At 42.9% G+C, this 72,089-nt stretch overlaps 1 protein-coding gene, 2 non-coding genes and 1 pseudogene across 3 annotated transcripts; all 4 read left to right on the top strand.

The window, feature by feature from the left end:
* Positions 1-27,362: 27,362 nt before the first annotated feature.
* On the top strand, positions 27,363-28,952 carry LOC125549347 (aspartyl protease AED3-like). The gene has a single exon (XM_048712785.2). The coding sequence runs from the start codon at positions 27,445-27,447 to the stop codon at positions 28,804-28,806; it is 1,362 nt and encodes a 453-aa protein (XP_048568742.2). The 5' UTR covers positions 27,363-27,444; the 3' UTR covers positions 28,807-28,952.
* Positions 28,953-29,105: 153 nt separating this feature from the next.
* On the top strand, positions 29,106-29,178 carry TRNAK-CUU (transfer RNA lysine (anticodon CUU)). The gene has a single exon. It is a non-coding gene; the product is annotated as a tRNA-Lys (tRNA).
* A 27,183-nt stretch (positions 29,179-56,361) lies between these two features.
* Positions 56,362-57,908, top strand: LOC147981931 (GPI-anchored protein LLG1-like; annotated as a pseudogene).
* A 1,910-nt stretch (positions 57,909-59,818) lies between these two features.
* TRNAK-CUU (transfer RNA lysine (anticodon CUU)) lies at positions 59,819-59,891 on the top strand. The gene has a single exon. It is a non-coding gene; the product is annotated as a tRNA-Lys (tRNA).
* The last annotated feature ends 12,198 nt before the right edge of the window (positions 59,892-72,089 follow it).

The following is a 72,089-nucleotide window of genomic DNA, read 5'->3' as shown; positions in this document are numbered from 1 at the left end:
TTAAGCCCGTAGCAGCCACGTAAAACTTGCAACAACAAAGTAGAGGACGTCTAACTTGTTTTTGCAGGGCATGTTGTGATGTGATATGGTCAAGACATGATGCTAAATTTTATTGTATGAGATGATCATGTTTTGTAACCGAGTTATCGGCAACTGGCAGGAGCCATATGGTTGTCTCTTTCTTGTATGCAATGCAATCGCCCTGTAATGCTTTACTTTATCACTAAGCGGTAGCGATAGTCGTAGAAGCATAAGATTGGTGAGACGACAACGATGCTACGATGGAGATCAAGGTGTCGCACCGGTGACGATGGTGATCACGACGGTGCTTCAAGGATGGAGATCACAAGCACAAGATGATGGCCATATCATATCACTTATATTGATTGCATGTGATGTTTAGCTTTTATGCATCTTATCTTGCTTTGATTGACGGTAGCATTATAAGATGATCTCTCACTAAATTTCAAGATAAAAGTGTTCTCCCTGAGTATGCACCGTTGCCAAAGTTCGTCGTGCCCAGACACCACGTGATGATCGGGTGTGATAAGCTCTACGTCCATCTACAACGGGTGCAAGCCAGTTTTGCACACGCAGAATACTCAGGTTAAACTTGACGAGCCTAGCATATGCAGATATGGCCTCGGAACACTGAGATCGAAAGATCGAGCGTGAATCATATAGTAGATATGATCAACATAGCGATGTTCACCATTGAAAACTACTCCATTTCACGTGACGATCGGTTATGGTTTAGTTGATTTGGATCACGTGATCACTTAGATGATTAGAGGGATGTCTATCTAAGTGGGAGTTCTTGAGTAATATGATTAATTGAACTTAAATTTATCATGAACTTAGTCCCTGATAGTATCTTGCTTGTTTATGTTAATTGTAGATAAATGGCCCGTGCTGTTGTTCCATTAAATTTTAATGCGTTACTTGAGAAAGCAAAGTTGAAAGATGATGGTAGCAATTACACGGACTGGGTCCATAACTTGAGGATTATCCTCATTGCTGCACAGAAGAATTACGTCCTGGAAGCACCGCTGGGTGCCAGGCCTGCTGCTGGAGCAACACCAGATGTTATGAACGTCTGGCAGAGCAAAGCTGATGACTACTCGATAGTTCAGTGTGCCATGCTTTACGGCTTAGAATCGGGACTTCAATGACGTTTTGAACATCATGGAGCATATGAGATGTTCCAGGAGTTGAAGTTAATATTTCAAGCAAATGCCCGAATTGAGAGATATGAAGTCTCCAATAAGTTCTATAGCTTCAAGATGGAGGAGAACAGTTCTGTCAGTGAGCATATACTCAAAATGTTTGGGTATAATAATCACTTGATTCAGATGGGAATTAATCTTCCGGATGATTGCGTCATTGACAAAATTCTCCAATCACTGCCACCAAGCTACAAGAGCTTTGTGATGAACTATAATATGCAAGGGATGAATAAGACTATTCCCGAGCTCTTCGCAATGCTGAAAGCTGCGGAGGTAGAAATCAAGAAGGAGCATCAAGTGTTGATGGTCAACAAGACCGCTAGTTTCAAGAAAAAGGGCAAAGGGAAGAAGAAGGGGAACTTCAAGAAGAAAAGCAAGCAAGTTGCTGATTAGGAGAAGAAACCCAAGTCTGGACCTAAGCCTGAAACTGAGTGCTTCTACTGCAAGCAGACTGGTCACTGGAAGCGGAACTGCCCCAAGTATTTGGCGGATAAGAAGGATGGCAAGGTGAACAAAGGTATATGTGATATACATGTTATTGATGTGTACCTTACTAGAGCTCGTAGTAGCACCTGGGTATTTGATACTGGTTCTGTTGCTAATATTTGCAACTCGAAACAGGGACTACGGATTAAGCGAACACTGGCAAAGGACGAGGTGACGATGCGCGTGGGAAATGGTTCTAAAGTCGATGTGATCGCGGTCGGCACGCTACCTCTACATCTACCTTCGGGATTAGTATTAGACCTAAATAATTGTTATTTGGTGCCAGCGTTGAGCATGAACATTATATCTGGATCTTGTTTAATGTGAGACGGTTATTCATTTAAATCAGAGAATAATGGTTGTTCTATTTATATGAGTAATATCTTTTATGGTCATGCACCTTTGAAGAGTAGTCTATTTTTGATGAATCTCGATAGTAGTAACACACATATTCATAATGTTGAAGCCAAAAGATGCAGAGTTGATAATGATAGTGCAACTTATTTGTGGCACTGCCGTTTAGGTCATATCGGTGTAAAGCGCATGAAGAAACTCCATACCGACGGACTTTTAGAACCTGTTGATTATGAATCACTTGGTACTTGCGAACCGTGCCTTATGGGCAAGATGACTAAAACACCGTTCTTCGGTAAAATGGAGAGAGCAACAGATTTGTTGGAAATCATACATACAGATGTATGTGGTCCGATGAATGTTGAGGCTCGTGGCGGATATCGTTATTTTCTCACCTTCACAGATGATTTAAGCAGATATGGGTATATCTACTTAATGAAACATAAGTCTGAAACATTTGAAAAGTTCAAAGAATTTCAGAGTGAAGTTGAAAATCATCGTAACAAGAAAATAGAGTTTCTGCGATCTGATCGTGGAGGAGAATATTTGAGTTACGAGTTTGGTCTACATCTAAAACAATGCGGAATAGTTTCGCAACTCACGCCACCCGGAACACCTCAGCGTAATGGTGTGTCCGAATGTCGTAATCATACTTTACTTGATATGGTGCGATCTATGATGTCTCTTACAAATTTACCGCTATCACTTTGGGGTTATGCTTTAGAGACGGCCGCATTCACGTTAAATAGGGCACCATCAAAATCCGTTGAGACGACACCTTATGAACTATGGTTTGGCAAGAAACCAAAGTTGTCGTTTCTTAAAGTTTGGGGCTGCGATGCTTATGTGAAAAAGCTTCAACCTGATAAGCTCGAACCCAAATCGGAGAAATGTGTCTTCATAGGATACCCAAAGGAGACTTTTGGGTACACCTTCTATCACAGATCCGAAGGCAAGACATTCATTGCTAAGAATGGATCCTTTCTAGAGAAGGAGTTTCTCTCGAAAGAAGTGAGTGGGAGGAAAGTAGAACTTGACGAGGTAACTGTACCTGCTCCCTTATTGGAAAGTAGTACATCACAGAAACCTGTTTCTGCGACACCTACACCAATTAGTGAGGAAGCTAATGATAATGATCATGAAACTTCAGAACAAGATACTACTGAACCCCGTAGATCAACCAGAGTAAGATCCGTGCCAGAGTGGTATGTTAATCCTGTTCTGGAAGTCATGCTACTAGATCATGATGAACCTACGAACTATGAAGAAGCGATGGTGAGCCCAGAATCTGAAAAATGGCTTGAAGCCATGAAATCTGAGATGGGATCCATGTATGAGAACAAAGTATGGACTTTGGTTGACTTGCCCGATGATCGGCAAGCAATTGAGAATAAATGGATCTTCAAGAAGAAGACTGACGTTGACGATAATATTACTGTCTACAAAGCTCGACTTGTCGCAAAAGGTTTTCGACAAGTTCAAGGGGTTGACTACGATGAGACCTTCTCACCCGTAGCGATGCTTAAGTCTGTCCGAATCATGTTAGCAATTGCCGCATTTTATGATTATGAAATTTGGCATATGGATGTCAAAACTGCATTCCTGAATGGATTTCTGGAAGAAGAGTTGTATATGATGCAACCGGAAGGTTTTGTCGATCCAAAGGGAGCTAACAAAATGTGCAAGCTCCAGCGATCCATTTATGGACTGGTGCAAGCCTCTCGGAGTTCGAATAAACGCTTTGATAGTGTGATCAAAGCATTTGGTTTTATACAGACCTTTGGAGAAGCCTGTATTTACAAGAAAGTGAGTGGGAGCTCTGTAGCATTTCTGATATTATATGTGGATGACATATTACTGATTGGAAATGATATAGAATTTCTGGATAGCATAAAGGGATACTTGAATAAGAGTTTTTCAATGAAAGACCTCGGTGAAGCTGCTTACATATTAGGCATAAAGATCTATAGAGATAGATCAAGACGCTTAATTGGACATTCACAAAGCACATACCTTGACAAGATTTTGAAGAAGTTCAAAATGGATCAAGCAAAGAAAGGGTTCTTGCCTGTGTTACAAGGTGTGAAGTTGAGTCAGACTCAATGCTCGACCACTGCAGAAGATAGAGAGAAAATGAAAGATGTTCCCTATGCGTCAGCCATAGGCTCTATCATGTATGCAATGCTGCGTACCAGACCTGATGTGTGCCTTGCTATAAGTCTAGCAGGGAGGTACCAAAGTAATCCAGGAGTGGATCACTGGACAGCGGTCAAGAACATCCTGAAGTACCTGAAAAGGACTAAGGATATGTTTCTCGTATATGGAGGTGATAAAGAGCTCATCGTAAACGGTTACGTTGATGCAAGCTTTGACACTGATCCGGACGATTCTAAATCGCAAACTGGATACGTGTTTACATTAAACGGTGGAGCTGTCAGTTGGTGCAGTTCTAAACAGAGCGTTGTGGCGGGATCTACGTGTGAAGCGGAATACATAGCTGCTTCGGAAGCAGCGAATGAAGGAGTCTGGATGAAGGAGTTCATATCCGATCTAGGTGTCATACCTAGTGCATCGGGTCCAATGAAAATCTTTTGTGACAATACTGGTGCAATTGCCTTAGCAAAGGAATCCAGATTTCACAAGAGAACCAAGCACATCAAGAGACGCTTCAATTCCATCCGGGATCTAGTCCAGGTGGGAGACATAGAGATTTGCAAGATACATACGGATCTAAATGTAGCAGACCCATTGACTAAGCCTCTTCCACAAGCAAAACATGATCAGCACCAAGGCTCAATGGGTGTTAGAATCATTACTGTGTAATCTAGATTATTGACTCTAGTGCAAGTGGGAGACTAGAGGAAATATGCCCCAGAGGCAATAATAAAGTTATTATTTATTTCCTTATATATCATGATAAAAGTTTATTATTCATGCTAGAATTGTATTAACCGGAAACATAATACATGTGTGAATACATAGACAAACAGAGCGTCACTAGTATGCCTCTACTAGACTAGCTTGTTAATCAAAGATGGTTATGTTTCCTAACCATGGACAAAGAGTTGTCATTCGATTAACAGGATCACATCATTAGATGAATGATCTGATTGACATGACCCATTCCATTAGCTTAGCACCCGAACGTTTAGTATGTTGCTATTGCTTTCTTCATGACTTATACATGTTCCTATGACTATGAGATTATGCAACTCCCATTTGCCGGAGGAAAACTTTGTGTGCTACCAAACGTCACAACGTAACTGGTTGATTATAAAGGAGCTCTACAGGTGTCTCCAAAGGTACATGTTGGGTTGGCGTATTTCGAGATTAGGATTTGTCACTCCGATTATCGGAGAGGTATCTCTGGGCCCTCTCGGTAATGCACATCACATAAGCCTTGCAAGCATTGCAACTAATGAGTTACTTGTGAGATGATGTCTTACGGAACGAGTAAAGAGACTTGCAGGTAACGAGATTGAACTAGGTATTGGATACCGACGATCGAATCTCGGGCAAGTAACATACCGATGACAAAGGGAACAACGTATGTTGTTATGCGGTCTGACCGATAAAAGATCTTCGTAGAATATGTAGGAGCCAATATGAGCATCCAGGTTCCGCTATTGGTTATTGACCGGAGACATGTCTCGGTCATGTCTACATTGTTCTCGAACCCGTAGGGTCTGCACGCTTAAGGTTACGATGACAGTTATATTATGAGTTTATGCATTTTGATGTACCAAAGGTTGTTCGGAGTCCCGGATGTGATCACGGACATGATGAGGAGTCTCGAAATGGTCGAGACATAAAGATTGATATATTGGAAGCCTATGTTTGGATATCGGAATTGTTCCGGGTGAAATCAGGATTTTACCGGAGTACCGGGAGGTTACCGGAACCCCCCGGGAAGTATATGGGCCTTAGTGGGCCTTAGTGGAAGAGAGGAGAGGTGGCCAGAGATGGGCCGCGCGCCCCTCCCCCCCTTGGTCCGAATAGGACAAGGAGAGGGGGCCGGCCCCCTTTCCTCCTCTCTCTCCTCTTTTCGCCCTCTGCGAATCCTATTCCAACTAGGAAAGGGGGGAGTCCTACTCCCGGAAGGAGTAGGACTCCTCCTGGCGCACCACCTCTTGGCCGGCCAGCCCCCCCCCCCTTTGAGCCTTTATATACGGAGGCACAGGACACCCCTAGAGACACAAGTTGATCCACGTGATCATATTCCTAGCCGTGTGCGGTGCCCCCTTCCACCATAGTCCTCGATAATATTGTAGCGGTGCTTAGGCAAAGCCCTGCGACGGTAGTACATCAAGATCGTCACCACGCCGTCGTGCTGACGGAACTCTTCCCCGACACTTTGCTGGATCGGAGTCCGGGGATCGTCATCGAGCTGAACGTGTGCTAGAACTCGGAGGTGCCGTAGTTTCGGTGCTTGATCGGTCGGGCCGTGAAGACATACGACTACATCAACCAAGTTAACGCTTCCGTTGTCGATCTACAAGGGTACGTAGATCATACTCTCCCCTCTCGTTGCTGTGCATCACCATGATCTTGCGTGTGCGTAGGAAATTTTTTGAAATTACTATGTTCCCCAACACCGGTTCTAAGCCGTAAATCATGGTGCACTAAACTATCAAGTAGTCATCATACCGAGCTTGTCAAACGTTCATAACGTTCGCATCTACTCCTACAATAGGTTTTTCACCTAGCGGTGCGTCAAGGACATAATTCTTCTGTGCAGCAATGAGGATAATCCTTAGATCACGGACCCTGTCCACATCAATGCTACTATCAACTTTCAACTTAGTTTTCTCTAGGAACATATCAAAAATAAAACAGGGGAGCTATACGCGAGCTATTGATCTACAACATAGATACGCAAAAACAATCAGGACTAAGTTCATGATAAATTAAGTTCAATTAATCATATTACTTAAGAACTCCCACTTAGATAAACATCCCTCGAGTCATCTAAATGATCACGTGATCCATATCGACTAAACCATGTCCGATCATCACGTGAGATGGAGTAGTTTTCAATGGTGAACATCTCTATGTTGATCATATCTACTATATGATTCACATTTGACCTTTCGGTCTCCAGTGTTCCGAGGCCATGTCTGTACATGCTAGGCTCGTCAAGTTTAACCCGAGTATTCTGCATGTGTAAAACTATCTTATACCCGTTGTATGTGAACGTAGAGCTTATCACACCCGATCATCACGTGGTGTCTCAGCACAACGAATTGTTGCAACGGTGCATACTCAGGGAGAACACTTATACCTTGAAATTTTAGTAAGGGATCATCTTATAATTCTACCGCCGTACTAAGAAAAATAAGATGCATAAAAGATAAACATCACATGCAATCAAAAGATGTGACATGATATGGCCATCATCATCTTGTGCCTTTGATCTCCATATCCAAAGCACCGTCATGATTTCCATCGTCACCGGCTTGACACCTTGATCTCCATCGTAGCGTTGTTGTCTTCTTGGCAACTATTGCTTCTACAACTATCGCTAATGCATAGTGATAAAGTAAAGCAATTACATGGTGTTTGCATTTCATACAATAAAGCGACAAGCATAAGGCTCCTTGTAGTTGTCGATAACTTCTACAAAACATGATCATCTCATACAATAACGTATATCACATCATGTATTGACCATATCACATCACAACATGCCCTGCAAAAACAAGTTAGACGTCCTATACTTTGTTGTTGCAAGTTTTACGTGGCTGCTACGAGTTTCTAGTAAGAACTGTTCATACCTACGTATCAAAACCACAACGGTGATTTATCAAGTTTGCTGTTTTAACCTTCAACAAGGACCGGCCGCAGTCAAATTCGATTCAGTTAAAGTTAGAGAAATAGACACCCTCTAGCCGCCTTTATGCACAACTAGTCGCATGTTTGTCTGTGGAACCGGTCTCATGAACGTGGTCATGTAAGGTGGGTCCGGGCCGCTGCATCCAACAATAACGCTGAACCAAAATAAGACATTGGTGGTAAGCAGTATGATGATCACCGCCCACAACTCTTTGTGTTCTACTCGTGCATATCATCTACTCATAGACCTGGCTCGGATGCCACTGTTGGGGAACGTAGCATGCAATTTCAAAAAAAATTCCTACGCTCACGCAAGATCTATCTAGGAGATGCATAGCAACGAGAGGGGAAGAGTGTGTCCACGTACCCTCGTAGACCGAAAGCGGAATCGTTTATTAACGCGGTTGATGTAGTCAAACTTCTTCTTGTTCCGACCGATCAAGCACCGAATGTACGGCACCTCCGAGTTCTGCACACATTCAGCTCGTTGACGCCCCTCAAACTCTTGATCCAGCAAAGTGTCGAGGGAGAGTTTCATCAGCACGACGGCGTGGTGACGGTGATGGTGAAGTGATCCACGCAGGGCTTCACCTAAGCACTACGACAATATGATCGAAGGCGTAAACTATGGAGGGGGGGCGCACACGGCTAACAATTGTTCGTGTGTGTTCTAGCGGTGCCCCCCCCCCACATATATATATATATAGGTTGGAGGGGAGGGGAGGCAGCCAAGAGGGCGCCCCAAGTAGGAGGAATCCTACTTGGGGTCCTCCCAATTCGTCCTCCCCCTTTCCTATTCCTATTTGGAGTAGGAGGGGAAGATGGGGAAGCGGGAATCCTATTCCCTTTTCCTTTCCTTCTTCCCCTTTCCTTCTCCAATTTGGCCAGCCCATATGGGGGGGCGCACCAGCCCCTTAGTGGCTGGTGTGTTTCCCCTCTTGGGCCATTAGGCCCATATAGCTTGCCGGGGGTTGCCCGGAACCCCTTTCAGTGACCCGATACGTATCCGGTACCCCCAGAACACTCTCGGTGTCGGAATACTATCGTCATATATATGAATATTTACCTCTCGACCATTTAGAGACTCCTTGTCATGTCTCTAATCTCATCCGTGACTCCGAACAACAATCGGTCATCAAATCACATAACTCATATAATACAAAATCGTCATCGAATGTTAAGCATACGGACCCTACGGGTTCGAGAACTATGTAGACATGACCGAGACACCTCTCCGGTCAATAACCAATAGCGAAACTTGGATGCTCATATTGATGCCTACATATTCTACGAAGATCTTTATCGGTCAAACCGTAATGACAACATATGTTCTTCCCTTTGTCATCGGTATGCTACTTGCCTGAGATTCGATCGTCGGTATCTTCATACCTAGTTCAATATCGTTACCGGCAAGTCTCTTTACTCATTCCATAATGCATCATCCCGCAACTAACTCATTAATCACATTGCTTTCAAGGCTTATCACGATGTGCATTACCGAGAGGGCCCAGAGATACCTCTCCGATACTCGGAGTGACAAATCCTAATCTCGATCTATGCCAACCCAACAAACACCTTCGGAGATACCTATATAGAGAGCATCTTTATAATCACCCATTTACATTGTGATGTTTGATAGCACACAAGGTATTCCTCCGGTATTCGGGAGTTGCATAATCTCATAGTCAAAGGAATATGTATAAGTCATGAAGAAAGCAATAGCTATAAAACTTAACGATCAACATGCTAAGCTAACGGATGGGTCTTGTCCATCACATCATTCTCCTAATGATGTGATCCCGTTCATCAAATGACAACACATGTCTATGGCTAGAAAACTTAACCATCTTTGATTAACGAGCTAGTCTAGTAGAGGCTTACTAGGGACACTGTGTTTTGTCTATGTATGCACACATGTATCAAGTTTTCGGTTAATACAATTCTAGCATGAATAATAAACATTTGTCATGATATAAGGAAATATAAAAGGTGAAGTATCCTGTGAAAATGGGCAAACAGTGAAAATCTGAAAATTACATCATGGGCCAACGGATTGTGAAGAAACGGCATGGATTGGTGGTGGGATTATAACCATCAACTTAAACACATATTAACAGATAACACCCTTCTTTTATTCTCTTTCTATAGGTTAGTAATCCTAAAATCCCCCCGCACCAAATCTCCCCATCTGCTCCACCATGCGACGGCGGCCGTCCTGCACGCAACCTTCCAGGCCACCGGCGGTGCTGTCATAGCATGCGCCCACGCGACATCAACCCAGCGGCAACGCTGTCATGCTGCCCCGATGCAATGGCCAGCTGGCGGCGGACCGGCGCTGTCGGCGTTGCTCGGCCGGATGGCGACCCGGCAGTCTGGGCCTTACAATTCTAGGTTAATGCTCCATCTACTCACTTACCTGTACATCACTACGAAAAGGCAGAGGCATGTCCTGAGGGCAGAATTGCGGGGGGCAGCGGAGACGAAGACGAGCGGTCTGAAGGGCCAGTCACGGCTGCCGGAGGGTGAGCCACGATCAATGTAGGGTGGCCGGCAGACGGCGAAGGCCCCATTGCTATCGGCGGGAGGGGCGTCATGGCAAGAGACACGACCAGCAGAGGGAGAGTCGCGACGGGCGGAGGGCCGGTCGCGGCCGGCTGAGGGCAGGCGCTAGGCGCCGGGCAAGGGTGCATCAGGGCGGCGCTCAAGACGATGGATCCAAACTGATCTCAGCAGCACGAGGAGTCAAGTCCTATTCAACTGGTGGTGAATACAGAGAGGGCTTATTTGCTAAATTGTGTTTAAGTGGATTACTATCAGTCCCATGTTTGATCCAGGACGTCCACCATGGATCCAACAGTGCATGATAGGAATTTTCAGATTTTCACTGAAAAGTCATTTTCACAGATCATTGGATACTTCACCAATATAAAATAACAACTTCATTATTGCCTCTAGGGCATATTTCCTTCAATTATGCCCCTTAATCAAAATTGTGTGCGTCTTAGGAGCTACTATAGGTTTGCTCCTGTGGTTTTTGACTGAAGGTCGGCATCTTATCATGAGATCATAGCATTCTTCTCTTTCGTTTTTCATTTTCTTTATTTTATCTATACGATTGGCATGCTCTCGCCCTTCTTCTATCAATGAAAGCACAACTCTCATGTGTACTTCCTATGCTGCTTTCCTGTGTGTTTTTTTCTCTTACAGATAAAGTTCTTGTGTTACCGAGAGATGTAGACATGCCTAATGGAACTACAGTTGATCATTCAAAAGCAGCATAATAGATCAAAACAAGCTAATCTCGAAGCAGTTGTAGCTGAATTTTTTATATAATACTCCCTCCGTCTCAAAATAAGTGTCTCGACTTTGTACTAACCTTAGTATAAATTTGTACTAAGCTTAAGACACTTATTTTGGGATGGATGGAGTATGCAAGAAAATACCCTTCGATAGTAAATTCGTGCCACCTCATCTATTCAGCAAGTGTGCGATTATTTTCGATGTTGTGAAGCTATAGTTACGAGCATCTAACAAACACAAAGCATATATTACAGACATGTTCATTTCCATGTTCTCTAAAGCCCGAAGGCATTACAGACATGTTCATCTCCATGTTCTCAAAAGCCCGAAGGTCCTAGAGTGGGATCTATGAACTAACAAGGCAATGCTAAATTTCCAACATTAGTACAACAAGAAACTACACGGGCCTAACAATCCTACACAATCAATGAACTTAATAGAACTCCATTCGGTATCGTCTAGAATCCACACCATTCATATATGTTCCAAAAAGCAACATAGCAAACCTAGATTTGTTGCATTCTATTTTCTTTAGTGCTCCCTAAACAGGACTATCTATACCTGAGACATTGGTGTCGCTTGATAAAAAATATCCTTTAATTAAAAATCATGATGAGAAATGTCACCTAATAGCATTCAGCATTCTGCAAAATCAGAAAAAGGTAGAATTAAGTATTAGCTATTTAAGTAATTATATTTTTATTTAAATTTTAGATGAGCACACACAACCTCCTGATATATTCCGGGGATACCAATGTCGATTCTTTCTTCAACGTTAGCATCTAAATTATCTAGATCTAGGCAGAATCTAAATCGTGCAATAAGCTTTAGAGTTCTCCAACTATATGGCCAGATATCTATCCTAGTTTCTTGCTACTCACCTCGGTATCAAGGAATCTATTTTGCTCTTCTATGTATCCATGTGCTAGATCTACACCACGGGCCATAAAATTGTAGGTATCAAAAATTAAATTCTTCAAAGTACGGATCTAAGGATTGCACAAAGAAATAATTGGATGATCTAGAAACCAAACTATGCCTTAGGAATTGGGGTGAGGAATTGGTTTTTTACCTTCTGTTCATGCAAAGAATCTTGTGGTCTTAGTGGAACACCAGGCATGCAGCCACAACCTACAGCCACCGTCCTCATGAGGATGTGCCCTCGTTGTTATGGGGCTTCTTCTGCAATTGCTCTTGGCTTGATGCCCTAGCCTGTTCACCTCAAGTCCAAACAGCACCGTCATCGATTCACCGCCACTCGCAAACAACCTAACCCGTTTGTTTGAAATAATCAAATGATCAATTAGCAAAAGAGTAAACAACTTTAGGGATCTTTAAAAAATGCATCTGTAAAACTTACAAAACCATAATTTCAGCACAATAGTAAGTGTTAAAGAGTAAATAACTTTAGGGATCTTCAACATGTCTTCTCTTCGCAAGATTGTCTCTAGCTAGTTAAGCTTTTGTTATTATACATCAGCCACAGGAAAACATGAATATTAAGGGGAACTTTTATCTTCCATATGGAATCTTTAATATCAGAGGAAATCCCACCAAATTTAATCATCTTATAGAAGGATTTAACAGAATATTAACCAGAAGGCTCCAGGCCCCAAATGGGGCTATCTGCTTGGGAGGACAATGTAGTTTGTTTAACCAGATCTACCAAAAGGTTCCATTTATATATAATGGACTCGTCCACACATCTCCTAAAAGTGAGATGAAGCTGCTCACCATCCCAAACTTGGGCAAGAGTGGCATCTTGTTGTTGGCAAATAGTATATAAATCCCAGAAAGCTGTTTTGAGGGAACATTCCAACACCCAATTATCATGCCAGAAAGCAATGTGCTCACCATTCCTAGGGGTCCATCTCCAAAAAGTTTTTGCTGCGGCAAAAGCCCAAGTAATGCTTTTCCAGAAAGCAGAGCCCAGGGTAGATTTAGCATAGAAAATATTAGGTTTGTCCGTAGCATATTTAAAACATAGAAAAAATTTCCAATCTCCCTCCCTCCCATCATAAAATCTTTTACCCCATGAGGCAAGAAGAGCAATGTTAAATTCCTTGAGGTTAGGAACCCCAAAATCACCAATTCTTTCCTTCTAGCCACAAGGCCCCAACAAGCTAGATGGTACTTATGGATATCACCCACATTTCCCTAGAAAAATGAGACATTTGGGGGGAAATCATGTCAATAGCCCATTTAGGAAATTTCATCATAGCCATGAGATAGGAAGGAATACTAGCAATACAAGTAGTTAATAAGATCAGCTTGCCTCTATAAGACAAGAGTTTGCCTAACCAACTAGCAATGTTTTTAATAATTCTGTCAATAATAGTTTGTAGGTCCTCCCTCCCAAGCTTTTTAAAATGCGGGGGGGGGGGGGGGCAAGGTATTTGAAAGGAAATTCACCAAATTGACAGCAAAAAATTTGGGCAAATTCCTTGGACATTGAATCAGAAACATGAATAGTATGAAGGTCACTTTTGTGAAAAATGATCTTTAAGCCAGAAAGCTTTTCAAAGCAGGTCAAAATCCACTTCAAGTTTTTGTCATACTCCATGGAATCTTGGATAAAAAGAATGGTATCATCTGCATATTGTAAGCTCACCACCCCATCAGGAATGGCTTGGGGGAGGATCCCACCAATTAAACCATGATTGACAGCTTTAACTAGCATCTTAGAAAAGACATCAGCTACCAAATTAAAAGGCAAGGGGGAGTGAGGGTCACCTTGTTTCAGCCCTCTCTTACCAACAAAATGGGGTCCATTGGTATCATTAATCCTAACTTGAAAAGTCCCATGTTTCAGGGTATTGAGAACTCAAGTCACCCATTTTTTTCCAAAGTCTCTAGAAAGAAGCATTTCCTCCAAGAAATCCCAACTGACTCTATCATAGGCTTTCTCATAATCAAGTTTAGGAATTAACCCACTAGAGTTAGATCTGTGGAGCTCATGAATAACTTCATGAGCCATAACTACACTCTCCAAGATAAATCTACCCCTTAATAAAAGCAGTTTGATTATGAGAAATAATTTTGTCACAAATGGGGGAAACCCTAGTATTCATAGCCTTGGAGAAAATTTTTACAGCTAAATTACTGAGGCTGATAGGCCTAAAGTTTTTCAACTCTCTAGCCTGGGGGATATTGAGGATAAGGGTGATGATAGCATAGTTAAGCCTATAGATATCCAAATCCCCTTTTTCAAAATCCCTAACTATCCACATAAAATCATCCTCTATGTCTGCTTGCTGTCCTATTATGAGAGATTCAGATATTTGACCAGAAGAGTGTTTTTTTCTTCTTCTCCTCTGGTTTTCATTGTCTTGTTTTCTTCCTGCTCTCTTTCGATCGACAAGATTTATGTTCGACCTGCTTCTCTTTCTCCATGATTTTTCTTGTATTGTCTTTTCTTTTTTCTTCTCTTGCTCGTCTAGTTCTTCTAAGGAAAAAAGAAGTCAAAAACGAGAATTGAACTCTTTATTTATTTTTTTGCATGGTAACGAGAATTGAACTCATGACCTCATTCTTTGCACGCTCGGCGGCGGACTTTGCCTGGGGCATGCAGTCCTGCTCCTCCTCAGCCGGGGTGTCGACCATAAAGAGAGTGGCGGTTCTTCGAGGCGGCATGTCGGCCAAGAGGATGGGCATCGCCCGACGACGAGCAGATCGTCAAGATGAGGCCTTCTCTCACCATCAGGACCTCCTCCCTGCAGATCAAGATGATCGTCCGTAGAGAGCATTTACATACATACATACATAGGAAATTTATGTTGGAAAAAACTTACTGGTACTACATATAGAAGACGAGCTAGCGTAGCCTAGCTACTAGCTAGTACCATACTGTGTGCTCGCACTATATGGAATGGTGGTGCTGTGGCTATAGGATGGATGGATTCGGTATTACATGGGCTGTAGAAAATGGAACATTCGTACTGTGGTATACATGGGCTGTATAAGATGTAACATTCGTACAAGCAATGCAGCATTGCAGCTGTCATCCTTCAGCAATGTGTCCTGCTGATAGCAGATTTGTTTGATACACTGCCGATCAGATCGTTGCGGTGGAGACCGATGGATCCGGTCGAAGTCGATCACATGCTGCTTCATGTGCTGCACTGCGCGTATTGGTGCTCTCTGCCATGGCCGAACGCGACGCATGCAGCAGCCAGCAGGCCGTAGCTGGCTAGCTAGAGAGCACCATCTGGCTCGGTCTCGTTCGGTGGCGGCACTAGTCCCTGCCTCCCGCAAACCCACACTTTCCCCTGTTCCCTCCTCCAAGAACTCACGACGGTGCCGGCCAGCAAACGGGTTGTGGAGCTGGGCGTCATCCCAACAACCATCCATGGAGTACAGTCTACGTGCACTCTCGTCATCGAGCACCGACCGACGCGGCTTACGGCTTACCCACAAACATGCACGGATGGATGTCAGTGCCTAGCTGTAATGTATGTCAGACAATGATCTTCAGCCACCCACGTGGCTCAAAATGGTCTGGATACTCGTAGATCTACTTCTGGTTCTTGTGTGTATTTGGGTGATAACTTGATTTCATGATCGTAGAAGAGACAACTCACTGTTTCCAGGTCTTCTACCGAAACCGAGTACCGCTTTGCTGCGCATGCTGTCGCTGAAACTATTTGACTACGTCAATTTCTCAGCGAGCTGCACCAGCCTCTTCACCAAACTACCGTAATTTATTGTGATAATATCTCCAATGTTTACATGTCATCTAATCCTATACAACACCGCCGTACCAAGCACAAAGAGATAGACTTTGTTAGGAGAAGGTAGTTCTAGGTGATGTTCATGTCCAGCATGTCCCCGCCAGTGCACAATTCGTCGACATCTTCACCAAGGGACTGCCAACAGCAACATTCGTTGACATCCGTGCCAGTCTCAACGTCGTCAAGCCTGCCGTTGACACTGCGGGCAGTTGTTAGACAAGCGACTCGGTCCCCCCTGTCACCCCACGATCTAGGCACGACCAGGCGCACGTACTTGCTTCAGTTGGGCGATGCCCTCCTATATGTAACCCCGATTGTACTCTATATGCAATTAAGGAAAACACTCTATCAATCTTTAGTCGGTGTTCTTGATGACCAAGGAAGTAAGTCAATCCCGCGTCCATAGATCCGTGCGGCAAATAATCAACACCATGATGTTTGTAGATCATCGCACCGATAGTGGGTGTACGTGGTTTTGTGCACGTGAGCAGGGGCGTAATTGTGGGCTTTACTATAAATTTAGCTAACAAAATATAGGTCCTATGAATTAGAAATAATACCATTTGAGTTCAGTGTTATAATTTTTTTGGTGTATATCTTATATTTTATACTACTTAAATATATTTTCAGGTTTGACCTAAAATACAAGGGGGCTTATAAACACAGATGCAAGCATCTAGTGGGACGCTCCCCCGCTCCGCCTAGCCTACGCTCCCCCCCCCCCTCCCCCGCCGGTGGCCACTCCGGCCCCGGCGGCCACCACAACTTCCGCGCCAGGGGTCACTCCGACCACGGCGGCCATTTCCCGCCGGTGATCGCTCTGATCCCGTCAGCCACATCTGCAAATGGCTCTCTCAGATCTCAACTTCTTCCTTGGGAAAGCTTTCGAGGAATACATCAAGAAGCAATGCAATGTTGGCGTCAACGCCCAAGTATTGCCAGGATCAACAAAGTTCTTCCTCGTGGTGGAATTCAAGCGTTCGTTGATCAAGCTTAATCCAGAATCGGTGGGCCTCATCATTCAAGCCTGCTTCGGTGGTTCTGCCAATCTTTTTAAGGTATCTCATCTGCGCAATTGGTCATATAAGTTCTGTGTCTCTTCTCCGGAAGTGGGTTTCAAAATCATTCGAGGCGGCAACTTGTCCACCGATCTTTACTCTATGAATTTTCTTCTTTGGGGAGAGGGGGATGATGATCTCAAACATCTTTACCGGGCGTTATCATGATGCGGCCTCTAAGGAGTGGACCGTGGTGTCCAATACTAAATCTCGTCGATCATATGTTCAAGCTGTTCAACAGCCCCAATTCTTTTCTTCGCAAACCACGCCTAATTCACATGATCAAGTCATGCAGCAATCAAGGGGCCCATTAAATTCAGTTTTAACTTCGCCCAATAACACCGCGCTGGGTAGGGAGGGATCGACGCGTTTTGAATCTTTGGGCCTTTTGGCCAATAATGCAGCGGGCCTTTTCTGTGTTTGTTGCCTCATGACGGGTCACTCCAGGCCCAAATGCCAGAACAGAATCCGCTGTAAGCCCTGCAAGAGATGGGGGCATATTGCAGTCAATTGTAGATTCCGACCCGAAATCGCCGTTCCGCCTTCCTCTTCTGACATGACGGATCCACCTATTCTGGTGAATAATCTGGAAGCCGGTAACAGTGGTAGGAGGGACCCAGTGGTCAGCAACTCTATCGTTCCGTCTTCCCGTAATGCCGGCCCTGCTGAAAATTTACTGCCCTCTGCTCGGGACTCTGCTGACGCTCATTTCCCAATTCTTTCTCTCCGCCCTCCTCAGTCTCATCAATCACTCCGTCCAACCAGGGTTTCCTCATTGCTCCGTCCCACCAGTTCTGCTTCGGCGAGATCTTCGGCAATGGCGAATTTTCCATTCGATCCGACGCCTTTCCTACTCCCTGTCACTCAAGCGATCAAGGTGGAAGGGAGGCCAGCTCGTGCTCGGGTCATCCATGGCGACATGCAGCTGTGCAACGAGAATCTAGCCATCGCCACTCTGGTGCCAATGCCCCAAGGTGAAGTCGCTTTTGTCAATGTCAGAGAGGTTCTCAGTGATTTATTGGCTTCGCAAAGGGTCATTTTCTCTTCTATCTCCAAATGTCCTTTTGGTCAGGCGTTTGTTAGATGCAACAGTAAAGCAGATAGGGATTCCTTGGTCAATAGGAGCCCGCATCCTTTCGATGACATCCACATCATTTTCCAAAAGCATGATCAAGGTATGAACTGGAGGAAGTTTAACCTGGCCAGAGACTGCTGGCTGCTGTTAGTTGGTTTCCCTGCGGATCTGCGCTATATGAATGAGCTCAATAACGCTGTCTCTAGTTTTGGGAAGTTACTGTCTTGGGACAGAGTAAAAACCACTAATGCAGAAGTGGCAGTTAAAGTCAGAATAGATGCTCTGTCAGATGTTCCTGTCAGTTTGGCGGTCGCCGGGGACAGGCATTTCGAAGTTGAATCTTGGACTTGCCCAATCATTATTTTTCAGGAAGAGTTATTGGGCGGTGGCCCCCCAGTTGTGGAGCCCATTCCGGTAGATGGCAACTCACACCCAAGACCTCCTGAGCAGCATCACCATCCGAATCAGCACAACCTCTTCTTTGGACCTTTACCGCAGTATGAAAACAACGAGCAGCCTGAGAATGCTCAAGATGTTCAGAATGGAGATGCACAGAATGCAGATGATCTTGGTTGGGGCCACTGGGCAATGCCTCCTCTCCTTGATAATGCGTCGGTGCAGAATCAAGCTGTTGTGCAAGCTCTTGAGATGGATCACAGTGGCCTCACTCTCTCTCTCTCTCTGGGCATTGACTCCAACAGTGTTGAAACTGCAAATTCAGTTCAAGGTGCCGACAATCTTTTGTTGTTTGGAAATCTCCTAGTTCCACATGATCCGCCAGTCTTGATGCCAGAGATTCAGCTTCCAGATCTCAATATGCCACTTGAGGTGGAATTGTAGCAACCAGAGATCCCTGTTGCATTGTTGCATGCTGACCTGCAGGAGGAAATGGAGCAGCAACTGCCAGAAGCCCATATTGATGTTGCAATGTTTGTACCACTGGATGTGCAGGTTAATGATGCCACTGCCTTGCAGATGTCGCGGGATCAGCCACCTCCAGGGATGTCAGAATTGCACAGCCAGGCCGATCTGCTACCTGATAACGCTCTGCTTCCACATCATATGTTGTCGGCCCCTTTTGCTGCTTAAGAGGACAACTTTCAACAACAGATAGTTGGTACTGCTGCTGAGCCTGAGGAAGCTGCTCCGGATAAATTTCAAGAGCCTTTTATTTCTGCCATAGTCAACCAAACTGTAAACACTGCAGCTTCAGAACTACCCAGCCCAGATTCAGGTAGTTCTAATCCTCCTCCTGGCTTCCCTTTGCTCATTTTTAAAGACCAAATTCATGTGGGTGCTTGTCAAGTTTTGCCTGATGCAGCAGACTCAGTCATGCAAAAGATGTTTCTGTCCCAAGCACAGGAAGAACTGCACAAGGCCTACACTGGTCATGAAGAAGCAGAGCTTTGGAAGAAGTATTTTGCTCCTGAAGGGCAGCCTAAGGATGTGATTCAGGTACCTAATGAGTGGGAAAATTTTATTGCTCTTGCACTACTTACTCCAGATAAGTTTGAGTGGGTTAAACAGTTGCTTTCTTCTCAGTTATGGAAAATTATTTCAGAAGATTCAGATAGCTCCAACTTGAAACCTTTTGTCTTAGCTGAGAAATGTGAATCTGTCATGCAGAGCATTTGCCAGAATCAGAATGATAAAGAGGTGCTCCCCACTGCTGTGGCTTCCACTCCACCTTCAAAGCCCTCATCAGTTGGAATGTCCTCCAGCACCTCTGCCATCCAAGTGTACAAAAAGAGGAAGGAAAAAGCTCCACTTGTTGAAACCCAGGTGAGAAGAAGTTGTAGAATTCAGCAATTGAAGCATGGATAGAAACTGCTTGCCTTGCAATGTTAATCCTCCTTCATTACCCAGCAAAGTGGTTAAAAATCTCTCTATTGATTTTTGCAAGATTCCTGAGAAAGACTGCTCAGATGAGGCCCTACACCAAGCCAAGAAGAAGAAAGGGAGCAAGGACAAAGAGGTGAAAGAGAAGAACAAGAAGAGCCCATAGAAGGGGGGGACTGCCCAGCCCTGCATAAGGATTTCTTAGGAGATCTGTCTAGTTTCATTTTGAGCTATGGATGTATTGGTTATGTCATATCTAATGATCTTATGTAAACCCATGTTTTGGGGTGAGGTTGAGATGGCACTTTTAGTTCTGTTGCAGACTGAGATCTTTAAGTTATGCAAAGCTATGCAGATTTGTCATATCCAGTTATTTCTGCATTTCTATCATAAATAAGCAGTGGAAAATCTTGAACTGGAATATTAGAGGCATCAATGATAAAGATAAGTGGTTAGCTATTCGAAACAAAATTAATGAGACAGACTGTGACTTGATTTGCATCCAAGAAACAAAGAGGGAAACATTTGACAATAGGTATCTTAAGCAGTTTTGCCCAAAACGTCTGAACAAGTTTGATTACCAACCATCTGTTGGTGCATCGGGAGGGTTACTAGTCGTCTGGAATGATTCCCTTTTCACGGGAGAGACTATCTCTAAAAACTCCTTCTCTATCTCCATTCGGTTCACCTCCAAGCTCTCTTCTGATACTTGGACTTTATCAAATATCTATGGCCCTTGTCATTCTTCTGACAGGGTTATTTTCATGGACTGGTTTTCTAATATTCACATTCCTGATGATTGTAATTGGTTGATGCTGGGGGATTTCAATTATATTAGGTATCCTTCAAACAGAAACAGAGAAGGGGGTAATCTCAATGATATGCTCTTATTCAATGAAGCAATCAGCAATTTGGGCCTTCTAGAAATTACATTGAAAGGGAGAGCATTTACATGGAGCAACATGCAGACAGCCCCTTTACTTGAGAAACTTGATTGGGTTTTTTCTTCTGAAGCTTGGACTTCCAACTTCCCTAACACCATGGTGTTGCCTCTCTCAAAGCCTATTTCTGATCATGTCCCATGCATCATTAATATTGGCACCAGGATTCCAAAGTCAAAGATTTTCAGGTTTGAAAATTACTGAATGCAGATTGATAGTTTCAAGGACTCTATGAAAAATATTTGGCACCAAGATGTTAATGAAACTGGTAGTGCAAAGAGAATCACTGCTAAGTTTAAGAGATTGAGAAAGGGCCTAAAGATTTGGGCCAAAGAGCTCTCACAGCTGTCTAAACTTATTCAAGCTTGTAATGACCTCATTCTGCTTTATGACACTTTTCAAGATTTTAGATATTTATCCACTGTTGAATGGAATGGCAGAGAAATTGTTAAAAAGCATCTTCTTAACTTGTTGGAAATGCAAAGAGCATACTGGAAGCAAAGACCAATAATTAGATGGATCTTGCAAGGGGAGGCTAATACTAAATATCTGAAAGTAAAAGCGACCATTAATTTCAGAAGAAACTACATTGCTAGTTTGCAGGATGAAGCTGGTAGCATGCAAGATGATCATCAGACTAAAGCTCCAATTCTGTAGAAAGTTTTCAAGCAGAGACTCAATGCTTCTGTGCCCACTTTTGATCTTCTAAACCTTGAGTCCCTTGTCCCAAAGATGCCTAAACTAATTGAGCTTGACAAGCCTTTCACAAAGGAGGAGATTGATGCAGTTGTTAAAGATCTCCCTTCTGATAAAGCACTAGGGCCAGATGGCTTCAATACTGATTTTATCAAGCATTGTTGGGACATCATTGCTCCAGATTTCTATAAGCTGATTGAAGACTTTTACAATGGCAAATTAAACTTGCAGAGTATCAACTCTTCTTTTATTACTCTGTTGCCAAAAAAAGATGCTCCTGTCAATGCTAATGATTTCAGACCAATCTCTTTGCTCAACTGCTCCATAAAAATCATCACAAAACTTCTTGCCAACAGACAGCAGGCTGTCATCCTAAAGCTGGTTCATCAAAATCAATATGGGTTCCTTAAGAAGAGATCAATACAAGATTGTCTGGCCTGGTCATATGAGTTCATTCACCAATGTCATCAATCTGGGCAAGAATTAATTATCTTAAAGTTAGATTTTGAGGAAGCTTTTGATATGATTGAGCATGAAGCTATCAGGAAAATTCTCATTGCTAGAGGCTTTGGACCTAAGTGGATTATGTGGATGGATATGATTTTCTCTTCTGGATTTTCTTCTGTGCTGCTAAATGGGGTGCCTGGAAAGCAGTTTCTCTATAAAAGAGGAGTTAGGCAAGGGGATCCTCTCTCACCTTTACTGTTTTTCATAGCTGCTGATCTGCTTCAAACAATCTTAAATGAAGCTATGAGGAATGGTCTGATCTCTGCCCCTATACACACTAATTCTGATCAGGATTTTCCTGTAATCCAGTATGCAGATGATACAGTCCTTGTCATGCAAGCCAATGCTGCTCAGCTGCACCAGCTCAAAAACTTGCTCATGTATTTTAGTACCTTCACTAGCTTGAGAGTCAATTATGAAAAATCAGTGATTGTTCCTATTAACACTACAATGATAAGATGCTGGAATTGGCTAATATTATGGGTTGCAAAGTTGGATCTCTTCCCTTCACATGCTTGGGTTTACCTCTCTGTCTGTCCAAGCCAAAGATTGAGGATTTTATGCCCATCATGCAAAGAATTGAAAGAAGGCTGGCTGGTTGTTCCTCCCTATTATCTTATGGAGATAAATTGGTTTTGGTAAAGTCTGTGTTCTACAGCCTGCTCATTTTCTTCATGTGTACACTTGCACTTCCAGCTGGTGTCATGGAGCAAATTAAGAAATATCAAAAACATTTTTTTGGAGGAAATATGGAATGGAAGACAGGGGCACTACCTTGATTGCTTGGGACAAAGTTTGCCAACCAAAAGAAAAAGGAGGACTTGGGGTGTTGGATATTGCCAGTCACAACAAATGTTTACTTATGAAGCATGTCCACAAGTTCTTAAATCAACAGAATATTCCTTGGGTCAAATTGATTTGGGAGACTTATTATCCTGACAGAATGCTTCACACTAACCCACAAGGATCTTTTTGGTGGAAAAGTATTCTCAAGTTAGTGCCTGAGTTTAGACAAGCTGTTGTCCCCAAGATAGGCTCTGGCAACACTATAAGATTTTGGTTTGACAACTGGAATCAGGGCATCTTGAAAGACAGATTCCCTCAGTTGTTCTCTTTCAGTAGGCAAGAGCAGATTTCTGGCCAGAAAATCAAAGGGTTGGAGGATGCATCTGAACATTTCTTTACTCCACTATCAACCCAGGCCCATCAACAATTCCAAGAACTATCTGCCCTCATGCAGGCTACCCAATTGGATAATACTCTGGACACCTGGTGCCTACCATGGAACAAGCATAAAAATGATTTTTCGGCTATCAAAATGTACTGCCACATGCAAGGAAAAGAAGTAGCCTCTCCACTCTTTAAGAGGATCTGGAAAAGTGCTGCCATGTTAAGATATAAGATCTTTCTATGGTTACTACTGCATGATAGAGTAAATGTCAGAAATCTTCTTGCCAGAAAGCACTTTCATCTGCCAAATTACAACTGTGAACGTTGTAACTGTTCCTGCGAAGAAACCAGCCTCCTTCTCATCTGGGACTGCCCTTTTGCTCTGCAATGCTGGAATTCAATTGTTCCTTCCAAAGTCAGAGGTATAAATGCTTTCTATGAGATCAACTTGCTGTCAATCCATCTGCCCAAGCAGTTTGCAATGAGCATCATCACCATGGGTTGCTGGCACATTTGGATGCAGAGAAACTCCAAAATTTTCAAAGCGCAAAACCCATCGGTTCAAGGATGGAGAAAGCTACTCAAAGATGATCTAAAGTTGATGATTCTGAGAACCAAAGAAAAACACAGGGAAGCTTTTAGTGGATGGATTACAGATAATCTAAATTAATTGATCATGGACATTCCTAGAGCTGGTATTGGTTAGATGGCTCCTTTTATTTTTTCTTTAATTGTATGTAAATAATTTTGAGTTACTTTGAATGAAAATTGCCGTAGAACGATTGTTCTACGGTTTTTGGTTCAAAAAAAATAGACAGAGGAAGTACTCCTCTCAGCATGAAATGTCCAATCCGACCGCGCAACATCGATAAAATTGTCGTGCTTTAGAACATATCTAGCAAACTTGGCATATCGGCCCAATCGCCATAATAACCACCAAAATGGCTATTTTAGCCAAAAAGACCACTCTAGCAGAATCAACATCATGCCCTCAATCGTCATATTTTTTGGGAGGCGCTCCATACCGAGCCCGCGAGGTTTCATATATGGAGGTTGTGTGAGGCGATATAGCACGCCATCCAGCCTCCCAAATATTGGCATCATGAACATCTAATTTCGCAACGTGCGTTTGGTTCCGTCGTCGCCTACATCCCCGTGCCACCTCCACAGCCCGGGACACCGAGATTTGGCCTCTGTCACCTCTTTGAACCATTCCCGGACCTCTGACGCTTTGCCGCAGTCCCACGACTTCATCCCGTTGTCTAGCCGCGCCACCCTTCTGTCGCACGACCTCTAGGTAAATTTCTCTGATATTTTCTTGCAGATTTAGTTTAGTGGCTTATAAATTTTCCAGCCTAGTCGGTAGCCGGAAATAAGCCCGGGAAGAAGAATCGAATTGGAAGTGACTACTTCTGTATTCCGTTCATAGCTGCCTTGTATCAACGGCAATGAACTAGTACAACGTACATGTGAACCTTCTAGGTCACAGTGATGAAAGGCCAGGAGGCCCAACGCGTGGGCGCCCAAATGGCGCTGGCCTTGCTCATCGAACACCAACCGGACAACAATGTAGAAACAATACCCAAGGGAACACCGGTCAATTTAAATGATGCACCATGGGACCGAAGGTCTTTTATCATGGGGCCAGCACCACGCCGCTCAGATAAGTATTATAACCTTGAGCAACTGGTAGAATAATTCAAACTGGCCTGGTGGGCAACGCATGGAGCTCAAAGCCCGGGCAGAAATCCCTACGAACATAATCACTTGCAGATCATTTTCGAGAAACAGTATAAGAAAAACATAAATTTTTAGTTGCATTAGCTGATTCGCTTCTTGGTTGTATTTGTTTATTTCATCAGTGCTTGCCGTTGTCCTCTTCAAATAGTTCATTAAACCTCCATTTTACGTTTCAAATAGCTCATTTGACCTCGGGGTTGCAGTTGGTCTCTGCGCCAATGGTGCAATGCTTCTTCAAGACAACTCATCCAGCGACGCCGTGGACTCGACATCTATTTGCTTAGATAAAATGGGCTCATTTCTTTGGTACGTGCCCGTCTGTCTCTTTGGTTCTTTCCTATCCGTCTGCCTGGTCCTATGCAGCCACAATCTGGGTGGAGCTGTGCTCATCCCGCTGACCGTATTCTGCAGCCGACTCTAGAACCTACAGTAATAGGCAGCGGACTGACTAGAGAGAGAGGCTTCCTTGGCCGGCCTTGGACGCTCCTGCATCACGAACCAAGAACAGAAGGAAACATAGCCGGTCGGCTGACGCCGAGAAGAGCCGGCCAAAGGGAACACTTTCGGGGTACAAGCAATTGCACAAAAACAACATCTCACAGCTAAAATTGAATCCATATTGTCTACTAATTACAACTCATAGCTGTAGTCGTTCCACTAACTACTCTGTACACCAATAACACTATAGAGGGGCCAACCAATCGAACAACAACAACAACAAATCCGCCTGGCGTAACTAAGCAAGCGAACCTGCAGAAAAACTACGCATTAGCGAGAGCCACCCATGAAACACATCACACTAAAAGGACCAAAGAAATAGATCACATCGAAGAAGAGGGGTGTCTTTGCGGCTGCCCTATCCCCTCTATTTGTATTTATAGAGGGAAGCGTAAAGCAAAAACAAAACTCTAACTTGCTCGTGGAAAGACCAATGTACCCATGTACCCTTCCAAAACCGACCTGCGAGTGAAAAAAATCAATGCACCCATCCAGAATCGACATGCGAGTTGAAATACTAATTTACCAACCCAATGCCAGGGTGGTCCTCGAACATGATTCACACTTTATGAACACCATTTGAATCAATTTACAAAAGAATTCAATTGACTTGGATTTTTGGCATTAACTATATATTCAATTACAGTTTGAGTTTAAATTTAAATGATTTGAATTTGGAAGCCCATCTTGGGTCAAACTGATCTCAAAGTTGTGGTTTCTCTTTTGGGACCCAAAGCAAAAGCAAATTTTCAATTTGAAATCTTGAATAAGAAGTCATGATTAATTCAAATAACTATTTGAACAGGATATGAAAACATGTGCCATGGCAAAGCAAAATGGTTGCCATGGCAACATTTCTAAATCCTCTGCCATGGCAGCAGTTTCTGCTGCCGTCCAGCCACGCACACATGCTGGCGTGACACAGCCAGCTGGACGGCCCTCCGCCCAGCCGTCTGGCGGGCCCTCGCCACAGCCCGTTGGACGCAGCGCCGGCGCACGCGAGGGACATAGCATGCAAGCCACATGTGCATACCCAAGTGTGGCCATCGAACAACCCGAAAAGGGCCCCATGCTCAAGTTGGTGTTGTGCCCACAACACAACCCTGCCTAGTGAAACCAGGCCAACCCGGCAAGGGTCGAAGACATCGACACACTGGTTCGGCGATGATGTCATGCCCGGGACAACGTGAGACAGGGCCAACTCGAGCATGCCCGACGTTGCCCAATGATGGTGGCCCCAGACGCGGCCGGGCGGTCCACCTGTCATGGAACGCCAAGCCGGATCACCCGGGTGCGAGCCGTCCGATCTTGTATCGCCCCCAAGTGGCCTCACGAGAAGCCACCTCGAGATTGACGGCTAGGAGGCTCTCTCAGCCCGCAAGGCGCCTAGGAAGACGGGTCCACCGCATGACGGCCTCGGTCCACCTATCATGGTCACGCGACGACTATAGCAATCACGCGCCCTTAGTCCACCCGTCATCGACCCTCTATCCAGTCGTCCGGGAAGGCGGGTACTCCATCGTCCTTTATATGAGTAGTAAAATAGGCGAAATTTTCAGTTGCGTGTGAAATAACAATTGCAGACGCAAGTATATGCGTATTCTTACCATCACGGTGAAGTCGGTTGTGAGCTTGTGGGTATAAACCTAACTGGCAAAGTTAATTCATATAAATCTTTAAAGCCATGACAAGTGAGCAGGCTAGGATTCTAGCTCATTTGGTACTTGGTACAAAGTACTCTCGTGCGCCTTGCGCCTACCTACTTTCTTTCTACGAATGCAAAGATAAAGTCAAGAGGCCAAACAATTTCAACCGGGCAAAGTCATCAGTGCATGCATGGCAGCGGCAAAAAATTCTTGGCCTATATATACAACTCGACGCTTCCATTCCATGTACACCCGGCCAGCCACCTTCGGGTCTCATTTCTCGGAGTTTTCTCGCTATCCTTCATTTCTTGCTAGGAACTGAGCTAGTGATCGAGCAAAAGCAACCATGTGGATTCTAGGACTATCCACCATCCTCGCCGTGCTCCTCTTCCCTACGTTTTGGACGGCCGCGGTCTCCGTGCGTAGCTCGACGCTGCTCCTGGCACGCTCATACTCGCTGCCGTCGCCCAATGCCGGCGCGCCCCTCGCCGCTTGGGCGGTCTCCCTTGCCAGGCAGTCCGCCGCCGACGTGGCACGCGTTGCTACGCTCGCCGCTGCCGTGCCCGCCAAAGCCAAACCTAAGGGCAAAGGCCGGTCGTTCGTGCCGATCGCGCCGGGCCGGCAGATCCTCAGCATCCCCAACTACGTGGCCCGCGCGCGGCTCGGCACGCCGCCGCAGACGCTGCTGGTCGCCATCGACCCCAGCAACGACGCCGCCTGGATCCCGTGCAGCGCCTGCGTCGGCTGCGCACCCAAGTCGTCGCCGTCCTTCGCCCCGACGGACTCGCCCACGTACCGGCCCGTGCGGTGCGGCTCGCCGCAGTGCGCGCAGGTGCCGGGTGCCGCGTCCTGCCCCGGCGGCCCTGGCGCGTCGTGCGCGTTCAACCTGGCGTACGGATCGTCCACGTTCCAGGCCGTACTCGGGCAGGATGCCCTCGCCCTCGAGGGCGGGGCCGTCGTGTCGTCGTACACGTTTGGGTGCCTCCGCGTGGTCACCGGCGGGTCCGTGCCGCCGCAGGGGCTCCTTGGCTTTGGGCGTGGGCCGCTGTCCTTCCTGTCGCAGACCAAGGACACGTACGGCTCCGTCTTCTCCTACTGCCTCCCGAGCTACAAGTCCTCCAACTTCTCCGGGACGCTGAGGCTCGGCCCCGCCGGGCAGCCGAAGCGGATCAAGACGACGCCGCTGCTCTACAACCCCCACCGCCCCACCCTGTACTACGTCGACATGGTCGGCATCCGCGTGGGCGGCAGGGCCGTGGCCGTGCCGGCATCGGCGCTCGCGTCGTTCGACCCGGCCACAGGCACCGGCGGCACGATCATGGATGCGGGCACCATGTTCACGCGGCTCTCGCCCCCCGTGTACGCCGCGGTGCGCGACGCGTTCCGGCACAGGGCGCGGGCGCCCGTGTCGGCTCCGCTGGGCGGGTTCGACACGTGCTACAACGTGACAGGCGGCGGCGTGCGGGTGCCGAGCGTGACGTTTGCGTTCGCCGGCGGTGCCGGGGCGGCCGTGACGCTGCCTGAGGAGAACATGATGATCCACAGCTCGTCGGGCGGCATCGCGTGCCTGGCCATGGCGGCGGGCCCGTCGACTGGGGTGAACGCGGGGCTCAACGTGCTGGCCAGCATGCAGCAGCAGAACCACCGCGTGCTCTTCGACGTCGCCAATGGCCGCGTCGGGTTCTCGCGCGAGCTCTGCACGGCCTGATCCATATACGCGCGCCAAGAGTACTAGTATGGGCAGTTGAGTAGCAGTAGGTTTGTATTATGCCATGGCAATTTGTGATTTGTTTTGCGCATGGCACTAAGAAATGTTGTTTTTCCGGATTCGAAATTTGCTCATAAAGTTGTGAAGTTGTACCTTTCTTCCGGGAGCTGTAGCCTACGAGCAGGGAACTTTTCAGAGTTCGTTTGCTCAAGAAACTTCTCCATTTTACTTATGTTTATAATACACATCACTTACAACTTGCCTCAATATATTTCCTAATTTTGAAATTTTGATCACTTGCCTGTCTAGCTCAGTCGGTAGATCGCAAGGCTCTTAACCTTGTGGTCTTGGGTTCGAGCCCCAAGGTGGGCGATTACGTTTTGTTTTTGATTGATCAAACAAACTGCTATGTTTCATATTCGTTTACCTATAACTAGTAAGCGTGTACGCACGTCCCATATATTATAAGTTAATTATGGTGGCATTTATCGTAATCCATCCACATGGTTGATATATCTAGATTTTTCGAATGGATTCTTATGTACAATAGCGCAAACATTGCTACGGATTGTATATGTGTATTGTAGGTCTTGCTATGGATCAGACATGGGAAATCTTTGTGAATCTTTGTGTGATGTTATATAGCATCAGAAAAATGAAAAATGGCATTGACATGTTGATACATATATAAAAATATATATATAATGTCCTGTAGCACAGATACACAGCGAACTGTCTCAATACAAAGTGAAAAGAAAAAAGAAGTCGCCATGATTCATGAACAAAGTCTGAATGAAAAAAGGAACCACAAACTATCTGAACAAATCAATCTGCTTTGCATATTAACTTGTAACATCTACAATGGACAATAATATAAACCTGGAGTCATAAAGAATCTAAATAACAAGTAGAAGTATTGCGAAAGAGAAAAACCACTCTCTTGTACTACTAAAGATGGTATATAGACATAGCCATCCATTGGCATGAGGTCATTATTTTGGAGCTCTGCTAACCTGCCAAAAAAAACATATGTAGTGCAAGCTAATATTCACACACTGATATTATCAGTAGTGTGCTTAGGGAACTTTTGCATACTTGTCTTGATAGCAAAGCCATGACTAATGTATCTGATCTATGAAAAGAACACTTGTCACAAGTTATCAGCTAATTACTCCCTCCGTTCCTAAATATAAGGCGTTTTAGAGATTTCAATACAGACTACATACGGAGCAAAATGAGTGAACTACAATCTAAAATGCGTCTATATGCATCCATATGTAGTCCGTATTGATCAAACAAACTGCTATGTTTCATATTCGTTTACCTATAACTAGTAAGCGTGTACGCACGTCCCATATATTATAAGTTAATTATGGTGGCATTTATCGTAATCCATCCACATGGTTGATATATCTAGATTTTTCGAATGGATTCTTATGTACAATAGCGCAAACATTGCTACGGATTGTATATGTGTATTGTAGGTCTTGCTATGGATCAGACATGGGAAATCTTTGTGAATCTTTGTGTGATGTTATATAGCATCAGAAAAATGAAAAATGGCATTGACATGTTGATACATATATAAAAATATATATATAATGTCCTGTAGCACAGATACACAGCGAACTGTCTCAATACAAAGTGAAAAGAAAAAAGAAGTCGCCATGATTCATGAACAAAGTCTGAATGAAAAAAGGAACCACAAACTATCTGAACAAATCAATCTGCTTTGCATATTAACTTGTAACATCTACAATGGACAATAATATAAACCTGGAGTCATAAAGAATCTAAATAACAAGTAGAAGTATTGCGAAAGAGAAAAACCACTCTCTTGTACTACTAAAGATGGTATATAGACATAGCCATCCATTGGCATGAGGTCATTATTTTGGAGCTCTGCTAACCTGCCAAAAAAAACATATGTAGTGCAAGCTAATATTCACACACTGATATTATCAGTAGTGTGCTTAGGGAACTTTTGCATACTTGTCTTGATAGCAAAGCCATGACTAATGTATCTGATCTATGAAAAGAACACTTGTCACAAGTTATCAGCTAATTACTCCCTCCGTTCCTAAATATAAGGCGTTTTAGAGATTTCAATACAGACTACATACGGAGCAAAATGAGTGAACTACAATCTAAAATGCGTCTATATGCATCCATATGTAGTCCGTATTGATCAAACAAACTGCTATGTTTCATATTCGTTTACCTATAACTAGTAAGCGTGTACGCACGTCCCATATATTATAAGTTAATTATGGTGGCATTTATCGTAATCCATCCACATGGTTGATATATCTAGATTTTTCGAATGGATTCTTATGTACAATAGCGCAAACATTGCTACGGATTGTATATGTGTATTGTAGGTCTTGCTATGGATCAGACATGGGAAATCTTTGTGAATCTTTGTGTGATGTTATATAGCATCAGAAAAATGAAAAATGGCATTGACATGTTGATACATATATAAAAATATATATATAATGTCCTGTAGCACAGATACACAGCGAACTGTCTCAATACAAAGTGAAAAGAAAAAAGAAGTCGCCATGATTCATGAACAAAGTCTGAATGAAAAAAGGAACCACAAACTATCTGAACAAATCAATCTGCTTTGCATATTAACTTGTAACATCTACAATGGACAATAATATAAACCTGGAGTCATAAAGAATCTAAATAACAAGTAGAAGTATTGCGAAAGAGAAAAACCACTCTCTTGTACTACTAAAGATGGTATATAGACATAGCCATCCATTGGCATGAGGTCATTATTTTGGAGCTCTGCTAACCTGCCAAAAAAAACATATGTAGTGCAAGCTAATATTCACACACTGATATTATCAGTAGTGTGCTTAGGGAACTTTTGCATACTTGTCTTGATAGCAAAGCCATGACTAATGTATCTGATCTATGAAAAGAACACTTGTCACAAGTTATCAGCTAATTACTCCCTCCGTTCCTAAATATAAGGCGTTTTAGAGATTTCAATACAGACTACATACGGAGCAAAATGAGTGAACTACAATCTAAAATGCGTCTATATGCATCCATATGTAGTCCGTATTGATCAAACAAACTGCTATGTTTCATATTCGTTTACCTATAACTAGTAAGCGTGTACGCACGTCCCATATATTATAAGTTAATTATGGTGGCATTTATCGTAATCCATCCACATGGTTGATATATCTAGATATTTCGAATGGATTCTTATGTACAATAGCGCAAACATTGCTACGGATTGTATATGTGTATTGTAGGTCTTGCTATGGATCAGACATGGGAAATCTTTGTGAATCTTTGTGTGATGTTATATAGCATCAGAAAAATGAAAAATGGCATTGACATGTTGATACATATATAAAAATATATATATAATGTCCTGTAGCACAGATACACAGCGAACTGTCTCAATACAAAGTGAAAAGAAAAAAGAAGTCGCCATGATTCATGAACAAAGTCTGAATGAAAAAAGGAACCACAAACTATCTGAACAAATCAATCTGCTTTGCATATTAACTTGTAACATCTACAATGGACAATAATATAAACCTGGAGTCATAAAGAATCTAAATAACAAGTAGAAGTATTGCGAAAGAGAAAAACCACTCTCTTGTACTACTAAAGATGGTATATAGACATAGCCATCCATTGGCATGAGGTCATTATTTTGGAGCTCTGCTAACCTGCCAAAAAAAACATATGTAGTGCAAGCTAATATTCACACACTGATATTATCAGTAGTGTGCTTAGGGAACTTTTGCATACTTGTCTTGATAGCAAAGCCATGACTAATGTATCTGATCTATGAAAAGAACACTTGTCACAAGTTATCAGCTAATTACTCCCTCCGTTCCTAAATATAAGGCGTTTTAGAGATTTCAATACAGACTACATACGGAGCAAAATGAGTGAACTACAATCTAAAATGCGTCTATATGCATCCATATGTAGTCCGTATTGAAATTTCTAAAGGTCTTATATTTAGAAACGGAGGGAGTACATCTTTCTTTCCAATTCTACAACTATGAGGCTCATGAAACCTTATAATAATTTGTTTCTGAACAATAACTATGCTTCCGGCAAAACTACGGTTAATGTGCTATCAGTGGGTGAGAAATAGAAAATATGTACACCATGTGAAATAAAATAATTAGAGAAAGAAAATAGTATTTGTATGTAATTCAATTACCATGATAACTATTGTCATCATACAGGTTGGCCAACTTGGTACCACAACAACGTCATACCGTTTTCAACTGGGATGTTTTACTTTTTACTATAAAATAAAGTAGGACACCATGAGATAGGTAATTCGAGTTTGTACTTTGTGCAAGAGAAAACAGTTGAGAATATAATGATCATAACTAAACATGGAACCAACTAAAAAAAGATTTTCTCATCCTATATAATGTGTTCCCATGACCCAAACACACAACATAGAAGGTATACGCCTTGGGAAAATATAGAGCAATAGACGATGGAAGCTAAACCCCATGGTGCAAAATCCTATATATAAGATAGGATTTGTGGCCGATCTGCTTCCTATTTTACTTAGTATACACCAAATAATCAAAACGGTAAATTATTTTCCATGCATAGTGCGAGAAAGAGCGAAAACAAAAGTGCAGTTCTAGTGCTAGCTTAATATCCTATGTGGAGGATAATTCACCTGGTTCCCAAAAATAGGAAATCGAAGTGAAGAGTAAGAATGCCTTTCCTGCTACTTGATCAGTGAAAGGTAAAGAAGAATGTTGTTGCCTTTGGACAGTTTCAGAGAGAAGCATGTTTCAGTTTGGTTACCTACAGAGAAAACTCATAAGCTATTCCGCATACCATGAATAGAAAGATTAATGTTGGAACTGGGAAGGGCGTGTTCAAGTAGTAGTCCTGAAATACATAGTATCACAAACACAATTACGATTAAACAGCTAAGATCTCCACGTTTGCACTATTGCAAGAATTTATACTGTAATCACCAAACAAAACAAAAAACAAGGTTAAGAGTGATTACTACTAAAAAGTTGATGAGTTGATGATCATGACTCATGGTTACTCCTCTTCTTGTCACCAAAACATGTTGGGAACAGCAGCACATGAATGCAAGCCACAACAAAGCCCTGCATATTTGTCTAGAAATATGTGTTTGATTCAAAAATTGACCAATCATCCCAACTGGCGATTACTATTTCAAATATTATGTGCATGCACGAAGAAAATCAAAAGCTGGGTTATACATTTATCTTATTATGTCTGATCATGACTGATTATTACTGCTAGGAAGATAATATCACACAAAAGCTTCTTTTTTGCTATCATCATCAGAGGACGCTTTACCGGATGATTCAAGGAAAAATAAATCAGTTAATTACCATCAATTTCCCTGCAAAAAAGAAATTACCATCAATTTGGATGGAAACTGCCCTCCTCACAACGACTATGTCTTCTCCTTCCTGCTCCTCTCTCTGGAACTTCTTCCCTTAGTTCTTTGTTCGTTGTCCTGGGCTCCTGGCTAGACAGAGTTTAGAATGTTTGTACAAGTGATTAGAGGGCAGATTCACGTTGGCATGTGCAACTGTCTGGCGCAACACTGACTGTTCGTCAAATTTGGATGCCAATGACATATCGAGAATGAGCAACATGTATGCACACCCACGCACATGAAAGAATGGATGTATTTGATCAATGTCGTACAAAGAGAGAGAATGAACCGACTAGTATTCCTTTTCTGTATGCAGAGGAAGAAGTAGAGGGTCACGACCCTTGAGTCTGGGCTAGCCTATACAAGATTGTATACTGGGCCTTTGTTTCTGATTCATGTGATTTTATATCTACAGATTCTGTCAAATCAGTTCACACGTCTATTTTTAGTTACATTATGAGGGTAAAAAGTAATGCATGTTATATCTTTTGACAGCAGCAAAATAGAAAAAAAACATTTTCTGCTCATACTCATCAACCTGCTTTTTGTTCACATTTCTTTCTCTTATTATAGAGGCATGATGTTATGGACCTATCTGAATGTTTCATATGCAGCTCACATATACAATTTAAGTGTTCTCTTTTATTTCTTTTAGAATTTCCTAATGAGACAGCCTCACATGGTACAACGTTAACCATGCATGTAGTTTTTTACAAACTATACTATGACTTCCACCTAAAAGTAGTAATTATGTTGCCTAAATTTAGAATGGTTATCAGTAATGTGGCCACATTTGTTTGTAATCAAGAAAAAACTCTCATTAGTACTATTTGGTTAGTTTCTACTTGCAACTGTGGCATACCAAATCCGTAATATGTTGTTCCTATCTATAGGGTAATCACTTTGATCTGTCTTTTTGTATTTGTTACGCTGTTAGCGACTCTGAATTATCCCACGGTAGATAGGGTGGTTTGCATCAAAGCATGTGGACCTTCCTGGTTCACAGTAACCGTTATCTCGATCTAACCATTATTGGAGAGATGAACGGCATACCTAAAAAATACATCTGCAGAGAAAGGACTAACATTAGAATCTGGCGAACGATCTCACAGCCCTTTGTGCACCATTAGAGTGCAGGCTAGTGACTTTTGCAAGTGCAATGATTTTGTGTGTTCTTACCGACGGAGAGCGATGGAGCCACGAGCAGCGGAGGTTCTTTTATCTAGAATGGAAGAGGTGATGAACAATCAAAATCAAAGAGTCAAATTGTGAAGAACTTGCAGATGGAACCAATCTGAACCAGACTCACAAAAATAAGAAGAGTCAATTTGTCAATACTATTTATGGATTAGCTTTTCTTCTAACCACCGGTACAATGGTCACAACATGTCCTATTAATCTATCCTATGATTAAATTTGTATGAATAGAAATATAAAAACACAATGAGAAGTATAGGCCAAAGTAGACAAAACAACTACATGTTACAAAGTTCTTCATATGGTATTATTTCAGGGCAAAACAAGTAAGTTATTTTGTATCTAATGATACATATTAGTTTAACCAAAGTTGCCAATTATGCGGCAGCAGTAGCAGTTAAAACGCCCTATTGTTTTTTAACCTTCGATTGCAAGTTCCAAATGGAAGAACCCATTTGTTGCATAATCCAAGCACACGACCAAACTCTGGATGCTAAATTGTAAAGATCTGATCCAAGAAAATTCACCTTCAGAGCCTTGAATTTATTTGTAGTGATGACCGCACAACAGGTTGTTGTCTGGGCACATAGTCTGGACCAAGTAGGACAAGTTATGTTTATTGAAACTCCATGCAAGAAACACTATATGGCATAATAGAATTCATTTGCCCAAATTTCAAAATGAGGGAGAACACTGCTTTCATTTGCACTATTTTGTGAACAGAGTTTCAGCTTATATGCCAATAACTTTATCATCACTTAATTTGGTGCAGAATTCAAGCTCCCATGCTCCCATCAACATATCAATACTTGTATCAAAAATTCTAAGCTTGGTTTGGAATCATTACGGTAGCACTTCCACTGGGGAAAAGGTATGAACATATCAGGAACCGATAAGACCACACATGCTTTGCTAGAACTGATGTGACCATTCGGGATGGAACTATATATACAAGTAGACATGTCTCTTTCCACATAAAAGTCAACGGACAAATACATACAGTTGCTACTATGCATAAATTATATTCTTTGCGCGCTGAAATAAAAATGAAACAAAATCACCTTAACTGAACATGAGACATGTATTTCCACCCTGGCGCCATTGCCACTCCATTAATTAAGCATGAATTGGTGCTCATTTTACACACTCTACACTCTACATGAAGATAGACTTGTATGTAGTCTGTACATTTATTTTTGTGCTCATTTTACACACTGTATACTCTTACATTAAAATACATGGATGAAAGGAAGTAGCACAACTTAGAGTTGTATGTCAAAGCGTTTAATAAAAAGTAGCACTTGTTCTGTACATAACCCCTATAATCCTATGTGCTTAAAGGATTAATAAGTGATATAGTCAGTGCATAGTAATTTGGTTTTCTTAAAAATATATGGATGAAAGGTAGACCGCTATATGAAAGCACTTGAAATGCAAAATTAGCACTTACTGTAACCCTGCAATTCTGATGTGCTTCCAGAATGAATAAATTATTCTGAGGAAGCTGCAGCTTTTATACCTCTAATTGCCTCAAAGTCGCTCATTAAATGAAAGTATCCACAGACTAATTTTTGACACGAATCTCCAAACACAGTATGAAATATTTGGAATTTCTTGAACACCAACCAAATAAATCGTCAAAAAATGCATTCTACCCAGATATAAGAGGCAGAGAACTTTACTCGCAAATCTTGCTGGAATAACCAGCGATGAAATCTCCTTGGTGAACATGGAAATGCACGCACAAATCCTCAAAGGGAATGACGACAGTATGGATGTGCCATGCATCCAGGCGAAAGACGTCCTTAAGCGTGCGGTGATGAAATCTAGCAAGTGATGGCATCCTCCCTGGTGACGGCTCAAGCTGAAGGAACGCACAATTGGATCAACGAGAGTACGCGGATGCATGAGGGGTTGAGAGAGGCCAGGTCCGGCAGAAGCAATGCAGGGGGTGGCCAGATCGGCACCATGGTGTGCGGTGTGCCTGCCGCCGGCGCACATGGAAACCATAAGGGGAGTCGCCACCACGGAAGCAGCCATCCCCGGCGTGGAGGTCCGCTCACATCCGACGCTCCTCGTCGGCACGGCCGCCTCCCGCGGCATCCTCTGGATGAGGCACGCCTGTGCGTGAGTGGGGGCGGTTCCAGAGTGGTGGGATGCGTGGTCGGGGCAAGAGGCGTCGCGTTGTGAAACAAGAAACCGCGTTCAGGTGAGAGAGAGAGAGAGAGGGGAGAAGCCGAGAGGGAGAGAGAGAGAGATCTCGCTCGGTGTGCATGGTCGGGGCGGCGGCGTGAGGCGCGGCGCGGGAGGAGCAGGAGGCGGCGTGCGGCGCGGCGCGATGGGAGGAGGAGCAGGATGGGGCGTGCGGGCGTGGGGTGTGGCAGTTTTTTTTTGGAACGGCGGGCTTAGCGATGGATGGATCAGCGGTGGCTTGATGCGTGGTTGGTGGTGTTAAACACAAAATGATTAAGAGTCATTAGATTTTGATGATGAATGGATGTGATTGTCTGGATCTGCCCCTCTCTTCCTTTTATAGTGATAGTAGACTAGGTGGAATAAATACAAACCACAAATATTTGTTGTAATAAAAGTGATCTCTCTAATCACCTTTTGCATCTTATACAAACCACAAATATTTTTTCTTTTTCAATACACAGACACTCATACATATGCACATACACTCAGTCCTATGAGCATCTCCGAGAGACAGTCGGCACATACCCTTGAGATTGACAAAGTCGCCACCGACACCTTCAGCATAGTCGACGATAACGTCTCCTCCAACTGAACACACATCCCCTAAAGGCTTGGAATAAATGCAGAAAAATGCGGGCACCGAAAGGCCTGGTATCAAGTCTAGGATTTGCACCCTGATGGGCTGAGGATACCACAAATATTTCTGACAAAGGTGATATCTATAAGCACCTTTTTACATCTCGATTTTCTCCAAGAATTATGCATTGAAAGTTATATAAATATAACACATAATTTGCACGACGTTGACTACCCACAGAGATATGACAAGCTGCATGAGTCGATTACCGTGAGAACATATGTTGTTGAACATTTGCACACACTTTGGCTGAAGATAAGAGGTTCACAGGGTGAATCGGCGCCTTTTCCTTATTGTACTATCTTGGCAACCACTGCCAAGATCGGATGCTTTTTCCTTATTGTACTGTCATTCGCAAGCACTACCAAGATAAACAGATGTTTCATAAGATAAACAGATGATAGGGTTTCTTGGTCAAGATTAACATACTAGACCGAGCCAAAATATTTTTCTTCCTAGTATGGTAGATGCCATTACCATCGAGAATTCAATTTGATTACCATCGCCTCTCACGAAGGTTGCAACATTATCCTCGAAGCACTGAAACCCAAGCATAAAACACCCATTGCAACACGTGGAGGGGCAATACCGCAAATTTGGCTCATCAAACACGTGGAGGTTAAAGATGAAGCAAATGGAAACATAAACTTCAGAGAAAATACTTTGCGGTGGCGTGCGTGCCTACGTCTAATCCTCAATCATGTTCAAGCTATTCCAATCTATTCCTTTTCTTTGCGGGTGGTTTTAATCTATTCTTGACCTCTCCACCATTTCAATCTCGTTTATATTTCAATCCTTGTTATTGGTACTATTTAATACTACATAATGTTCTTTTTTTGCGGGGGTACTACATAATGTTCTTGTATGCCCAATACCTGGTATAAGCAATTATTTCAAATATTTCCAAAAAGTTTGTATTTGCTTTTTTTGCACGAAGCATAGTTATGGTTTCAATTATAATTTGCACCCTTACTTTTTTGTGGGAAGTACCCTTGCTTATCCTTCAATTCTAATGTTTTAACGCATGATTCTTTGATTGTGAATAACACACACTCCCTACTACTACTACTACTACTACGATCAACGCATGATTCTATGGTTTGTATTATGCCATGGGAATTGGTGATTTATTTTGCTCATGGCACTAACTAAGAAATGTTGAGTTTTCAGATTCAAAAATTTATCATTAAGTTCTATGTTTGTTTTAGGAGCTCCAACCTATGATCAATGCGAGTATGAGGTGCAGGGAACTTTTCAGTGTTTGTCTGCTCATTTTTTCCGTTTTAAACTTTTGTGCATACTTCGCATTGCTCAATATTTCCTAAAGTATAATCTCAAAATTTTGAAATCATGGCAGCTTGCCCGTCTAGCTGAATCGGTAGAGCACAAGGCTCTTAACATTCTGGTCTTGGGTTCGAGCCCCAAAATGGGCAACATGTTTTTGTAGTTTAACTTGATTTTAGTAGAATTTGTCTAGAGTTATGCCATTACCATCGAGATGTCAATGAGATTTGCATCTCCTCTGAAAAGAGGTTGCAAACCTAATCCTCAAAGCACCGAAAACCAAACATAAAACACCCATTGCAGCTAGTGGAGGATCCGGGAATTCAATTTTGGGTGTTCAGTTTTTTTTTCACCCTAACAAAGAAGCCAACTCCTTCACGGAAATACGAATACATATACAAATTGTTCACAATAGAAACAATATCTCAAAAGGTTAAGAACAATACAAAATAGAGAAGAAAATTACAACACAACCATACACTTTGTCATGGCCTGAAAGCGAGATATGACAACATCATTCTTCACTTGGTGAAAGAATTCCATCATCGTTCACTTGAAAGCAAGTCAGTAAAACGATGTCGGCTCGTCCATGGGCGGACGAAAGATTCTGACTGGTTTTTTTCTGAGGGAGAAAGATTCTGACTGGTTTTTTTTAGACAAACTCGCAAAGCTTTTATTCATCCGTCACAAATGTTTACAGGGATGAAATCCAAATTTCCTGGGTGACCTAACCAGACATGGCGGCCAAAACCCAGGGACGAAAGATTCTGACTGGTTTTTTTAGACAAACTCGCAAAGCTTTTATTCATCCGTCACAAATGTTTACAGGGACGAAATCCAAATTTCCTAGGTGACCTAACCAGACATGGCGGCCAAAACCCAGGGATAACGCATGCTTTGCAAGCTTGTGAGCCTCAACATTCGAGGTCCTAAACTCATGATTAATCAAACAAGAAAAAAAACTCTAGAGCGGTCTATTATTTCATGTATCACGGCTCTATATTGTGCACTTGTACCTTTCTTGATTGCTTCGACCGCCACTTTACAGTCTGAAGCCACTGAAATATCATGGAAGAGCAAGTCCTCAGCAAGGGCCAAAGCTTCACGAATCGCCAAGGTCTCCAACGTCTCTGGATCATCAACATTATTGAACCGGATCGCCGACGCTCCTTGGTACTCCCCGCTGCCGTCTCTGCATATGGCCGAAACCGTCCCGAAACCACCATGTCGCGCAACCGCCGCATCAACGTTGATTTTCATGTGATTTTCAGGCGGAGGGATCCACTGCTTCGGTCTAGGGGCCGGTGCCTTCTTCTCTTTCTCGGGCTTCTCCAAAAACTGTAGCTCGGGCAGGTAGCTCGATATGAAGCCATGAGTTGCAAAGGGTGTTTGGAAAATCCCCTCATGTATTAACTTCCTCCGTGCAGCCCAAATCGCCCATAGGGTGACGATCATTGTGACAAGCTCGTCCTTTGGTAGCGACTCGAACATGGAGAATAACCACTCTCTTGCATTGTCGTTTCGGTTCATAGACATATGCTGCACCATATCCTCATTCGACAAAGCCCATATGCTCCTGGAGAGGGTGCAGTCCAGAAGTGAGTGGCGCCAGCTGTCCTGCGCACCACACACGCCGCAGTTATCCGTCGTGGACATGTTTCTGTGTTGTAGCAAGTCTCCTATTGGTAGTGAGTGTTGGGCAAGTCTCCAAGTGAATACTTTAAGCTTCGACGGCACCTTTAGCTTCCATAAGGCCGACCAACTCGACATCAGACCCCGGAGATTGGAGGTATGCTCTCCTTCCTCTAACCATGCTTCTCTTCCACTCTTTATGCGGTATATCATTTTGTATGATGTCCTGACAGAGAAAAGGCCTCTCGGATCCTCGGACCACGCCCAAAAACCATCAACTTGACGGGTGCAAATGGGAATCCTCAGGATAGCCTCGGCATCCATTGGAGCAAAAACTTGCCTGATCAACTCTTCCCTCCAAGAAGTGGATGATGCATCAATTAAGTCTGAAACTAGTTCTGGAGGGTTATGGATCAAGGAAGAAATCGGCCTCATCATACCCGCTCTTGGAATCCAATTGTGCTGCCAAATATTGGTCGAGCGCCCATCCACTAGTAGAAAACATGGCTTTGGTCCAGGTCGGGTCAGCCCATTAGTCCCGGTTCAGTCCAGAACCAGGACCAATGGGGGCATTGGTCCCGGTTCATGAGCCCAGGGTGCCGGCCGGGCCACGTGGGCCATTGGTCCCGGTTCATCTGGACCTTTTGGTCCCGGTTGGTGGGACGAACCGGGACCAATGGGCCTCGCTCCTGGCCCACCACCATTGGTCCCGGTTGATGGCTTGAACCGGGACCAAAGGCTCCCCTTTAGTCCCGGTTCATGCCACCAACCGGGACCAATGAAGTGCCTATATATACCCCCTCGCGTAAGAGCAGAGCACACTGCTCTGTTTTTTTCTGGCCGAGGGGGAGAGGGCTTGGTGGTGCTCTAGATCACCTCCTATGCACACAAGGTGTTCGATGGAATGCCCGAGCCACACTACTTAAGCTTTCTCCTCTCCAAGCTCGACCTCCAAGCTCCATTTTCCACAATATTTGGCTAGGTTTAGCGGTCCGTCACGCCCCGTCCCCGTCTTCACCGCCATCGATCACCCGCGCCGAGCTCATCGCCGGCACCACCGTGGTGAGCCTCTTGTTCTTATCTTCTTTCTGAAAGGAAACATATTCTTACTTGTATGTTTACATAGATACTTGTATTATTTTCTTACTTTTATTATTCCATCTTATATAGTGCGATGGTTTTGGTATCCGCCCCCGTCGGCCCTCGTCCTGTCTATGATTCGGATGTGGTATATATATTATCTTTATAACTATTGGTTCATTTATTGTTTATGAAAATTATGCAGACCGACGTGACATAGATTTTATTTATGTAGGATGTATGTGAGTCGGAAATGCCAACCGACCCTATTGTCGAGAGGTTAAATTTAGTTAAAGAAGAAAACAATTTGTTGAAGGAAAAAATAAAAAAAATTGAGGAGGAGAAGATGATATTGGAGTTGCATGTTGCGGATGTCGTCGATGATCACAAGATCAAGATGGATGCAATGCGCTTGAAGATTAGAAAGATTAGAAAATATGCCATTCATACCGAGGCTTGGTATCATTATGCCGTTGGATCAATTGTTATCTTGGTTGCGATTATGATCGCATTTGTTTTCGCATTGAAATGTTTTACATAGTTTCAATGTATGGTTTAATTAATTAGATGCTCTGGAGAGCTATATGTTGTTAGATGAGAACTATGTATGCACTTTGGTTTTAATGTGATGATGAACTTCTATTAATTTAGACACTTGATTATATATAATGCATGCAGATGAACCGGCAATGGATGTACGGTGACAGACACACCTGCGAGTACATTAAGGGCATGCATGAGTTTCTCGATGCGGCTGAGGCAAACAATCAGAATGGTTTTATGTGTTGTCCATGCACTGAAGGTGGGAATACGAGGTCTTACTCTAACCGGAAAATCCTTCACTCCCACCTGCTTTACAAGGGTTTCATGCCATACTATAATGTTTGGACGAGGCACAGAGAAATAGGGGTTATGATGGAAGACGGTGAAGAAGAAGAGTACGATGACAACTATGTGCCCCCTGAATACGGTGATGCTGCAACGGGGGGAGCTGGTGAAGATCAAGAGGAACCAGACGATGTGCCCAATGATGCTGCAACGGGTGAAGCTACTGAAGATCAAGAGGAACCAGACGATGTGCCCGATGATGATGATCTCCGCCGGGTCATTGTCGATGCAAGGACGCAATGCGAAAGTCAAAAGGAGAAGCTGAAGTTCGATCGCATGTTAGAGGATCACAAAAAGGGGTTGTACCCCAATTGCGAAGATGGCAACACAAAGCTCGGTACCGTACTGGAATTGCTGCAGTGGAAGGCAGAGAATGCTGTGGCTGACAAAGGATTTGAGAAGCTACTGAAAATATTGAAGAAGAAGCTTCCAAAGGATAATGAATTGCCCGACAGTACATACGCAGCAAAGAAGGTCGTATGCCCTCTAGGATTGGAGGTGGAGAAGATACATGCATGCCCTAATGACTGCATCCTGTACCGCGGTGCATACAAGGATCTGAACGCATGCCCGGTATGCGGTGCATTGCGGTATAAGATCAGACGAGATGACCCTGGTGATGTTGACGGTGAGCCCCCCAGGAAGAGGGTTCCTCCGAAGGTGATGTGGTATGATCCTATAATACCATGGTTGAAACATCTGTTCAGAAACGAAGAGCATGCCAAGTTGATGCGATGTCACAGTGAGAACCGAAAGAAAGATGGGAAGTTGAGAGCACCCACTGACGGGTCGCAGTGGAGAAAAATCGAGAGAAAGTACTGGGATGAGTTTGCAAAGGACCCAAGGAACATATGGTTTGCTTTAAGCGCGGATGGCATTAATCCTTTTGGGGAGCAGAGCAGCAATCACAGCACCTGGCCCGTGACTCTATGTATGTATAACCTTCCTCCTTGGATGTGCATGAAGCGGAAGTTCATTATGATGCCAGTTCTCATCCAAGGCCCTAAGCAACCCGACAACGACATTGATGTGTACCTAAGGCCATTAGTTGAAGAACTTTTACAGCTGTGGAATGGAAACGGTGTACGTACATGGGATGAGCACAGACAGGAGGAATTTAACCTTAAGGCGTTGCTGTTCGTGACCATCAACGATTGGCCCGCTCTCAGTAACCTTTCAAGACAGACAAACAAAGGATACCACGCATGCACGCACTGTTTAGATGACACTGAAAGTATATACCTGGACAAATGCAGGAAGAATGTGTACCTGGGCCATCGTCGATTTCTTCCGACCAACCATCAATGTCGAAAGAAAGGCAAGCATTTCAAAGGCAAGGCAGATCACCGGAAGAAGCCCGCCATGCGTACCGGTGATCACGTACTTGCTATGGTCAATGATTTACACGTAATCTTTGAAAAGGGTCCCGGTGGACTAGCTGTTCCGAATGACGCTGAGGGACACGCACCCATGTGGAAGAAGAAATCTATATTTTGGGACCTACCCTACTGGAAAGACCTAGAGGTCCGCTCTTCAATCGACGTGATGCACGTGACGAAGAACCTTTGCGTGAACCTGCTAGGCTTCTTGGGCGTGTATGGGAAGACAAAAGATACACCTGAGGCATGGGAGGACCTGCAACGTTTGCACGAAAAAGATGGCATGCCTCTGAAGCAGTATAAAGGTCCTGCCAGCTACGCTCTTACGAAAGAAGAGAAAGAAATCTTCTTTGAATGCCTGCTTAGTATGAAGGTCACGACTGGCTTCTCGTCGAATATAAAGGGAATAATAAATATGCCAGAGAAAAAGTTTCAGAACCTAAAGTCATATGACTGCCACGTGATTATGACGCAACTGCTTCCGGTTGCATTGAGGGGGCTTCTACCGGAAAATGTCCGATTAGCCATTGTGAAGCTATGTGCATTCCTCAATGCAATCTCTCAGAAGGTGATCGATTCAGAAATCGTACCAAGGCTAAGGAGTGACGTGGCACAATGTCTTGTCAGTTTCGAGCTGGTGTTCCCACCATCCTTCTTCAATATCATGACGCACGTCCTAGTTCATCTAGTCGACGAGATTGTCATCCTGGGGCCCGTATTTCTACACAATATGTTCCCCTTTGAGAGGTCCATGGGAGTCCTAAAGAAATATGTCCGTAACCGCGCTAGGCCAGAAGGAAGCATCTCCATGGGCCATCAAACAGAGGATGTTATCGGGTTTTGTGTTGACTTCATTCCTGGCCTTAAGAAGATAGGTCTCCCTAAATCGCGGTATGAGGGGAGACTGACTGGAAAAGGCACTCTTGGAAGAGACTCAATAATATGCAGGGACGGATATTCTTGGTCTCAAGCACACTACACAGTTCTACAGAACTCTACCTTGGTGACCCCGTATGTCGATGAACACAAGAACAGTTTGCGCTCCAAACACCCGGAGCAGTGCGACGACTGGATTACATGTGAACACATCAGGACTTTCAGCAGTTGGTTGGAAACACGTCTCAGAGGTGACAACACTGTTTGTGATGAGTTGTACTTGTTGTCTAGGGGACCATCTTTGACTGTAGACTTACAAAGGATACGAGATAAATGGGAATACATTTTACACGATCGCCCAAGATCAAAAGAGCACCAACCAAAACAGCGGTGTCCGCTTTGATGCAGCAACCGAGAGCGGAAAGGACACATATTATGGTTACATAGTGGACATATGGGAACTTGACTACGGACCTGATTTTAAGGTCCTTTTGTTTAAGTGCAAATGGGTCAATCTGTCAGGCGGCGGGGTGCAGGTAGACCCACAGTACGGAATGACTACAGTGGATCTGAAAAATCTTGGCTACACTGACGAACCGTTCGTCCTAGCCAATGATGTACAAGCAAAGAAAAAGTGAAGACTTTCTCCCGCAACTATTATGATGATACCATGCCAACTTTGTAACACACGAACATGCTACCATTGTCCGTTTTGTACATGCACATGCTATGTGGGTGAAATTATGATACCATGCCAACTTTCAACTTTTTCAGAGTTCATTTGAAATGCTTTAATGTCTTATGGTTCGGCCCTCGTAATACCATTATTCAAATTTTAACTATTCAAATTTGAAAACTAATGGCACTAACAGAAAGTTTATAATTTTTTCTAAAACTAATGGCACTAACAGAAAATTTATAATTTTTCTGACCTAAAAGCAAAAAGAATTAAAAAATGCAAAAAACAAAAGAAAATAAATAATGCAAAAAACAAAACAAAAACTGGAAAAAGTAAAGTTAATCACAAACTTATGGTTCAAACAAATTTCAAAGAATTCAAATTTTAACTATTCAAATTTGAAAACTAATGGCACTAACAGAAAGGTTATAATTTTTCTAAAACTAATGGCACTAACAGAAAGTTTATAATTTTGCTCCTCACCCGTGGCCCATGACCATTAGTCCCGGTTTGTGCCACAAACCGGGACTAAAGGGTTGGTCCTCGTTGCGGGCAGAGTTTAGTCCCACCTCGCCAACCGAAGGGGGCTCACACCGGTTTATAAGCCCTTCCCTCTCTGCCTTGTTGAGCTCCTCTCAAAGTGAAAATAGATGCCCTAATAGAGAAAAGTTTAACCTAAATTCATAGTGAATTTCTCTGAAATTCATAGAAATTTACTATGAATTTAGGTTGAATTTTCTCTATAAGCGCATCTATTCTTATTTTTTTAGTAAGTTAATCACAAACTTGTGATTCACACAAATTTCAAAGAATTCAAATTTTAACTATTCAAATTTGAAAACTAATGGCACTAACAGAAAGTTTATAATTTTTCTAAAACTAATGGCACTAACAGAAAGTTTATAATTTTGCTAACCTAAAAGCAAACAGAATTAAAAATTAAAGCAAAAAACAAAAGAAAATAAATAATGCAAAAAACAAATCAAAAAACAGGAAAAAAATTATTTTTATAGTAAAGTTAATCACAAAATAAAATAAATAAAGCAACAAAGAAAACAAAAAACTAAAAAAGTGTTTTCAAATTTGAAAACTAATGGCACTAACAGAAAGTTTTTAATTTTTCTAAAACTAAAAGCAAAAAGAATAAAAAAATAAAGCAAAAAACAAAAGAAAATAAATAATGCAGAAAACAAAACAAAAAAACTGGAAAAAAATAGCAACAATAAGTATTTTTTTGTAAGTAGAAACAAAATAAAATAAATAAAGCAACAAAGAAAACAAAAAAGTGTTTTCAAATTTGAAAACTAATGGCATTAACAAAAAGTTTATGATTTTTCTAAAACTAAAAGCATAAAGAATTAAAAAATAAAGCAAAAAACAAAAGAAAATAAAATAAATAAAGCAACAAAAAAACAAAAAAAAACCACCTACTGGGCCCCCACGGCCTGAATACGACTAGAAACCCATCCAAGGGCCAGGATTCAGGCCCGCAGGAGGCCCAGTAGGCCCACAGGCATAGCAGTGACAATTAGGCCTGTAAGCCTGCAATGGAGAGAAGCTCGAGAGGGGTGCGGCAGTGGGGCTTATAAACCACCGCGCACCCCTCTCAACTAGCGAGGTGGGACTAAACTTTCGACGTCGCAGCAGCACAAGGCCTTTGGTCCCGGTTGGTGGCATCAACCGGGACTAAAGTGGGCATTTGTCCCGGTTGGTGCCACGAACCGTGACCAATGCCCCCCTTTAGTCCCGGTTGGTGCTACCAACGGGGACCAAAGGCCGCCGCTTCCCGCCCTTTGGGCTGCTGAAAATTGGCATTTGGTCCCGGTTGGTGGCACCAACCGGGACTAAAGAGGGCATTGGTCCCGGTTGGTGCCACAAACCGGGACCAATACTCTGTGTATATAAGCAGGACTTAGGAAAATTTGACGAACTCATCGCCAGTTGCCCCCCGGCCCGCCCAACGACGCCGAGCTCGTCGACGCCGCAAGGCTGCCCAAATCGACGTCGTCCGCTGCCCCCCGAGCCCGCGCGCCCCTGCCCTCGCCCCCGAGCGTGCCTTCACCGTCCGCCGACCCCGAGCCTTCCTCGTCGCCGACGCCACCTCGCTGTGAGCGCCGCCCGTTCCCCTGCTCCTCCCCTTGTACTGGCCGCCGTCGCCGCCGCCCCTGCCCTGCGTGGCCGCCGCGCGCCGCCCCTGCCCTTCGCTGCCGCCGCACGCCACCCCGCCGCGCGCCTCCCCTGCCCTGCCGTGCCGCCGCCCCTGCGCGCCCTTCATTTTTATTAGTTTAATTTTTTTGTTCATAATATAATGTATATGTGTATGTATGTGGCTATGTGTATGTATATGTTCAAAATGTATAAAAAATTGTTCAGAGCATGTTTTTGTTCATATATGTATTTTTTTGTTCATATGTGTATTAATCTTTTTCCATATATGTAATTTTTCTGGTTCATAGAAATAAGAGGAAGAAAGAAGAAAATTTTGTTCATCAAAATTTTGTTCATATATATATAGAAAGTTTTTTGTTCATAGAAAGTTTTTTGTTCATATATAGAAAGTTAGAAGAAAATTTAGAATATGCTAAAATTTAGAAGAAAAAGAAGAGGAGAAGAAGAAAGGAATAGAGGAGAAGAAGAAAATAAAAATTCATAGCATTATTTTTATGAAATTTTTCTATTTTCTCATAGCACTATTTCCATGTATATATGTATGTGGCTATGTATGTATAGATGGATAGCATTTTTTTCATGTATGCATGTCATTGTCGATATACCCCCTCCCCGTTAACTTCGACAGGAGGGGGGTCGGTATAACCCTCCCCGATAACTTTGACATGAGGGGGGTCGATATACCCCCTCCCTGATAACTTCGACATGAGGGGGGGTCGAGAACTAGTTTAGGGGGTCGAGGGTTGAGAACTAGTTTAGGGGGTCAAGGGTCGAGAACGTCAGACATTCATGAGAGAGGCGAGGAAGAAGGGGAAGAAGAGGGAGAAGAAGAGGAGAGGAAGAAGAGGAAGTCTTCTCCTCTATTCTTTCTTCTCTTCTTTTTTCTTCTTCTTCCTATATGTATTAGTTTTTTTTATTTAGGTTGTTAATTAGTAGATATTCATTTTGTTCATATATGTATGGATGCATGTGGTATGTTTGTATGTATGTATCGGGTATGTCATTGTCGATATACCCCCTACCCGAAAACTTCGACATGAGGGGGTCGAGAGGGGGTCTAGGGTCGCCGAGGGGTCGAGGGTCGTCGAACATGAGAGGAAGAAGAGGATAAAAAAAGAAGAGGAAGAAGAAAAAAAAAGAGGAGAAGAAAGAATAGAGGAGTTATTCTCCTCTTTTTTTTCCTTCTTCTTCCTCTTTTTTTATCGGGAACGAGGGTCGTCGAGGGTCGCCGAGCGGTAGAGGAAACCCTAAATAGCAAGTAACGTAGGTGTGAGATACATGTGGCCGTCGGTGTCGGACAGTACATCCACGTCCCACAAGTGACGCGGGCTTCGACGCCCACGTCACTTGTGGGACGTGGATGTAGTGTCCAACACCGACGGCCACATGTATCTCACACCCATGATACTTGCTATTTAGGGTTTCCTCTACCGCTCGGTGACCCTCGACGACCCTCGTTCCTGATAAAAAAAAGAGGAAGAAGAAGAAAAAAAGAGGAGAAGAAAGAATAGAGGAGTTCTTACTCCTCTATTCTTTCTTCTCCTCTTTTTTTTCTTCTTCCTTTTCTTTTTTTATCCTTGAAGCGTTGTCAAGGCCACCCCAAACCCTAGAGAAGCAGCGTCAATATTTGTTGTCAATATTTGAATAATATATCCATCTGTCATGTTTGAATAATAATTGCCATGTTGTCAATATTTGTAGAAACTATGGACACCGCCCGAGACGAAGTACAAGAAGAGTTGTTGGGGGACATAATCGCACGAGGAAGTGATGCCGTCTGCTCATTGTTTCTCAACGACACCGATGGTCTGGAAGGAGCTGGCTATGATTATGATGGCTCCGGTGACCTAATGCCGGTGCAAGAAGGAGACCGTGATGACGTCTCCAGTGACCGAACCGAGTCCGGCCAGGTATATATATTAGTTAAGCTTCTGCTGACTAGCTAATTGATGCATTCATTGTTTTGGTATGTACACATATTAATTAAGTCTTTGTTCTTTTTTCTAGCCCTCCGGATCGAGCACAACTTCGGTAAATAGACGAGGCCCGAAGAAAAAGTTGAGCTCGGATGAAAAGTTTGAGATCATAGCAATCACGCCCGACAGCCAACCGATTGAACCCCTCCGGACAAAGAGCGCATTTGTTGCTCAGTGCGGGGTTTTGGTTAGGGATAAGATCCCGATCAGCATCCAGCAATGGTTAAAGCCGGCTACAGAAGACCCTAAGGTGTCTTATGTCAATGATATGCAGAAAAATGATCTTTGGACTGAGCTGAAGTCAAATTTCACCCTACCGCCAGAGGATGATCCAGTGAAGCCAGTTAAAGAGCAATTAATCAAGTCTTTTGCTCTTAAGAGGATGGCAGAACTATTCAGCAGGTGGAAGAAAGAGCTGAATAAGTTTGTCGAAAATAAAGAGACACCAGAATTCAAGGGCAGATATGAGAAGATCAGAGATCACTGGCCCGCATTTGTGGCCCACAAGACATCGGAAAAGAGTAAGAAGATGTCGGCGAAAAACAAGAAAAATGCTGCGAAGAAGAAGCATCACCATCGCACGGGGTCAGGTGGCTACCTCGTAGCCCGGCCTAAGTGGGCCAAGACTGAGAATGATCTGGTTGATAAAGGGATCGAACCAGAGACAATTAACTGGCCAGACCGTTGCCAGACTTGGTTCTTCGGGGCTGGCGGAACCTTGGACCCTGTAACAGGGAAGTGCATTTGGACGAACAATCAAATGGACATACCATTCAGGAAGTTTCAGTAGTATATCGAAGCAGCGCAGCAAGGGACATTCTTTCCAGGCAAAGAGAACGACGAGCTCACAATGGCCCTCGGGGATCCTGAGCACCCTGGACGGACACGAGGCACGTCAGGCTCCATTCCGTGGAAGGTTGGGTTTCCGGATGCAGGCGGGTACAAATGCTAGGAAAGGAGGAAAAAATTGCAGCAGACTCAAATGCAGGCGCTGCAAGCAAGGGTACAAGCGATAGAGGAACGAGAAGCAAATCACAGCAAACGAACTGCCGAAGCTTCCCCCGAAGCTACCCCGCCATCTCAGCGGAGAAGCAGCGTGGCTTCCACCGAGCTGCTTCAGCCGGAGCATGCCTTGACGGCTCCTGCCAGCTATCCCGTGGATGCTATCACGGAGTCTCAAAATTGCCACCTTATGACGCAATGGATGAATTTGAAGGTCAAGGCGGCTGTTGGCTCTGTTTATCCTACTGAACCTGGCACAACTTTTCACTGTCGGCCGATTTCAGAAGGATATGCTAGGGTGATGGTGGATGAAATAACGGAGGGATTTGAGGACCTCCAGCTTGACCACCCTACCGGTGAAGGGGAGACTAGGTTGGGTTATGCTCTGAAGACTCCATGCCTATGGCGGAAGGAGCTCATCAACCTTCCGAACTGGACGCCTCCGCCTCCTCCTCCTCCTCCGGCAAGTCAGGGAACTCTGCCTCCTCCACCGCCTCCTCCTCCGGCGAGTCAGGGCACTCCGCCTCCTCCACCGCCTCCTCCTCCGGCGAGTGATGATCAGGGCACTCGACCGGCTCCTTCTCCGGCACGTGGCGGCACTCCGCCTCCTTCTCCGCCTGCGCCGACGCGGCCGAGCAGCCAGCCTCCTCCTTCTCCGCCTTGTCAGCAAGGGCGGAAGATACCTGCCGCCACTCCGGCTGCTCCGGCGCGTCGTAGTCCTTCTCCTCCGCCTCGTAAGCAAGTAAAGAAGACAACCGCTACGTCTGCTCTGCCGGCGTCTAGCAGTACAGCCAAAGGCGGGAGGAAATACAGATTCGGTCCTTCTCTGAAGACTCTAGAGAAGTTACCATACGAGAGGACCCCGGAGGAGAACGCCGAGATCGCACGAGAAGAAGTGAGGAACTACTTTGAAGGGGTGAAAGCAAAGAAACATCCACCTCCGGAGGAGAAGGTAGATCCGGTGAAAGTGAAGCGCACTCTGACTGCCCTGACAAAACCACCCAAGTCTCCGCCGAAAGGAAACTATGAGCGCATTATTGGAAAGGAATTTGCCAAAGCGGAGCGGTCGGGAAGTACTGTCAGTGATCAAAGGCTGAAAGAACGATGAGCTGGGAAACAAATTGCCCAGCTCGGCGAACAAGCGAAGCAATCGTGCCCCCCGCTCAAGGTGCCTAGCGACAACGTCGCTAATGATCTGAGGATGGTGCCCGGTTATAGCAATCTTGGCGATTACCTGCCCGACGATGTACATTATGATTTCATGGAGGTGCAGATACAAAGATACGAGTACGGGAAGCCTCTCGTCAAAGATGAAAGATCTCTATCAATGATGATGCGAAGATTGCATGATTGGTACTTGAAAATCTGCAGAGACTCTGGGGGGAGGAGTACTTTGTATGTGAAAGTTAAAAAGGAGCATGACCTCGTTGGAATTGAACTGTTGCTTGTTCCATTTGAGGAGTTCTTTCAGTTTTTCAATCAATTGGCCCTCGATAAAACAACGGTCACCTGCTACTGTCTGTAAGTAGTACTACTTCTCTCATTAAGTCTCTCTATATAGCTCAGCTCTTTCATTGCATGTATTTATAATCATCCTCACTATATTATGCAGATTGAAGATCGCCGAATTGAAGAAAAGACAAGTCGGTGATATTGGGTTCATTAACACATATCTCATAGATGCAACTCAGGTTAAATTTCATGCCGCAGATACCGAGGCCAACTTGCTACGATCGTTGGTAATAAATGAAAACAAAGATATAATACTCTTTCCTTACAACTTCAAGTGAGTGTTACTGTCTTGTGCGTATTCGGTTTCCCTTATATATTAGTCAAGGTTACAGTAATGTAATTGATGAGTTATGCATGCGTGTGCAGTTTCCACTATATTCTCCTAGAGATTAAGCTTGAGCAGGGACTAGTAACCGTCTTAGACTCAAGACGAAAAGATCCCCAGGACTATGCGGACATGACTCAAATGCTCGAGAAGTAAGTTAAATCGATCATTATCCACCATATCAGCAACTTTGTTCATTTCCTGATATATCAAGTAATTGTTTTCTTTGTCTGGCAGGGTTTGGAAAAAATTCTCCAAAAAAGCTCCAGGACTCCCGAAGAAGCTGCAATTTAGACACCCGAAAGTAAGTACTATAGTAGCATGTTCCGCGCATCTCCTATTGATTCAAGCGCTAGTTTCATCAATACCATTTGGCATTCTTGATTATCAGTTTGATTGACCTCTATTTCTTGTAAAGTGGTTGTGGCAGGAACAAGGGAATGATTTCTGTGGATACTACGTTTGCGAGTCCATCCGCCACACGACCTATGAGCGGGGCTACACTGACGAACAATATGAAGTACGTAAATAACAACATTCACAATTTTATTTTATTACCATCATTTGTGTTGAGTTTCATTCATTCATATATATATGTATTGACCCCCTTCTTCAAATTAGATGTTCCAGAAGCGGGATGAACTCCTAGCACCAGCTCGCATGCGAGCAATTCAAGAGGAATTGGCAGCATTCTTTCTTGACCACGTGATAGCTGAAGACGGAGAATACTATGTGGACCATGAGTCCGTATGATTATATTTGTAAGAGATAATTATTGTATATATGTAGTCGGTAGTGTCGGATAGATATACGAGAACTTGTTGTTTGACCAATCTCTCGGAGAAGGAGAGGTGGTCGATATCACTTCTCTCTGTATGCATATATGTTCATGACGATCTTCTGTTTCCTTCGTTTGCTTACTAGCTAGCTAGCGTGTCTAGTCCTCTCTATACGTATGTATAGTACGTAGCGTCGACCAAGCACGGACATAAGAGAGGACACTTCTCTCTATTAATTATAGCTAGCTAACACAATATATGAAACACCTAAATTAACCCCCAAAACCCCCAACCCCCCCCCCCTTTCAAAAAAAAAACAAAAACCCCAGCCACAGAAATGCTCACGCGTGGATGCCTATTGGTCCCGGTTGGTGCCACCAATCGGGACCAAAGGCCCTCCTGTCTGGGCTCCGCGCACAGGCCACGTGGTGGCCCATCTATCCCGGTTCTGGATTGAACCGGGACTAAAGGGACAGGGCATTAGTACCGACCCTTTAGTCCCGGTTCAGGAACCGGGACAAAAGGCTCTTACGAACCGGGACAACATGCCCTTTTTCTACTAGTGATCTCATATCCGCATAATCGCACCCAGTTTCAATATGTCCCTTCCATCAACAATTGCTCTCCATATCTGTGATGGGTGTGAGCCCACCTCTGCCTCGAAGATGGATGAGTTAGGATAATAAGCCGCCTTTAGAATGCGTGCACTCAAAGAAAGCGGCTCTGTCAGGCACCTCCAAGCATGTCTAGATAATAGAGCCAGGTTAAAAACTTCCATATCCTTAAAACCAAGACCACCCAAGTTTTTGGGGTTTGTCATGACGTCCCAAGATACCCATGCAGGTTTCCTCCTCCCATGTTTTGAGCCCCACCAAAATTGTCGAATAATTGACGTTACACTATCACGTAGACCCCTCGGGAGGTGGAAGCAAGACATAGAGAAAACTGGTATGGCCTGTGCAACTGATTTTATCAACACCTCTTTACTTGCTGCTGACAATAGTTTCTGCATCCACCCCTTCACTTTTTCCCACACTCTATCCCTCAGATAACGGAATGTGCCATTTTTTGACTAACCAACCTCTGTAGGCATCCCCAGATATTTTTCGCTTAGGGACTCATTCTGAACCTGAAGAATGTTTTTTTACTTGGTTCTTCAAAACCTCGGGGCAACCTTTGCTAAACAATATTGAGGACTTTTCAGTGTTGATTCTTTGGCGGGATGCATCGCAATGAGTACGAAGTAGGTTTGAAACCGCATTTGCTCCCTCCACACTAGACTTAAATAGCAACAGGCTGTCATCCGCAAACAGAAGGTGATTCACCACAGGAGCTGTGGGTGCCACCCTCACGCCGCCAAGTACCGATGACTGAGAACTATTTTTTAAGAGGCACGAAAGGCCCTCTGCTGCCAATAAGAATAGGTAAGGGGATCTCCCTACCTTATACCTCTGGATGGTTTAAATTGCTCCAATTTTTCTCCATTGAACAACACCGAGAAAGACACTGATTTTACCATTCCCATAACAATATCAGTCCATGCTGTGGAGAAGCCTAATTTCAGCATGATCGCATGTAGGCAAGCCCACTCAACCCTATCATACGCTTTCATCATATCCAACTTCAAGGCACATAGACTATTTGTCTTAGATTTGTTCCTCTTCATGAAATGCAAGCATTCATAAGCACAAATAATATTATCTGTGATGAGTCTCCCAGGCACAAAAGCAGATTGTTCTTCGGAAATAATATCAGGCAAGATTTTCTTCAATCTGTTGGCAACGACCTTCGAGGCGATTTTATATAAGACATTGCAAAGGCTTATTGGCCTGAATTGAGATAAAAGGGTCGGACTAGCAACCTTTGGTATCAAAACTAACACCGTGTCATTGACTCCCTCAGGGCTCTCCTCCCCTCTAATGATGCGCAAAACCACCGCTGTCACTTCATCCCCACATAGGTCCCAATGTCTTTGGTAAAAGTGGGCCGGAAAACCATCGGGCCCCGGGGCTTTAGTCGGGAACATCTGGAACAGTGCCGTCTTCACCTCAACATTCGAGTAGGGCGCATCTAATGTGTTGTTCATCTCCTGAGTAACCTTGCGGGGTACATGCTGAAGCACTTCCTCCATTCCGCTCACTCCCTCAGAAGTATATAATGACTTGTAGAAATCTTGGACCATCTCCCTTAGTTCGGCCGGATCCTCTGTCACCACGCCAAGGGAGTTTGATAATGCCCGTATCATGTTCTTCTTGCGCCTCAAGCTAGCCCGCATACGAAAGATTCTGACCGGTGGCTGGCGCTGTGTGCGTCTCTCGTGCGTGAAGCCTGCTTGTCGGTGCTCTTGGGCTCTTTATTACTTATGAAATGGGCTACTAATGGGCCTATAGGTCTCTCCATAGCCGCCCGCGACACTAGTCCACTAGAGTAGACCAGAGTGCCGAGCCAACTTCGCCCAAGAACCTACCGTCCTTCCGCTGAAGATCAAGCTGCAGCGGCGAGCGATGGCTCTGACCCGTCAGTTCCTCTTCCTCTTCCCTGCCGCCGTCCTGGCATGGCTCGCCTCCGCCTCCGCGTCGCCCTTTCTGCCGGGTCCGTGCTCCCTACTGCGTACTAGTACTAGTATTTTGCCTCTTGGAGCGGATTGTGATGGGTTCGTTCTGCTCTCTTGGTGCTTGACCAGACAGCGTGTCCCAGGCCAGCACCGGATCGACGGGGAAGAGGAGCTTGCTGCAGACCAAGAGGGGTACGTTGTCTCCTTTCTTCTTCTTCTTGCTCAGTTTAACCCTTTAGTCGCCATGACGGTTTCGGGATAGGTCCAAAGATGGAGAGATTTGGTCTAATATTAGAGAAGATTTGGTTGGAAGTGATGCCGTTAGATACCCCTAACGGACCCTATTAGTCTCCATGAGACCAAGGCCGCGCTTGGAATGGATGTATTATAATACGGAGGTGTATAATTTACAAGTGTAACTTACCGGTCTCTGTGCAAACTCCAGCCGAAAGTGAAACGACGGGGGTGAGGTGTGTATTTTTTACAAGTGTATTTAAAAGAGAAACGGTGATCCAAACAGGGCCCAAGGATTGAACATCACTTGGATTGATTTCGTCATTGTTGCTGTGTAAGGGGTTGGAATTGGGGAACGAGCGTATGCCTGTTTGTGAGCTGAGATGTTCTGCAACCAGCCGCATTTGATGGTGCGCATACTGAAGATACTGAATTCACATGCTTGTTAACCCAACATAACCTCTTGATTCTTCTCATATGCGTTTATATATAGGACTGAAAAGGCTGGTGTGGAGTTTCTGAACTGGTGCAAAACAGAGTTAAGCGGTAAGCTACTGACGGAAATTACAAACTATCCTTCAGTAGTAAAAGCCGCTGAACTCTAAAATTCAAATGTCCATACATCAGATCAGTCGGATGCAGTCTGTATGTCCAGAGAGTTAAGCGGCTTATGCAAGTATGCACCATTATTTACTCAAAAAAATTATGTGACACAAAGATAGAGAATAAGTTTTGTTTTGCGCTACAGGTCACATAGGAGTACTACTTCTGACCATGTTCAAGACTTTCAATACCTTCATAATATGCTTCTGTTTATTCATGTGCATGCTTATCAGAGTGCCCTATGGACTTTGAATCCTAGAACTACACAATCATCACAAGCAGGTGCAAAGGACCACAATCGCCTCCTACGGAATGTTGTGATGCTTTCAAGGAATTTGCATGCCCATTTGCCTCGTACATCAACAACCAGAGCACTAACTGTGCAGACACAATGTTAACCTACATCAACGTCCATGGCTCGTACCCGCCAGCCCTATTCGCCGACGAGTGCCAAAAAGGAAAGGAAGGGGTTTCTTGCGAAGGCATCCGGGAGATAGGCACCGGCGTGCCGAGTGGTGGGCGACGAGCTCAAGGGAGTTCGCGACATCCTTTGGCCGCTCTCTTGTGTGGAATAGGAGCATTGCTGTTCCATTGAGTGACACCTTGCAGTTCTACAAAGATGGTGTGATTTCAGGTGCAAGTTGTATGTACTAACTAGAAACGATTAGGATTCATTTGCATCTCCTTGATGCTCTCTTGATGTTGTGATTGGACATTGGCCTTACCAAGTGATGTCTCTTCAGGGAACGCTTAATACTTGATAATAGATGTTCTATTGCTATAGTGTTTCCCGTTTGTTACAGAACAACATGACATCTTGACATTCAAGATTAGATGATCGGTTGATCACATCCTGCTATTGGCTGAGTGCACACCCAAATTATAAACCACGGAATCGAATATCAATTAATTATTTCAAAGCCTAATTAATTAAGTGATAATCGTGTGTTCATCTGTTACTGCATTGCCATGTTCTTGTATTTATATGTACTGCCTTTTGGAAGCATTTTTCCAGTTCCAGGTAGTACTGCAATCGAGATTGCGTATTGGAGCATTTTCAGCCGTGCCCTTCACACATAAGCACCTCATGTTCGGAACATTTTTTTGATGAAAAGGCTGGATCACTGCTTTTCATTGCGCTTAGAAGGAATAAAGGTTTACAAATTGAACGTGAAAACTTGATCTACGGATCGGACGGTGGCGGCTATCCATGGGCGTCCCCTCCTAGGAGGCACTGTCTTGGAGTCCCTGCTCTGTCATGACCGTATCCCCCCTCCTCGTTTCTTCATGGAGGTCTCCGTCCTCTTCAAGCGGTTATCCTTCGTCATTTTTAGTTAGCTTGGTTGGTGGTGGCATTGGGGGACGGTGCTCGACACCTTTGTATCATGTCTTGGGTGTGTGTGTTGTGTGCGGTGGTGGTGTGCGTTGTATCGGTCTGTCCGGATGTTGTGATGATGTTGGCTTTATAATATAAAGCGGGGGAAAACCCTTTTTTGATAAATTGAACGTGAAGTACATGGGGAGGGGGTGTTTTTTTTTCTTTCGAAAAGGGGGTTTGCCCAGCCTCTGCAAAGGGGAGGGGGTGGTTTAGATCATATAGTTACATCAATCTGGTTCTAAGGGTCGATCTACGATGTGCAGAACCTGCCTACGACCAGCATCAACCCAATCCTTGGCCTCCACCTGAATTTTTAGAAATAATGGTCTTGGGCTGCAGGAAGAATTTCTGAAAACTCTGGCATTCCCTTCTTTCCATATGTTCCACCACTCCAGAGAGATAATGGATTTCCACGATTTAGCCTGTTCCTTGAGCGCTGGCAGCAGTTGCTCAGGTATTCACCATAGATAACAATCAAACTCTGATGCATGTCTAGCATAGGGGAAAGTAGCAAACATGTGCGCAGCGGTTTCAGGCTCTTGAAGACAAAGAGAACAGAGTGGATTATGTTGCCATCCCTTCTTAGCAAGGTTGTCTGCAGTCAGGCAACGATCTTGAGCTGCAAGGCAAATGAAAAATTGGCATTTAGAGGGTGCACGAGCCCCAGGCCAACTTTGCAAATAGCAGCTTGATGTTTGCAACGAGGGTAGCAGCGTACACCGAGCTAGAACTGAACTGGCCATTTGCAGTCCAACGCCAAGTTAAAGTGTCTTCCTGACTGTGAGCCAGCTGAACCTGCTGCAGTTCATTCCACATGGTCATGAACTGAGTGAGTGAGTCTTGAGAGAGATTACCCTTGATTCCTTGAAGTGCCGCATCAATTTTCCATCAGTCTGAGCAAGTCAGGGAACCTCGTACAGAAACTCTCTCTGTTGTGCATTTTCTGAACAAGTTCAGAACATTGGCCCAAAGAATCTCTGTGCCTTGCTTCCAAGCATCCACCGCCTGTCCTACTTTGCTGTAGGCGTGCCCAACATAGAAAATAGGAGCTAGCTCAATTTCTCGTGGAACCTTTTGGTTTTCGTCTGCTCAAAAAGCTTCCATATGATAAACTTGAACTATATTAGTTTATGTTGGCATGACTTGAATACAACAATCAAAAGAGGCCAATGTTGAAAAACAATATCAAATTGCCAGTCTAGCTCAGTCGGTAGAGCGCAAGGCTCTTAACCTTGTGGTCTTGGGTTCGAGCCCCAAGGTGGGCGATGGATTCGTTTTTGTAACCCAGGTATATAAGCTGTTTTTTCACCTTGTCAATTGACGTACAACCTGGACAGTTTGCAACTTACTTTTTTAGGTAAATTTGTTCTAAGATATTTTCAGAAACTTGATAGAGTTATTGTATGTTCAAATACACAAAGTGCGTTGTTTCACATTATTTTTACTAAATCATCCGACTTTACGGCTAAAAAGATGGATTAAGTTGAAAGAACAATACAACCAACAACTTTCTATGATAAAAGTGAAATATACAGAAAGGATATTTGAAGTCTACACCCATCCTTTACATCTCGACACAGATGAATTATTTTTGCACAACACAAAAAAGATGCACAAACTAGATTAATCTTGAAGATTTGGAAAGTCAAATGAGTAGCATATTGTGAGAACATAAGATCACTGAATATTTAGACACATCTGGGTAAGGATACGAGGTTTGCAAGCAAGAGATGTCATTATTCATTGTTATATTGTGCTTATATTGTCGGCAATATGAATCCAGGGCATAAAAAGTGAAATATACAGAAAGGATATTTGAAGTCTACACCCATCCTTTACATCTCGACACAGATGAATTATTTTTGCACAAAAAAAAAGATGCACAAACTAGATTAATCTTGAAGATTTGGAAAGTCAAATGAGTAGCATATTGTGAGAACATAAGATCACTGAATATTTAGACACATCTGGGTAAGGATACGAGGTTTGCAAGCAAGAGATGTCATTATTCATTGTTATATTGTGCTTATATTGTCGGCAATATGAATCCAGGGCATAAAAAGTGAAATATACAGAAAGGATATTTGAAGTCTACACCCATCCTTTACATCTCGACACAGATGAATTATTTTTGCACAAAAAAAAAGATGCACAAACTAGATTAATCTTGAAGATTTGGAAAGTCAAATGAGTAGCATATTGTGAGAACATAAGATCACTGAATATTTAGACACATCTGGGTAAGGATACGAGGTTTGCAAGCAAGAGATGTCATTATTCATTGTTATATTGTGCTTATATTGTCGGCAATATGAATCCAGGGCATAAAAAAGTTGAAATAGGAGAACCTCTAACTAAAACATGTGTATTTGACACCATTAGTGGCCGCCACCAACGCCAAGGTAACCGAACGACAATTCAAGGAATAAAGAGCGGCCGTTATCATAATACTAGTAGTATTGTTTAGAGAATGATCTGAAGTAACCGCTTACTAAACAGAATAAGTTGGGCGATGGATTCATTTTTGTAACCCAGATATATAAGCTGTTTTTTCACCTTGTCAATTGACGTACAACCTGGACAGTTTGCAACTTACTTTTTTAGGTAAATTTGTTCTAAGATATTTTCAGAAACTTGATAGAGTTATTGTATGTTCAAATACACAAAGTGCGTTGTTTCACATTATTTTTACTAAATCATCCGACTTTACGGCTAAAAAGATGGATTAAGTTGAAAGAACAATACAACCAACAACTTTCTATGATAAAAGTGAAATATACAGAAAGGATATTTGAAGTCTACACCCATCCTTTACATCTCGACACAGATGAATTATTTTTGCACAACACAAAAAAGATGCACAAACTAGATTAATCTTGAAGATTTGGAAAGTCAAATGAGTAGCATATTGTGAGAACATAAGATCACTGAATATTTAGACACATCTGGGTAAGGATACGAGGTTTGCAAGCAAGAGATGTCATTATTCATTGTTATATTGTGCTTATATTGTCGACAATATGAATCCAGGGCATAAAAAGTGAAATATACAGAAAGGATATTTGAAGTCTACACCCATCCTTTACATCTCGACACAGATGAATTATTTTTGCACAAAAAAAAGATGCACAAACTAGATTAATCTTGAAGATTTGGAAAGTCAAATGAGTAGCATATTGTGAGAACATAAGATCACTGAATATTTAGACACATCTGGGTAAGGATACGAGGTTTGCAAGCAAGAGATGTCATTATTCATTGTTATATTGTGCTTATATTGTCGGCAATATGAATCCAGGGCATAAAAAGTGAAATATACAGAAAGGATATTTGAAGTCTACACCCATCCTTTACATCTCGACACAGATGAATTATTTTTGCACAAAAAAAAAGATGCACAAACTAGATTAATCTTGAAGATTTGGAAAGTCAAATGAGTAGCATATTGTGAGAACATAAGATCACTGAATATTTAGACACATCTGGGTAAGGATACGAGGTTTGCAAGCAAGAGATGTCATTATTCATTGTTATATTGTGCTTATATTGTCGGCAATATGAATCCAGGGCATAAAAAGTGAAATATACAGAAAGGATATTTGAAGTCTACACCCATCCTTTACATCTCGACACAGATGAATTATTTTTGCACAAAAAAAAGATGCACAAACTAGATTAATCTTGAAGATTTGGAAAGTCAAATGAGTAGCATATTGTGAGAACATAAGATCACTGAATATTTAGACACATCTGGGTAAGGATACGAGGTTTGCAAGCAAGAGATGTCATTATTCATTGTTATATTGTGCTTATATTGTCGGCAATATGAATCCAGGGCATAAAAAAGTTGAAATAGGAGAACCTCTAACTAAAACATGTGTATTTGACACCATTAGTGGCCGCCACCAACGCCAAGGTAACCGAACGACAATTCAAGGAATAAAGAGCGGCCGTTATCATAATACTAGTAGTATTGTTTAGAGAATGATCTGAAGTAACCGCTTACTAAACAGAATAAGTTGGGCGATGGATTCATTTTTGTAACCCAGATATATAAGCTGTTTTTTCACCTTGTCAATTGACGTACAACCTGGACAGTTTGCAACTTACTTTTTTAGGTAAATTTGTTCTAAGATATTTTCAGAAACTTGATAGAGTTATTGTATGTTCAAATACACAAAGTGCGTTGTTTCACATTATTTTTACTAAATCATCCGACTTTACGGCTAAAAAGATGGATTAAGTTGAAAGAACAATACAACCAACAACTTTCTATGATAAAAGTGAAATATACAGAAAGGATATTTGAAGTCTACACCCATCCTTTACATCTCGACACAGATGAATTATTTTTGCACAACACAAAAAAGATGCACAAACTAGATTAATCTTGAAGATTTGGAAAGTCAAATGAGTAGCATATTGTGAGAACATAAGATCACTGAATATTTAGACACATCTGGGTAAGGATACGAGGTTTGCAAGCAAGAGATGTCATTATTCATTGTTATATTGTGCTTATATTGTCGACAATATGAATCCAGGGCATAAAAAGTGAAATATACAGAAAGGATATTTGAAGTCTACACCCATCCTTTACATCTCGACACAGATGAATTATTTTTGCACAAAAAAAAGATGCACAAACTAGATTAATCTTGAAGATTTGGAAAGTCAAATGAGTAGCATATTGTGAGAACATAAGATCACTGAATATTTAGACACATCTGGGTAAGGATACGAGGTTTGCAAGCAAGAGATGTCATTATTCATTGTTATATTGTGCTTATATTGTCGGCAATATGAATCCAGGGCATAAAAAGTGAAATATACAGAAAGGATATTTGAAGTCTACACCCATCCTTTACATCTCGACACAGATGAATTATTTTTGCACAAAAAAAAAGATGCACAAACTAGATTAATCTTGAAGATTTGGAAAGTCAAATGAGTAGCATATTGTGAGAACATAAGATCACTGAATATTTAGACACATCTGGGTAAGGATACGAGGTTTGCAAGCAAGAGATGTCATTATTCATTGTTATATTGTGCTTATATTGTCGGCAATATGAATCCAGGGCATAAAAAGTGAAATATACAGAAAGGATATTTGAAGTCTACACCCATCCTTTACATCTCGACACAGATGAATTATTTTTGCACAAAAAAAAGATGCACAAACTAGATTAATCTTGAAGATTTGGAAAGTCAAATGAGTAGCATATTGTGAGAACATAAGATCACTGAATATTTAGACACATCTGGGTAAGGATACGAGGTTTGCAAGCAAGAGATGTCATTATTCATTGTTATATTGTGCTTATATTGTCGGCAATATGAATCCAGGGCATAAAAAAGTTGAAATAGGAGAACCTCTAACTAAAACATGTGTATTTGACACCATTAGTGGCCGCCACCAACGCCAAGGTAACCGAACGACAATTCAAGGAATAAAGAGCGGCCGTTATCATAATACTAGTAGTATTGTTTAGAGAATGATCTGAAGTAACCGCTTACTAAACAGAATAAGTTGGGCGATGGATTCATTTTTGTAACCCGGGTATATAAGCTGTTTTTTCACCTTGTCAATTGACGTACAACCTGGACAGTTTGCAACTTACTTTTTTAGGTAAATTTGTTCTAAGATATTTTCAGAAACTTGATAGAGTTATTGTATGTTCAAATACACAAAGTGCGTTGTTTCACATTATTTTTACTAAATCATCCGACTTTACGGCTAAAAAGATGGATTAAGTTGAAAGAACAATACAACCAACAACTTTCTATGATAAAAGTGAAATATACAGAAAGGATATTTGAAGTCTACACCCATCCTTTACATCTCGACACAGATGAATTATTTTTGCACAACACAAAAAAGATGCACAAACTAGATTAATCTTGAAGATTTGGAAAGTCAAATGAGTAGCATATTGTGAGAACATAAGATCACTGAATATTTAGACACATCTGGGTAAGGATACGAGGTTTGCAAGCAAGAGATGTCATTATTCATTGTTATATTGTGCTTATATTGTCGGCAATATGAATCCAGGGCATAAAAAAGTGAAATATACAGAAAGGATATTTGAAGTCTACACCCATCCTTTACATCTCGACACAGATGAATTATTTTTGCACAAAAAAAAGATGCACAAACTAGATTAATCTTGAAGATTTGGAAAGTCAAATGAGTAGCATATTGTGAGAACATAAGATCACTGAATATTTAGACACATCTGGGTAAGGATACGAGGTTTGCAAGCAAGAGATGTCATTATTCATTGTTATATTGTGCTTATATTGTCGGCAATATGAATCCAGGGCATAAAAAAGTTGAAATAGGAGAACCTCTAACTAAAACATGTGTATTTGACACCATTAGTGGCCGCCACCAACGCCAAGGTAACCGAACGACAATTCAAGGAATAAAGAGCGGCCGTTATCATAATACTAGTAGTATTGTTTAGAGAATGATCTGAAGTAACCGCTTACTAAACAGAATAAGTTGGGCGATGGATTCATTTTTGTAACCCAGGTATATAAGCTGTTTTTTCACCTTGTCAATTGACGTACAACCTGGACAGTTTGCAACTTACTTTTTTAGGTAAATTTGTTCTAAGATATTTTCAGAAACTTGATAGAGTTATTGTATGTTCAAATACACAAAGTGCGTTGTTTCACATTATTTTTACTAAATCATCCGACTTTACGGCTAAAAAGATGGATTAAGTTGAAAGAACAATACAACCAACAACTTTCTATGATAAAAGTGAAATATACAGAAAGGATATTTGAAGTCTACACCCATCCTTTACATCTCGACACAGATGAATTATTTTTGCACAACACAAAAAAGATGCACAAACTAGATTAATCTTGAAGATTTGGAAAGTCAAATGAGTAGCATATTGTGAGAACATAAGATCATTGAATATTTAGACACATCTGGGTAAGGATACGAGGTTTGCAAGCAAGAGATGTCATTATTCATTGTTATATTGTGCTTATATTGTCGGCAAGATGAATCCAGGGCATAAAAAAGTTGAAATAGGAGAACCTCTAACTAAAACATGTGTATTTGACACCATTAGTGGCCGCCACCAACGCCAAGGTAACCGAACGACAATTCAAGGAATAAAGAGCGGCCGTTATCATAATACTAGTAGTATTGTTTAGAGAATGATCTGAAGTAACCGCTTACTAAACAGAATAAGTTGGGCGATGGATTCATTTTTGTAACCCAGGTATATAAGCTGTTTTTTCACCTTGTCAATTGACGTACAACCTGGACAGTTTGCAACTTACTTTTTTAGGTAAATTTGTTCTAAGATATTTTCAGAAACTTGATAGAGTTATTGTATGTTCAAATACACAAAGTGCGTTGTTTCACATTATTTTTACTAAATCATCCGACTTTACGGCTAAAAAGATGGATTAAGTTGAAAGAACAATACAACCAACAACTTTCTATGATAAAAGTGAAATATACAGAAAGGATATTTGAAGTCTACACCCATCCTTTACATCTCGACACAGATGAATTATTTTTGCACAACACAAAAAAGATGCACAAACTAGATTAATCTTGAAGATTTGGAAAGTCAAATGAGTAGCATATTGTGAGAACATAAGATCATTGAATATTTAGACACATCTGGGTAAGGATACGAGGTTTGCAAGCAAGAGATGTCATTATTCATTGTTATATTGTGCTTATATTGTCGGCAATATGAATCCAGGGCATAAAAAAGTTGAAATAGGAGAACCTCTAACTAAAACATGTGTATTTGACACCATTAGTGGCCGCCACCAACGCCAAGGTAACCGAACGACAATTCAAGGAATAAAGAGCGGCCGTTATCATAATACTAGTAGTATTGTTTAGAGAATGATCTGAAGTAACTGCTTATTAAACAGAATAAGTTGGGGATATAATAATGAGAAAGGTGTGCAACAAAACTGAAATGTACATCAGTGATATTTGAAGTCATGGTTTTTGTACTCTCCTTCTCGTTGAACATTTGGACACATTTTGGCCCAGGAGACAAGGTTTGCAACATGAGCTCGCACTGCATCGTTGTTGTTGTACTATCCGCAAACAAAATCCTAGAAACACAAACGGTCTACACAAAAGAGTCCTTGAATTGAGAGCAGTTGTTTTGTGGGAGGGAACAGATGTACGAGATATATTTGTGAGATTTTTCTTTTTGCGACACATAGATACCTGATTCCCCTCGCCAATCAATGCAGACCATCCATGCTTTTTTTACAGTATTGTTAGTGAATTTTCAACTATTAGTCTTTTTGAGTGATTTTTTGAATTTCTTTTTAGCATATTTTTGAATTTTTTTATCATTTCTCAATGGTATTATTTCTTTTTAGAATCATTTTTCAACGGTAGTAATGCCAGAGAGCGCCCCAAAGCATTTTTTTTGGAGGGCAATTAGGGAATTTATTCAAAGTTCAAAGCCGGAGCAATACAAGCAATGTCTGGGCGTCTGGCAAAATCTCTAGCCACAAACGGCGACCTGAGAGAAACGCTGAAGGCGCCTTACCAATGGTGTGAGCTTCCAAATTTGCTTCCCTACACTCATAACGAAAACTAATCTTTACAAAGTCATTCATGGACTCCTTTATTTCGTCTATAACCAAATCATATGAAGATAACGTTCTCCCATTAATGTCCACCCCAAAGCATATACTGCAGTATTCAGAAAATGTTGTGAGCCCAAATAGAGCAAACAAGGTCCGGCCCGATTGGCCCAACCTAACGGGCGCACCTTTGTCTCCCCCACTGCAAGACGACTGCCGCTTCCTAAATGGGCCATGCCCATAAGTACACCAGCCACATGTTACGCAAGTACGCACGTACACTAGTTTCCGTTTGTTTTAATTTTCTTTTTCATTAAATTCTGAAATGTTCTAAATATATATATTTCAATAAGTAATTTACTTCACTTTTTAGACATTAACCATGCATTTAAAACATGTTAATGCAGTGTAAACAATTTGTTCAAGCATTTTTTTAAACGTTTGTACCATTCAAAAAATTCAAAACATTTAAAAAATGTTCAGCCATTTCAAAAATGTTATTAGAAATTCTATAAAATGTCTATACAGCTTAAAAAATGTTGAGGTAATATGGAAAAATGTATCATACCATTCAAAAAATGTGCACATGTTTCCAAAATATGTTAGTGACATTTTCTAAAAACATCTATACAGTGTAAAAAAATGTTTCTAACCATTCAAACAATATTTGTACTATCATTTAAAAAATATCATGACATTTAAAAAAATGTTTGTGCATTGTATAAAAATGCTCACGCGATTTTAAAATAATGCTTCATACCATTCAAAAGAATGTCCATGTCATTAAAAGAATGTTATAACAAAATGTTCATGGCATCTGTGAAAAAAGGTTCAATGTGTCTAAAAAAAATCTCCACCGTGTATTCGAGAAATGCTACCCTATATACAAAAACCATTCAACTTTTATTTGATGAAAGTCCACAAGTATTTTTTTTGACTAAATACTGTGAGGCAATAGCCCCACGGCAAATATTTGAAAACTGAAGAAAAAATGAGAAGGGAAAAGAAAAACATAGAACAAAAACATAAAACCAGCAAAAGAAGCGCAAAGAATAAAATAACTGAAACCTTCTGCAAATCATAAAAACGAAAGGATGATTTTCCCAAAACCATGTTAAATGAGCAGGCCCACCAGTCTCAGCGCTGCAGGCAATGTTGTATACAAACCGTCGAGAAGCTTGTATAGTTTGGGAAGATATTTTTTTTGACAAAAAAGAAGAATCTACTTCAACCGATATGCATCCCTCAGAAAAGAAAATTACTTCAACCGACATGCCCTTAGGCACGACCATGCATAACATAGAAATCACACATGGAAGGGGTCGGAATTAGCTAGAGCAACAGGTGTTGTAGCGAAAGGTGCCGGAATACAACAACAGAAGGGTGCCGAAATATAACACGGGCCCCCTATGTCTTCCTTATAGCGAGATATTGTTGGGGAACGCAGTATTTCAAAAAAATCTTACGATCACGCAAGATCTATCTAGGAGATGCATAGCAACGAGAGGGGGAGAGTATGTCTACGTACCCTTGTAGACCGAAAGCGGAAGCGCTATGAAACGCGGTTGATGTAGTCGAACGTCTTCACGATCCAACCGATCAAGTACCGAACGCACGGCACCTCCGCGATCTGCACACGTTCAGCTCGGTGACGTCCCTCGTACTCTTGATCCAGTTGAGGCCGAGGGAGAGTTTCGTCAGCACGACAACGTGATGACAGTGATGATGAAGTTACCAACGCAGGGCTTCGCCTAAGCACTACAACGATATGACCGAGGTGGAATTCTATGGAGGGGGGCACCGCACACTGCTAAACAATCAAATTGTGTGTCTATGGGGTGCCCCTCCCCTGTATATAAAGGAGGGGAGGAGGGGAGGGCCGACCCTCTCTATGGCGCACCCAAGGGGGAGTCCTACTCCCAGTAGGAGTAGGTTTCCCCCCTTTCCCTAGTTGGAGTAGGAGAAGAAGGAAGTGTCGGGTTTCGTAGTAATTTCAAAAAATTTCCTACGCACACGCAAGATCATGTGATGCATAGCAACGAGAGGGGGGAGTGTGATCTACATACCTAGTAGATCGACAACGGAAGCGTTTGGTTGATGTAGTCGTACGTCTTCACGATCCGACCGATCAAGCACCGAAACTACGGCACCTCTGAGTTCTAGCACACGTTCAGCTCGATGACGATCCCCGGACTCCGATCCAGCAAAGTGTCGGGGAAGAGTTCCGTCAGCATGACGGCGTGGTGACGATCTTGATGTGCTACAGCAGCAGGGCTTCGCCTAAACTCCGCTACAGTATTATCGAGGATTATGGTGGCTGGGGGCGCCGCACACGGCTAAGGAAAAGATCACATGGATCAACTTGTGTCTCTCTGGGGTGCCCCTGCCTCTGTATATAAAGGACTAGAGGGGGGAGGCTGGCCGGCCAAGGAGGGCGCGCCAGGAGAGTCCTACTCCCTCTGGGAGTAGGATCCCCCCCCCCAATCCTAGTTGGAATAGGATTCGCGGAGGGGGGAAAAGAGAGAGAGGGGCCGGCCCCCTCTCCTTGTCCTATTCGGACCAAGGGAGGGGAGGGGCGCGCGGCCCATGTAGGGCTGCCTCTTCTCTTTTCCACTAAGGCCCATCATGGCCCATTTAGCTCCCGGGGGGTTCCGGTAACCTCCCGGTACTCCGGTAAAATCCTGATTTCACCCGGAACACTTCCGGTATCCAAACATAGGCTTCCAATATATCAATCTTTATGTCTCGACCATTTAGAGACTCCTCGTCATGTCCGTGATCACATCCGGGACTCCGAACAAACTTCGGTACATCAAAATGCATAAACTCATAATATAACTGTCATCGTAACCTTAAGCGTGCGGACCCTACGGGTTCGAGAACAATGTAGACATGACCGAGACATGTCTCCAGTCAATAACCAATAGCGGGACCTGGATGCCCATATTGGCTCCTACATATTCTACGAAGATCTTTATCGGTCAGACCGCATAACAACATACGTCGTTCCCTTTGTCATCGGTATGTTACTTGCCCGAGATTCGATCGTCGGTATTCCAATACCTAGTTCAATCTCGTCACCGGCAAGTCTCTTTACTCGTTCTGTAATACATCATCCCGCAACTAACTCATTTAGTTGCAATGCTTGCAAGTCTTAAGTGATGTGCATTACCGAGAGGGCCCGGAGATACCTCTCCGACAATCGGAGTGACAAAACCTAATCTCGAAATACGCCAACCCAACATGTACCTTTGGAGACACCTGTAGTACTCCTTTATAATCACCCAGTTACGTTGTGACGTTTGGTAGTACCCAAAGTGTTCCTCCGGTAAACGGGAGTTGCATAATCTCATAGTTATAGGAACATGTATAAGTCATGAAGAAAGCAATAGCAACATACTAAACGATCAAGTGCTAAGCTAATGGAATGGGTCATGTCAATCAGATCATTCTCTCAATGATGTGATCCCGTTGATCAAATAACAACTCATTGTTCATGGTTAGGAAACATAACCATCTTTGATTAACGAGCTAGTCAAGTAGAGGCATACTAGTGACACTTTGTTTGTCTATGTATTCACACATGTATTATGTTTCCGGTTAATACAATTCTAGCATGAATAATAAACATTTATCATGATTATAAGGAAATAAATAATAACTTTATTATTGCCTCTAGGGCATATTTCCTTCAGTCTCCCACTTGCACTAGAGTCAATAATCTAGATTACGCAGTAACGATTCTAACACCCATGGAGCCTTGGTGCTGATCATGTTTTGCTCGTGGAAGAGGCTTAGTCAATGGATCTGCAACATTCAGATCCGTATGTATCTTGCAAATCTCTATGTCTCCCACCTGGACTAGATCCCGGATGAAATTGAAGCGTCTCTTGATGTGCTTGGTTCTCTTGTGAAATCTGGATTCCTTTGCCAAGGCAATTGCACCAGTATTGTTACAAAAGATTTTCATTGGACCCGATGCACTAGGTATGACACCTAGATCGGATATGAACTCCTTCATCCAGACTCCTTCATTTGCTGCTTCTGAAGCAGCTATGTACTCCGCTTCACATGTAGATCCCGCTACAACGCTTTGTTTAGAACTGCACCAACTGACAGCTCCACCGTTTAATGTAAACACGTATCCGGTTTGCGATTTCGAATCGTACGGATCAGTGTCAAAGCTTGCATCAACGTAACCTTTTACGATGAGCTCTTTGTCACCTCCATATATGAGAAACATATCCTTAGTCCTTTTCAGGTATTTCAGGATGTTCTTGACCTCTGTCCAGTGATCCACTCCTGGATTACTTTGGTACCTCCCTGCTAGACTTATAGCAAGGCACACATCAGGTCTGGTACACAGCATTGCATACATGATAGATCCTATGGTTGATGCATAGGGAACATCTTTCATATTCTCTCTATCTTCTGCAGTGGTCGGGCATTGAGTCTTACTCAACTTCACACCTTGTAACACAGGGAAGAACCCTTTCTTTGCTTGATCCATTTTGAACTTCTTCAAAACTTTGTCAAGGTATGTGGTTTGTGAAAGTCCAATTAAGCGTCTTGACCTATCTCTATAGATCTTAATGCCTAATATGTAAGCAGCTTCACCAAGGTCTTTCATAGAAAAACTTTTATTCAAGTATCCCTTTATGCTATCCAGAAATTCTATATCATTTCCAATTAGTAATATGTCATCCACATATAATATCAGAAATGCTACAGAGCTCCCACTCACTTTCTTGTAAATACAGGCTTCTCCAAAAGTCTGTATAAAACCAAATGCTTTGATCACACTATCAAAACGTTTATTCCAACTCTGAGAGGCTTGCACCAGTCCATAAATGGATCACTGGAGC

Source organism: Triticum urartu, chromosome 3A (assembly GCF_056163025.1).
Source record: "Triticum urartu cultivar PI428250 chromosome 3A, HENAU_Tu73, whole genome shotgun sequence".
Taxonomy (NCBI): Eukaryota; Viridiplantae; Streptophyta; class Magnoliopsida; order Poales; family Poaceae; genus Triticum; species Triticum urartu.
Note: the sequence above shows the minus strand (reverse complement) of the source record. Positions and strands in the feature narration are given on the sequence as shown.

Excerpts from the sequence above, each read along its gene's own strand:
- LOC125549347 (XM_048712785.2), top strand. The coding sequence starts at position 27,445 with ATGTGGATTCTAGGACTATCCACCATCCTCGCCGTGCTCCTCTTCCCT.